We start from the raw sequence: 51,402 nt of genomic DNA on the forward strand, positions 1-51,402 counted from the left end.
CAGGGCACCCCCCACCTCCCGCCTGCCAGCCCCAAAAAGGCGCTGTTAGGGATGGGCGTGGAAACGGGGTCACCAGGGAGAAAGTCTTTCACCCAGCTGGGGCAGAGCACTGTGGGCGAGATGCAGCGGTTTGGCTCCGTTCAGCTCCATTCCCCTCCTGAGGGGAAGCGCTGATTGCTAGCAAGCCCAGCCCTGTGTGCGAGCTTTGCTTTCAGGAACCTGATCAACACTGTGGGCTTGAGCAGTGCCACTGGAGCGAGGGCAGAGCCCCTGAGGTCGGTCCCCAACTTCAGCGGGAGGCAGGAAACCTTCCCTGAGGAGTTCTGCTACGATACCTGCAAAATAGTGTCGGGGGGGTTGGCAGTGCGAAAGAGCCATAAAAGCCTGCAGCCCCAATTCTCTTCGCAGATGTAGGTCTCGGAAGTTCTCTGCATGTCGATGGTGGCACCTGGAAGGGAGGGAGAGCAGGTGACGGGAAGAGGCCACATTCTAGGGGGACTCAGTGCTCAGACAGTATTTCTGATGCTGCCGGCCAGCTCCACGTCTGTCAGTCCTCTCCTCCTCCCCACGCCGCTGGGGGTGCCCAGCTGCGCAGGGGAATGACGGCAGCCACCGGCCTGGTGGTGACTGCTTCTCTCACAGCGCCAGGAGGAGAAGGTCTGAGGGTTCTGGGAGACAGCGGGCGCCCACGTGAATGACAGCACACCAAAACTGAGGGCTTGCGGCATGGGCAGCAAAGGGTGGCCCAGCCGTTCCCTCTTCCAATGCAGTGGAGAGGAAGAGAGCCCTTCCAACAGCACAGGAACACGTGCGGGGGCAGCGGCGGAGGCACCCGTGCGCAGGCCCCCGTGCGGAGGCTGAGGGCAGGACTGGGAGGGAGTCTGAGAGAGCCACTGTGCCACAGCCTTGCTCTTGGACCCCATGAAGCATTGAAGCTCCCCCACTTTGGAGAGCAGCGCCCGGAGCACGGGCTTCTTTGGGGAGTGCTGCAGACAAGCGCAGGGCAAGGAGACTGGGCTGCTTGTGTCCATACCAGAGCTTTTCAGGGCCCAGTCAGACATCTCGACGTAGACTTCCGAAGCCATCTGGGACGCTGCCTGGTTCACTTCCTGGGAACGCCATAAACGAACACAGAAAAGGACCACATCAGCAGGCACTTCAGCGTGGCTGCTAGCGCCGGCAGAGGCAAAGGGCCAGTGTCAGAAAGGCAAGGCAAGCCTCGTCCACGGAGCTGCAAGACTCTCTGCTGCTGATGTGAGCCACGAGGACTGAGGAAGAGAATCTGTGTCCACGGCCACGGCCATGGCCACGAGGTGGGTTGACGAGGGTCGCCACACCCTCATCCCCACCCTCCACGCTCTGCAGGTCAGCGGGGAGATGGGCTCGGGCCCTGCAAGCGACGGCTGGCCCCGTCAGCGTGCCTGGGTCTCCTCCCTGCCTCAGGAGCCCAGCCAGAGGAGCCAGAGTGCCGGCGTGCCAAGGGAAGGCTCTCGGGAGTCCTCTGCTGCCTCAAGCAGCCTGCTTAAACTGGGCCTGGAGAAGGGCCTGTGCAGCGCAGAAGCTCACCCAGCAAGCCCCTGGGGCAAAGGCTGGCTTGCTGCCGTCAGCAGTCTGACCCCACCAACAAGCCCAAGGAGTGCTTTCTCGGGGGTTCTGCCCAGCCAAGCCTCCTTCCCCAAAACGCAGCATCACCTTTGCCCTGCTGATCTCCGCCCTCAGTTGAGCCACCTCCTCCAGCAGAAGCTGCATCATTTGTCTTTGCTCCGCCAACAAAACGCAAAAGTTCCTGCATGACAGGAAAGCAGATCTTGTCAGAGAGCGGCCAGTCCCCTCTGGGGAGCGTCTCAGCAAGAGGAGAGACACGTGTGCTTCCCCTGCTTTGCGAGCGCTTCCCTTCCACACCAGTTTGAGCAGAAGGCAAAGGCAGGTAGGAGGTATGGGAGCCCTGGCTGTTAGCAAAACGAGTGCAGGTAGCACGAGGTCGGCTGACGCTTCTGCACAGAACCAATGCCAGCTCAGGAAACGTCTCTTACCGCAGGGTCTTCAGGTCTTCTGCAGACACAAGTGCCGGCGCCTGAAAGGGAAAAACGCTCGGTTCGAGCATCCGCTACCAGAGCCGCCGGGGCTTCCCAGGAGAGGCTTCCCTAGGAAGACTCGGCACAAGCTGCTGCTTCTTTGGGTCACCCTGCGTGGCAGCAGGAGAGCCCGTGATTTATCCAGCCGCTCTCAGCGATGCTCTGTTGCGAGAGGTGCCTGTGCCACAGGAGTCACCGACCTCCAGCAGTCCCTTTGGCTGCATTGTCCACCCTGACAGTGAGGTCCCGCAGTAGACAGCAGCTGCAATTCACATCATCAAGAGAGAGTTATTTTACTGGGGTCGCTAGCGATGCCTGCAGTCGCGTTGTCTCCGGCCTGTTGCCTTAGGGGTGGGGCAGCAGGTGAGCTGAGGAGGTGGGGAACGCGGGGTGCGGAGAGAGGACGCGCCTCTGCCCGGAAGCCATCGGCCCAGGCTTGAGGGGACTGCGCAGCCGTGAGCCTCAGGTGTGCTCAGTGCCCCAGAGCTATTCCCCGCTTCCCCTCGCTGCTTCAGGGAGCCCCGAGACCAGGCTGCATGGGCTAGGAGAGGTACCTCCCCATGGGTCCCCCTGCACGGCCCCTCCCCTCTGGGAATGCCCAGTTCAGGCTTGGAAGTAGCTACGCCCTTCTCTCGCGGACTTGCAGACGAAGCAAGCCATGTGGTCCAGTGGCCAGAGCAGCAGCATGGCTGGGAGACTCCCAGTCTTACTGGCAGGCCAAAAGGCAGGCCCACTCCGGGACGTACTCGGGAAGCGCTTGGGCCATGGGAGTTTCCGCCCATACTGGCCCAAAAGGAAAGCTGGCCAGCGGAAAGCTGGCATGCAGCACAGCCTGGCTGTCGCTCTCAGGTGTCTGCTCATGCAAACTCACCAAGAGCCACGGGGAGCAACAAGAAGACGACTTGGAAGATCCTCTTCTTCTGCAGGGCCACCTTTTGCCTGAAAAAGAGGGACTCCTGTCGAAAGGGTTAAAAACCACAAGAGCAAGAAAGATGTGGTAAATACCTTAGTCTCTTCATTAGCTCAGAAGACACCCTGGTGTGATTTAAGGGTGTTGTGAATGCCTTACAGTTTGATGTGATTTAGGGAGTAGCTAGAAGAACAGTTATAAGATAAGAGGGGGCTCCGGGATAATCTCGTTACAGACAACTCGGCCTTGGGAGAACAGATGCACGGAACCATGAAGATAGGAAGAAACAGAAGAATGGCAACAGTAGTCTTGAAGGACAACGTCTACGTGATCCTAGGACTGCGTTTGCGCAGAAGCAAGGGTCAATCAGCGAGCACAGTGAAGAAGGCGGGCAGGAGTAGCCTGAGTGGCGGCCCTTGCCAGAGGACGGGCCGTCCCAGCAGCAGCGAGAGAGGCCAGCACAGCTGGGCTGCTCCCAGCGGGCTCCCCCCGCCCCCCCCCATCCTTTGCTTTACAGGCCTGCAGTGGGAGCAAGCTGGCAGCAGCAGACCCCCCGCCTCGGGAAGCCCACCCGGCAGCACAGCCCGATTCTCAGCCCGTCCCTCCCTGCTCCCTGGCCCCTGGCCCCACCCTGCCCCGCGGCAGACACCTCCCAGTGGCCGTTCGGGGAGGGGGCACGGGCTGCTGTCCCCTCCCACCGCCCCCCCCACCTCTTCCCCGGGCACTCCCAGGTCTCCCGACCCCTCTCTGCCCCGCACAGCTGCTCCCATCAGCCAGGCAGGATCGCGCCTCAACGTCCCGAGGGGGCCAGTCTCAGGCCCCAGGGGCTTGGCCTCCCCGTGCAGCAGGGCTGGGCTCCGACCCTGCAGCACGAGGCTACCGCCTCCCCAAAAGCCCCTGCTGCACACTGCCTTTTGGCTGCGAGAGTGAGCCAGGCTTTCCGCCGAGACCCGTCCCCACAGAAGGGGGGCGTCGCAAGCCACGGGGCTCTTCTTCAGAAAACTTCTGTCGGCTTCCCCAGGCTGCTCCGCACCCCACTGACCGTGCTAGGCCACGTCCGTGCTACCAGCCCAACCTGATGCCCCGGGCACATGCCAGGCTTCGTACCTACTCGTCTGGCAGCGGCTCGGCCCCGCTGCCTCCCCTGCCGGCTGTTGGCCGGCCTCGTTCCGCAAGGAGCCTTGGGAGGGCCCTTGGCGTCTTCTCTCGGGGGCCTTTCTCCTCGCCATCTCTGGGCAAAGGCAGGCTCCCCGCTCCGCTCTTCCCCCTCAGCCCCAGCAGCGTGGCCTGCCCAGGCAAAAACAGCTCCGGCAGCAGCCCCACGCTGCCCCACAGCAGGAGCGCGCCTGCCCAGGGCAAGAGCCACACGGCAGCTGGGGGCTCCTTGCCCGCGCGCCACAGGGCTGTGCGGGCGGCCAGCTCTGACCTCACACTGGTGGCTCTGACATCACACTGGGGCTCCCCAGGGCGCAGCAGGGCGGGGAGAGCCGGTGGGCTCCCCTGGGGCAGCACGGCTGCCGCTCTCCTGGGCGGTGGGAGCACATGCCTCTGGGCCCGCCGAATCCTGCCACGCTCCTGTGCCGGGCGGCTGCCTGGCCTGTGCTGCCGGGCAGGGTTCCAGCTCTCCTGGGCACCCCCGGGAAACCAGAAAGCCGCCTGGAACGGGGGCTTTGCTCTCAACCCGTGGGGCAGCTGCTTCTGCCAGCGTTTCTCCTTTCGGAACTCTTTTGTGTGCCAAGAAGAAAAACCCAGTAAGAGGCAAGACGGGCTTGTACGAAAGGAGCGGATTTTCTACAAGCAGAACCCCATCGTTTTAAATTCCTACCCCTCCCCTCCTTTTCTAGAGCCAAGATCAGAGGATCCTGTGGGATTATTCTGCATTCCTTCTGCCATTCCGGGTGGTTCCTTAGTGTGAAAAATAAATCCACGTCTGCTACTTCATCCCATTTACCCTCCCGCCTGCAAAGTACCATCAGTTGTACTATAGTAGTATATCTTAGAGTTCCATTCTTTGGCCATTTTGCCTGATCTTCGAGACTATACATTGGCCACCAATTGTTACCATATTCTAGAAGCTGTTTCCGAGTGAGAGGCTCCCCTCCCAATTTCCTCCAATGTTTCACGATACGTCCTAGGGGAGATCTTTTCCGAATCCCCCCTTCCGCAGCGGGCTTAGTGCCCGCCATAAAAGATACAGCAACACCAAACAGAGAAACAATAACTTGGCACAAAATAGTCAGAGGCATTCCCCAGAAGGGGACTCGAACCCCTAGATTACCTTCAGTGGGACTCCAACCCACCCCTTCGGCCAAAGGTTTCCAGACACAGGTGTCCTAGGGACTTGGGCCCCATAGGATCCAATCCTTCCCTTAGGTACCTTTACAGCCCAACCCTGCGAGGCCTTCGCCGCGCCTGACGGGCAGGCAACCGCCCTTTTAATCAGAAAAGGGATGCCTTTACCTTCCCAGGGGTCCTGCTCAGAGCTCTTCGGTCCGGGCTTCGGAGGTTCTTCCCGAGAATCCCTCGGTGCCGGCTGGGGGTCCTGCGATCCCGCGGATCCGTCGAGATTCAGAAGCGGAGTCCCATCTGGGTCGCCCAAACTGTCACCGAAATGGGGAATCAGCCTCTTCACACCAACGTAGCATCGAGAAGCAGGCATTCTCTTTATTACGGCGCTGGATGCACGGGGGATGGTCCCACCTAAGGTGCCTACCGTCATACAAAGCTAATGGGACAATTGCCGTTTCTGCTTAGCTTTACAAACCATTTCCAGCAGCATGAGAACCCCCCCGAGCATCCTGGGATGCCCACTCCCCAGCCCCATCTCTCAGGAACCCCTTGGGAGCCTCCAGCACCCCGCAGGGAATGCTCCTGCCACCCTGACCCCCTCCCAATACTCCCTGCTGTTAGACAGCTGCCAGGAAGACGGGGTTCTAACCCTCCCCATCCCTGGAACCCTTTGGACGAGCTTTCCGACTGGCTGCCCGGGATGTCCTTAGCGCAGGCGGCGTTGTAGCCCAGGACACGATGCCCATGATAGCAACAGCGGGAGGGAACAGCCAAGTGTTGCAGAATGCAGCACTGGGGGACCGAGGGGCCTCGAGTGTTACATGGTGGAGCCCATGACGGGAACAGCCCAAGGGCTGCAGAACCGCACAGCCTTTCTGGGAACCCCAGAGAGGGTGGTCCGTCAAGAGGAAAGACGGGTCAGGGTCGTCCCAATGCCAAGGGGAGAATAACCAGGGGCCAAGCGCTGGAAAATTCCCCGTCGACACTACTCAATGTGACACAAAAGGACCCCCGACAGAGAGCAGCCAGCTCTAGAGCGGGGACGTTGATGGGCCGAGGAACGGGGGGCTTTCCCACAGGCCGCTCAGACAGGCTCCCCACCCCCCTTTCACAGAAACTGGGGGGTCACCGACAAACCGACAGCCGGGATGCTGGGAAGGTGCTAGGCCAAACGGTTCCATCTGCTCCTGCGGCGCCGCCGTCGGGAAAGTAAGGGAGGAGCTCCCAGCCCCCGGCCCTGGCAGCCCCGAAGAGCTATCCCAAGGCTCCTCGCTCGGCCCGCAGGCCGTGCCTGCAGTCGGCCCCGTTGCCACGGCAGCGGGCCGGAGGGGGCGGGGACAGAGAAGGGCGCTGCACTGGCTGGGGGCGGGCCCTGCCTGTCACTGCCTGGCGGGCGCCATTGGCTGAGAGGCCAGGAAGAGGGTGGGCGGGCTCCGGGGAGAGCTCCTGCAGAGCCCGGTCGGGGCCGGGTGGCCGTCTGCCTGTGGTAAACTGCAGCCGGGCCCCTCTGCCCGCCCTGGGCCGGTGCCGCTTGCGGAGCCTCCCGGGGTGGCGGGAGAAGGAGCGGTGCCAGGCTGGGCCTCTCCTCTCTGGAGTAAACCTCAGGAGTGCTTACTGCCTTCCTCAGGTTGCAGAAAAAATTAAGGAGAGGTCCTAACGGTTCCAGCACGCTCCCGCCCTCCCCCCAAAGGGCCTTCTTGCGCACCCCACTTTGGAGACAGAGCTTCTGCACCAATCTGAATTGCCACATCTTTTTTATTTTCTTGTTCCTTCCCCTTCTGCTGCTCTTTTCTGTATGCCCTTCTCTTTTTCCTCTGGCTTTACTCGAGGCTTTCTGGTTTTGCCATCTTCCCGTGAACCTGCACTCGATAAATGCAGGTGTACGCTGGGTTTCCCCAGTTGCTCTTCACCAGAAGTTTGACACGTGCAAAGGCTCTGGGAAGCGGCGCGTTCTGGGAAGAAAAGCGGGAAAAGGAAGCGGGGGTGTTAGGAGCGACAATGCAATGAAGGTGCCTCCCCCTGCCAGCCCTGCTCCTGCTCAGGAACGAGCTCCTGAAAGTGCGTGGGAGCGGCTGTGGCAATCTGAGGCTCGCTGCTGGTACCGGGGCTGCTGGGGACACGGGAAGGGGGAAGGCAGCTGGCATCCTCTGCATGCCAGCCCTGCTGGGGCTCAGTCTCCCTCCCCTCTGCCCCTTCCCTCTGCTGCTTGCTCTGTGCTGGCAGAGAGGCCGGGGAGGTGCTCCTGTGCGGGGGGCGGCTGCTGTGCAACCCCACCAAGCTCCCGCTGTCTGCTCTGCCCGCTTTCCTCCTGGCAGGCGTGAGAGCACGGGGAGAGAAGGGGCACGCTGTGCTGGGAGGAGAGGACACTGTCCCTCGGCCCAGAGAGAAAGCATTCACGCTCTTCCTGCCATGGACTTGCAGGCAAACCTGGTTTGCTCCCCGGCACCTTGCCCCTGCGCGTGGCCCGTACCTTCAGAGGGAAGGTCTGAATGGTCTCCTTTGCCACGTTGTACGTGAACGTCCCAAGGAGAGTTTCCTCTTCTCCGTCCGCATCCACTCCCTCAGGGGCAAAGCACAAGGAGAGCAGCTCAGACTCGTCCCCACAAAGAGGGAACCTACGTGCTGGATCAGCCCTGCTATCTCCCCACCCTCTCCTGAGGCTCTAGCAGTAGGCTAGCACTCGCTGTGGTGGAGCTCAGGCTCGGCCTTGACTTCTGCTCAGGAACCCTGAGGTGCTTGTCCCAAACAAGTCTCAAGAGGGATGAAACCCCTAGAGCCCTTGAAGTGTCCCGCTAGGGCACTGCAGTGCTCAGGAGAGAGCAGGACGCAAACCTCAGAGGACGCACAAAAGCAAGCAAGACCCTGCCATGGCTTTCCCCCAGGGCCAGATCCCCGCCAGAAGCGCCCAGCAGAGACTCACAAAGACAGCGACGTCTCTGGGGGCGCTGATGACGGTCCCAGATGGAGAGACTTCTTTGGAGATGTGCTGCACAGTGATGGCAGTCAGATGGACTCGTGCTGGCAGCCTGATGACCACCTGGCCCTGATCCCCTTGTAAAGGCCAGCAGTTTCCTGGGGAAACATCCGGCTGCAAGCAGAACGCGAGAGCAAGGAAGAGTGAGAGAGTGTTGGGGCCAACACAGTGGCCCGCGTAGCTTGAAGCGTAGGCGCCGTTGTGTCCGTGGGGTCTATTTTGCCTTGAAAATGAGGCGCGTGGGAGGAAATGGACAGAAGCAGGAGGCCTTCGTCCCTGCCTGACTGAAAGGGGGCTCTCAGGATTATGGGGCAGAGGAGACCAGCGGTTATGAAACCGTCCCAGTCAGAGCCTAGCAGAAACACCTCTCTGCCCAGTGGCTCTGCAGGGCACCCCCCACCTCCCGCCTGCCAGCCCCAAAAAGGCGCTGTTAGGGATGGGCGTGGAAACGGGGTCACCAGGGAGAAAGTCTTTCACCCAGCTGGGGCAGAGCACTGTGGGCGAGATGCAGCGGTTTGGCTCCGTTCAGCTCCATTCCCCTCCTGAGGGGAAGCGCTGATTGCTAGCAAGCCCAGCCCTGTGTGCGAGCTTTGCTTTCAGGAACCTGATCAACACTGTGGGCTTGAGCAGTGCCACTGGAGCGAGGGCAGAGCCCCTGAGGTCGGTCCCCAACTTCAGCGGGAGGCAGGAAACCTTCCCTGAGGAGTTCTGCTACGATACCTGCAAAATAGTGTCGGGGGGGTTGGCAGTGCGAAAGAGCCATAAAAGCCTGCAGCCCCAATTCTCTTCGCAGATGTAGGTCTCGGAAGTTCTCTGCATGTCGATGGTGGCACCTGGAAGGGAGGGAGAGCAGGTGACGGGAAGAGGCCACATTCTAGGGGGACTCAGTGCTCAGACAGTATTTCTGATGCTGCCGGCCAGCTCCACGTCTGTCAGTCCTCTCCTCCTCCCCACGCCGCTGGGGGTGCCCAGCTGCGCAGGGGAATGACGGCAGCCACCGGCCTGGTGGTGACTGCTTCTCTCACAGCGCCAGGAGGAGAAGGTCTGAGGGTTCTGGGAGACAGCGGGCGCCCACGTGAATGACAGCACACCAAAACTGAGGGCTTGCGGCATGGGCAGCAAAGGGTGGCCCAGCCGTTCCCTCTTCCAATGCAGTGGAGAGGAAGAGAGCCCTTCCAACAGCACAGGAACACGTGCGGGGGCAGCGGCGGAGGCACCCGTGCGCAGGCCCCCGTGCGGAGGCTGAGGGCAGGACTGGGAGGGAGTCTGAGAGAGCCACTGTGCCACAGCCTTGCTCTTGGACCCCATGAAGCATTGAAGCTCCCCCACTTTGGAGAGCAGCGCCCGGAGCACGGGCTTCTTTGGGGAGTGCTGCAGACAAGCGCAGGGCAAGGAGACTGGGCTGCTTGTGTCCATACCAGAGCTTTTCAGGGCCCAGTCAGACATCTCGACGTAGACTTCCGAAGCCATCTGGGACGCTGCCTGGTTCACTTCCTGGGAACGCCATAAACGAACACAGAAAAGGACCACATCAGCAGGCACTTCAGCGTGGCTGCTAGCGCCGGCAGAGGCAAAGGGCCAGTGTCAGAAAGGCAAGGCAAGCCTCGTCCACGGAGCTGCAAGACTCTCTGCTGCTGATGTGAGCCACGAGGACTGAGGAAGAGAATCTGTGTCCACGGCCACGGCCATGGCCACGAGGTGGGTTGACGAGGGTCGCCACACCCTCATCCCCACCCTCCACGCTCTGCAGGTCAGCGGGGAGATGGGCTCGGGCCCTGCAAGCGACGGCTGGCCCCGTCAGCGTGCCTGGGTCTCCTCCCTGCCTCAGGAGCCCAGCCAGAGGAGCCAGAGTGCCGGCGTGCCAAGGGAAGGCTCTCGGGAGTCCTCTGCTGCCTCAAGCAGCCTGCTTAAACTGGGCCTGGAGAAGGGCCTGTGCAGCGCAGAAGCTCACCCAGCAAGCCCCTGGGGCAAAGGCTGGCTTGCTGCCGTCAGCAGTCTGACCCCACCAACAAGCCCAAGGAGTGCTTTCTCGGGGGTTCTGCCCAGCCAAGCCTCCTTCCCCAAAACGCAGCATCACCTTTGCCCTGCTGATCTCCGCCCTCAGTTGAGCCACCTCCTCCAGCAGAAGCTGCATCATTTGTCTTTGCTCCGCCAACAAAACGCAAAAGTTCCTGCATGACAGGAAAGCAGATCTTGTCAGAGAGCGGCCAGTCCCCTCTGGGGAGCGTCTCAGCAAGAGGAGAGACACGTGTGCTTCCCCTGCTTTGCGAGCGCTTCCCTTCCACACCAGTTTGAGCAGAAGGCAAAGGCAGGTAGGAGGTATGGGAGCCCTGGCTGTTAGCAAAACGAGTGCAGGTAGCACGAGGTCGGCTGACGCTTCTGCACAGAACCAATGCCAGCTCAGGAAACGTCTCTTACCGCAGGGTCTTCAGGTCTTCTGCAGACACAAGTGCCGGCGCCTGAAAGGGAAAAACGCTCGGTTCGAGCATCCGCTACCAGAGCCGCCGGGGCTTCCCAGGAGAGGCTTCCCTAGGAAGACTCGGCACAAGCTGCTGCTTCTTTGGGTCACCCTGCGTGGCAGCAGGAGAGCCCGTGATTTATCCAGCCGCTCTCAGCGATGCTCTGTTGCGAGAGGTGCCTGTGCCACAGGAGTCACCGACCTCCAGCAGTCCCTTTGGCTGCATTGTCCACCCTGACAGTGAGGTCCCGCAGTAGACAGCAGCTGCAATTCACATCATCAAGAGAGAGTTATTTTACTGGGGTCGCTAGCGATGCCTGCAGTCGCGTTGTCTCCGGCCTGTTGCCTTAGGGGTGGGGCAGCAGGTGAGCTGAGGAGGTGGGGAACGCGGGGTGCGGAGAGAGGACGCGCCTCTGCCCGGAAGCCATCGGCCCAGGCTTGAGGGGACTGCGCAGCCGTGAGCCTCAGGTGTGCTCAGTGCCCCAGAGCTATTCCCCGCTTCCCCTCGCTGCTTCAGGGAGCCCCGAGACCAGGCTGCATGGGCTAGGAGAGGTACCTCCCCATGGGTCCCCCTGCACGGCCCCTCCCCTCTGGGAATGCCCAGTTCAGGCTTGGAAGTAGCTACGCCCTTCTCTCGCGGACTTGCAGACGAAGCAAGCCATGTGGTCCAGTGGCCAGAGCAGCAGCATGGCTGGGAGACTCCCAGTCTTACTGGCAGGCCAAAAGGCAGGCCCACTCCGGGACGTACTCGGGAAGCGCTTGGGCCATGGGAGTTTCCGCCCATACTGGCCCAAAAGGAAAGCTGGCCAGCGGAAAGCTGGCATGCAGCACAGCCTGGCTGTCGCTCTCAGGTGTCTGCTCATGCAAACTCACCAAGAGCCACGGGGAGCAACAAGAAGACGACTTGGAAGATCCTCTTCTTCTGCAGGGCCACCTTTTGCCTGAAAAAGAGGGACTCCTGTCGAAAGGGTTAAAAACCACAAGAGCAAGAAAGATGTGGTAAATACCTTAGTCTCTTCATTAGCTCAGAAGACACCCTGGTGTGATTTAAGGGTGTTGTGAATGCCTTACAGTTTGATGTGATTTAGGGAGTAGCTAGAAGAACAGTTATAAGATAAGAGGGGGCTCCGGGATAATCTCGTTACAGACAACTCGGCCTTGGGAGAACAGATGCACGGAACCATGAAGATAGGAAGAAACAGAAGAATGGCAACAGTAGTCTTGAAGGACAACGTCTACGTGATCCTAGGACTGCGTTTGCGCAGAAGCAAGGGTCAATCAGCGAGCACAGTGAAGAAGGCGGGCAGGAGTAGCCTGAGTGGCGGCCCTTGCCAGAGGACGGGCCGTCCCAGCAGCAGCGAGAGAGGCCAGCACAGCTGGGCTGCTCCCAGCGGGCTCCCCCCGCCCCCCCCCATCCTTTGCTTTACAGGCCTGCAGTGGGAGCAAGCTGGCAGCAGCAGACCCCCCGCCTCGGGAAGCCCACCCGGCAGCACAGCCCGATTCTCAGCCCGTCCCTCCCTGCTCCCTGGCCCCTGGCCCCACCCTGCCCCGCGGCAGACACCTCCCAGTGGCCGTTCGGGGAGGGGGCACGGGCTGCTGTCCCCTCCCACCGCCCCCCCCACCTCTTCCCCGGGCACTCCCAGGTCTCCCGACCCCTCTCTGCCCCGCACAGCTGCTCCCATCAGCCAGGCAGGATCGCGCCTCAACGTCCCGAGGGGGCCAGTCTCAGGCCCCAGGGGCTTGGCCTCCCCGTGCAGCAGGGCTGGGCTCCGACCCTGCAGCACGAGGCTACCGCCTCCCCAAAAGCCCCTGCTGCACACTGCCTTTTGGCTGCGAGAGTGAGCCAGGCTTTCCGCCGAGACCCGTCCCCACAGAAGGGGGGCGTCGCAAGCCACGGGGCTCTTCTTCAGAAAACTTCTGTCGGCTTCCCCAGGCTGCTCCGCACCCCACTGACCGTGCTAGGCCACGTCCGTGCTACCAGCCCAACCTGATGCCCCGGGCACATGCCAGGCTTCGTACCTACTCGTCTGGCAGCGGCTCGGCCCCGCTGCCTCCCCTGCCGGCTGTTGGCCGGCCTCGTTCCCCAAGGAGCCTTGGGAGGGCCCTTGGCGTCTTCTCTCGGGGGCCTTTCTCCTCGCCATCTCTGGGCAAAGGCAGGCTCCCCGCTCCGCTCTTCCCCCTCAGCCCCAGCAGCGTGGCCTGCCCAGGCAAAAACAGCTCCGGCAGCAGCCCCACGCTGCCCCACAGCAGGAGCGCGCCTGCCCAGGGCAAGAGCCACACGGCAGCTGGGGGCTCCTTGCCCGCGCGCCACAGGGCTGTGCGGGCGGCCAGCTCTGACCTCACACTGGTGGCTCTGACATCACACTGGGGCTCCCCAGGGCGCAGCAGGGCGGGGAGAGCCGGTGGGCTCCCCTGGGGCAGCACGGCTGCCGCTCTCCTGGGCGGTGGGAGCACATGCCTCTGGGCCCGCCGAATCCTGCCACGCTCCTGTGCCGGGCGGCTGCCTGGCCTGTGCTGCCGGGCAGGGTTCCAGCTCTCCTGGGCACCCCCGGGAAACCAGAAAGCCGCCTGGAACGGGGGCTTTGCTCTCAACCCGTGGGGCAGCTGCTTCTGCCAGCGTTTCTCCTTTCGGAACTCTTTTGTGTGCCAAGAAGAAAAACCCAGTAAGAGGCAAGACGGGCTTGTACGAAAGGAGCGGATTTTCTACAAGCAGAACCCCATCGTTTTAAATTCCTACCCCTCCCCTCCTTTTCTAGAGCCAAGATCAGAGGATCCTGTGGGATTATTCTGCATTCCTTCTGCCATTCCGGGTGGTTCCTTAGTGTGAAAAATAAATCCACGTCTGCTACTTCATCCCATTTACCCTCCCGCCTGCAAAGTACCATCAGTTGTACTATAGTAGTATATCTTAGAGTTCCATTCTTTGGCCATTTTGCCTGATCTTCGAGACTATACATTGGCCACCAATTGTTACCATATTCTAGAAGCTGTTTCCGAGTGAGAGGCTCCCCTCCCAATTTCCTCCAATGTTTCACGATACGTCCTAGGGGAGATCTTTTCCGAATCCCCCCTTCCGCAGCGGGCTTAGTGCCCGCCATAAAAGATACAGCAACACCAAACAGAGAAACAATAACTTGGCACAAAATAGTCAGAGGCATTCCCCAGAAGGGGACTCGAACCCCTAGATTACCTTCAGTGGGACTCCAACCCACCCCTTCGGCCAAAGGTTTCCAGACACAGGTGTCCTAGGGACTTGGGCCCCATAGGATCCAATCCTTCCCTTAGGTACCTTTACAGCCCAACCCTGCGAGGCCTTCGCCGCGCCTGACGGGCAGGCAACCGCCCTTTTAATCAGAAAAGGGATGCCTTTACCTTCCCAGGGGTCCTGCTCAGAGCTCTTCGGTCCGGGCTTCGGAGGTTCTTCCCGAGAATCCCTCGGTGCCGGCTGGGGGTCCTGCGATCCCGCGGATCCGTCGAGATTCAGAAGCGGAGTCCCATCTGGGTCGCCCAAACTGTCACCGAAATGGGGAATCAGCCTCTTCACACCAACGTAGCATCGAGAAGCAGGCATTCTCTTTATTACGGCGCTGGATGCACGGGGGATGGTCCCACCTAAGGTGCCTACCGTCATACAAAGCTAATGGGACAATTGCCGTTTCTGCTTAGCTTTACAAACCATTTCCAGCAGCATGAGAACCCCCCCGAGCATCCTGGGATGCCCACTCCCCAGCCCCATCTCTCAGGAACCCCTTGGGAGCCTCCAGCACCCCGCAGGGAATGCTCCTGCCACCCTGACCCCCTCCCAATACTCCCTGCTGTTAGACAGCTGCCAGGAAGACGGGGTTCTAACCCTCCCCATCCCTGGAACCCTTTGGACGAGCTTTCCGACTGGCTGCCCGGGATGTCCTTAGCGCAGGCGGCGTTGTAGCCCAGGACACGATGCCCATGATAGCAACAGCGGGAGGGAACAGCCAAGTGTTGCAGAATGCAGCACTGGGGGACCGAGGGGCCTCGAGTGTTACATGGTGGAGCCCATGACGGGAACAGCCCAAGGGCTGCAGAACCGCACAGCCTTTCTGGGAACCCCAGAGAGGGTGGTCCGTCAAGAGGAAAGACGGGTCAGGGTCGTCCCAATGCCAAGGGGAGAATAACCAGGGGCCAAGCGCTGGAAAATTCCCCGTCGACACTACTCAATGTGACACAAAAGGACCCCCGACAGAGAGCAGCCAGCTCTAGAGCGGGGACGTTGATGGGCCGAGGAACGGGGGGCTTTCCCACAGGCCGCTCAGACAGGCTCCCCACCCCCCTTTCACAGAAACTGGGGGGTCACCGACAAACCGACAGCCGGGATGCTGGGAAGGTGCTAGGCCAAACGGTTCCATCTGCTCCTGCGGCGCCGCCGTCGGGAAAGTAAGGGAGGAGCTCCCAGCCCCCGGCCCTGGCAGCCCCGAAGAGCTATCCCAAGGCTCCTCGCTCGGCCCGCAGGCCGTGCCTGCAGTCGGCCCCGTTGCCACGGCAGCGGGCCGGAGGGGGCGGGGACAGAGAAGGGCGCTGCACTGGCTGGGGGCGGGCCCTGCCTGTCACTGCCTGGCGGGCGCCATTGGCTGAGAGGCCAGGAAGAGGGTGGGCGGGCTCCGGGGAGAGCTCCTGCAGAGCCCGGTCGGGGCCGGGTGGCCGTCTGCCTGTGGTAAACTGCAGCCGGGCCCCTCTGCCCGCCCTGGGCCGGTGCCGCTTGCGGAGCCTCCCGGGGTGGCGGGAGAAGGAGCGGTGCCAGGCTGGGCCTCTCCTCTCTGGAGTAAACCTCAGGAGTGCTTACTGCCTTCCTCAGGTTGCAGAAAAAATTAAGGAGAGGTCCTAACGGTTCCAGCACGCTCCCGCCCTCCCCCCAAAGGGCCTTCTTGCGCACCCCACTTTGGAGACAGAGCTTCTGCACCAATCTGAATTGCCACATCTTTTTTATTTTCTTGTTCCTTCCCCTTCTGCTGCTCTTTTCTGTATGCCCTTCTCTTTTTCCTCTGGCTTTACTCGAGGCTTTCTGGTTTTGCCATCTTCCCGTGAACCTGCACTCGATAAATGCAGGTGTACGCTGGGTTTCCCCAGTTGCTCTTCACCAGAAGTTTGACACGTGCAAAGGCTCTGGGAAGCGGCGCGTTCTGGGAAGAAAAGCGGGAAAAGGAAGCGGGGCTGTTAGGAGCGACAATGCAATGAAGGTGCCTCCCCCTGCCAGCCCTGCTCCTGCTCAGGAACGAGCTCCTGCAAGTGGGTGGGAGCGGCTGTGGCAATCTGAGGCTCGCTGCTGGTACCGGGGCTGCTGGGGACACGGGAAGGGGGAAGGCAGCTGGCATCCTCTGCATGCCAGCCCTGCTGGGGCTCAGTCTCCCTCCCCTCTGCCCCTTCCCTCTGCTGCTTGCTCTGTGCTGGCAGAGAGGCCGGGGAGGTGCTCCTGTGCGGGGGGCGGCTGCTGTGCAACCCCACCAAGCTCCCGCTGTCTGCTCTGCCCGCTTTCCTCCTGGCAGGCGTGAGAGCACGGGGAGAGAAGGGGCACGCTGTGCTGGGAGGAGAGGACACTGTCCCTTGGCCCAGGGAGAAAGCATTCACGCTCTTCCTGCCATGGACTTGCAGGCAAACCTGGTTTGCTCCCCGGCACCTTGCCCCTGCGCGTGGCCCGTACCTTCAGAGGGAAGGTCTGAATGGTCTCCTTTGCCACGTTGTACGTGAACGTCCCAAGGAGAGTTTCCTCTTCTCCGTCCGCATCCACTCCCTCAGGGGCAAAGCACAAGGAGAGCAGCTCAGACTCGTCCCCACAAAGAGGGAACCTACGTGCTGGATCAGCCCTGCTATCTCCCCACCCTCTCCTGGGGCTCTAGCAGTAGGCTAGCACTCGCTGTGGTGGAGCTCAGGCTCGGCCTTGACTTCTGCTCAGGAACCCTGAGGTGCTTGTCCCAAGCAAGTCTCAAGAGGGATGAAACCCCTAGAGCCCTTGAAGTGTCCCGCTAGGGCACTGCAGTGCTCAGGAGAGAGCAGGACGCAAACCTCAGAGGACGCACAAAAGCAAGCAAGACCCTGCCATGGCTTTCCCCCAGGGCCAGATCCCCGCCAGAAGCGCCCAGCAGAGACTCACAAAGACAGCGACGTCTCTGGGGGCGCTGATGACGGTCCCAGATGGAGAGACTTCTTTGGAGATGTGCTGCACAGTGACGGCAGTCAGGTGGACTCGTGCTGGCAACCTGATGACCACCTGGCCCTGATCCCCTTGTAAAGGCCAGCAGTTTCCTGGGGAAACATCCGGCTGCAAGCAGAACGCGAGAGCAAGGAAGAGTGAGAGAGTGTTGGGGCCAACACAGTGGCCCACGTAGCTTGAAGCGTAGGCGCCGTTGTGTCCGTGGGGTCTATTTTGGCTTGAAAATGAGGCGCGTGGGAGGAAATGGACAGAAGCAGGAGGCCTTCGTCCCTGCCTGACTGAAAGGGGGCTCTCAGGATTATGGGGCAGAGGAGACCAGCGGTTATGAAACCGTCCCAGTCAGAGCCTAGCAGAAACACCTCTCTGCCCAGTGGCTCTGCAGGGCACCCCCACCTCCCGCCTGCCAGCCCCAAAAAGGCGCTGTTAGGGATGGGCGTGGAAACGGGGTCACCAGGGAGAAAGTCTTTCACCCAGCTGGGGCAGAGCACTGTGGGCGAGATGCAGCAGTTTGGCTCCGTTCAGCTCCATTCCCCTCCTGAGGGGAAGCGCTGATTGCTAGCAAGCCCAGCCCTGTGTGCGAGCTTTGCTTTCAGGAACCTGATCAACACTGTGGGCTTGAGCAGTGCCACTGGAGCGAGGGCAGAGCCCCTGAGGTCGGTCCCCAACTTCAGCGGGAGGCAGGAAACCTTCCCTGAGGAGTTCTGCTACGATACCTGCAAAATAGTGTCGGGAGGGTTGGCAGTGCGAAAGAGCCATAAAAGCCTGCAGCCCCAATTCTCTTTGCAGATGTAGGTCTCGGAAGTTCTCTGCATGTCGATGGTGGCACCTGGAAGGGAGGGAGAGCAGGTGACGGGAAGAGGCCACATTCTGATGCTGCCGGCCAGCTCCACGTCTGTCAGTCCTCTCCTCCTCCCCACGCCGCTGGGGGTGCCCAGCTGCGCAGGGGAATGACAGCAGCCACCGGCCTGGTGGTGACTGCTTCTCTCACAGCGCCACGAGGAGAAGGTCTGAGGGTTCTGGGAGACAGCGGGCGCCCACGTGAATGACAGCACACCAAAACTGAGGGCTTGCGGCATGGGCAGCAAAGGGTGGCCCAGCCGTTCCCTCTTCCAATGCAGTGGAGAGGAAGAGAGCCCTTCCAACAGCACAGGAACACGTGCGGGGGCAGCGGCGGAGGCACCCGTGCGCAGGCCCCCGTGCGGAGGCCGAGGGCAGGACTGGGAGGGAGTCTGAGAGAGCCACTGTGCCACAGCCTTGCTCTTGGACCCCATGAAGCATTGAAGCTCCCCCACTTTGGAGAGCAGCGCCCGGAGCACAGGCTTCTTTGGGGAGTGCTGCAGACAAGCGCAAGGCAAGGAGACTGGGCTGCTTGTGTCCATACCAGAGCTTTTCAGGGCCCAGTCAGACATCTCGACGTAGACTTCCGAAGCCATCTGGGACACTGCCTGGTTCACTTCCTGGGAACGCCATAAACGAACACAGAAAAGGACCACATCAGCGGGCAGTTCAGCGTGGCTGCTAGCGCTGGCAGAGGCAAAGGGCCAGTGTCAGAAAGGCAAGGCAAGCCTCGTCCACAGAGCTGCAAGACTCTCTGCTGCTGACGTGAGCCACGAGGACTGAGGAAGAGAATCTGTGTCCACGGCCACGGCCATGGCCACGAGGTGGGTTGACGAGGGTCACCACACCCTCATCCCCACCCTCCACGCTCTGCAGGTCAGCGGGGAGATGGGCTCGGGCCCTGCAAGCGACGGCTGGCCCCGTCAGCGTGCCTGGGTCTCCTCCCTGCCTCAGGAGCCCAGCCAGAGGAGCCAGAGTGCCGGCGTGCCAAGGGAAGGCTCTCGGGAGTCCTCTGCTGCCTCAAGCAGCCTGCTTAAACTGGGCCTGGAGAAGGGCCTGTGCAGCGCAGAAGCTCACCCAGCAAGCCCCTGGGGCAAAGGCTGGCTTGCTGCCGTCAGCAGTCTGACCCCACCAACAAGCCCAAGGAGTGCTTTCTCGGGGGTTCTGCCCAGCCAAGCCTCCTTCCCCAAAACGCAGCATCACCTTTGCCCTGCTGATCTCCGCCCTCAGTTGAGCCACCTCCTCCAGCAGAAGCTGCATCATTTGTCTTTGCTCCGCCAACAAAACGCAAAAGTTCCTGCATGACAGGAAAGCAGATCTTGTCAGAGAGCGGCCAGTCCCCTCTGGGGAGCGTCTCAGCAAGAGGAGAGACACGTGTGCTTCCCCTGCTTTGCGAGCGCTTCCCTTCCACACCAGTTTGAGCAGAAGGCAAAGGCAGGTAGGAGGTATGGGAGCCCTGGCTGTTAGCAAAACGAGTGCAGGTAGCACGAGGTCGGCTGACGCTTCTGCACAGAACCAATGCCAGCTCAGGAAACGTCTCTTACCGCAGGGTCTTCAGGTCTTCTGCAGACACAAGTGCCGGCGCCTGAAAGGGAAAAACGCTCGGTTCGAGCATCCGCTACCAGAGCCGCCGGGGCTTCCCAGGAGAGGCTTCCCTAGGAAGACTCGGCACAAGCTGCTGCTTCTTTGGGTCACCCTGCGTGGCAGCAGGAGAGCCCGTGATTTATCCAGCCGCTCTCAGCGATGCTCTGTTGCGAGAGGTGCCTGTGCCACAGGAGTCACCGACCTCCAGCAGTCCCTTTGGCTGCATTGTCCACCCTGACAGTGAGGTCCCGCAGTAAACAGCAGCTGCAATTCACATCATCAAGAGAGAGTTATTTTACTGGGGTCGCTAGCGATGCCTGCAGTCGCGTTGTCTCCGGCCTGTTGCCTTAGGGGTGGGGCAGCAGGTGAGCTGAGGAGGTGGGGAACGCGGGGTGCGGAGAGAGGACGCGCCTCTGCCCGGAAGCCATCGGCCCAGGCTTGAGGGGACTGCGCAGCCGTGAGCCTCAGGTGTGCTCAGTGCCCCAGAGCTATTCCCCGCTTCCCCTCGCTGCTTCAGGGAGCCCCGAGACCAGGCTGCATGGGCTAGGAGAGGTACGTACCTCCCCATGGGTCCCCCTGCACGGCCCCTCCCCTCTGGGAATGCCCAGTTCAGGCTTGGAAGTAGCTACGCCCTTCTCTCGCGGACTTGCAGACGAAGCAAGCCATGTGGTCCAGTGGCCAGAGCAGCAGCATGGCTGGGAGACTCCCAGTCTTACTGGCAGGCCAAAAGGCAGGCCCAGTCCGGGACGTACTCGGGAAGCGCTTGGGCCATGGGAGTTTCCGCCCATACTGGCCCAAAAGGAAAGCTGGCCAGCGGAAAGCTGGCATGCAGCACAGCCTGGCTGTCGCTCTCAGGTGTCTGCTCATGCAAACTCACCAAGAGCCACGGGGAGCAACAAGAAGACGACTTGGAAGATCCTCTTCTTCTGCAGGGCCACCTTTTGCCTGAAAAAGAGGGACTCCTGTCGAAAGGGTTAAAAACCACAAGAGCAAGAAAGATGTGGTAAATACCTTAGTCTCTTCATTAGCTCAGAAGACACCCTGGTGTGATTTAAGGGTGTTGTGAATGCCTTACAGTTTGATGTGATTTAGGGAGTAGCTAGAAGAATAGTTATAAGATAAGAGGGGGCTCCGGGATAATCTCGTTACAGACAACTCGGCCTTGGGAGAACAGATGCACGGAACCATGAAGATAGGAAGAAACAGAAGAATGGCAACAGTAGTCTTGAAGGACAACGTCTACGTGATCCTAGGACTGCGTTTGCGCAGAAGCAAGGGTCAATCGGCGAGCACAGTGAAGAAGGCGGGCAGGAGTAGCCTGAGTGGCGGCCCTTGCCAGAGGACGGGCCGTCCCAGCAGCAGCGAGAGAGGCCAGCACAGCTGGGCTGCTCCCAGCGGGCCCCCCCTCTCCTTTCCCCATCCTTTGCTTTACAGGCCTGCAGTGGGAGCAAGCTGGCAGCAGCAGACCCCCCGCCTCGGGAAGCCCACCCGGCAGCACAGCCCGATTCTCAGCCCGTCCCTCCCTGCTCCCTGGCCCCCGGCCCCACCCTGCCCCGCGGCAGACACCTCCCAGTGGCCGTTCGGGGAGGGGGCACGGGTTGCTGTCCCCCCCCACCGCCCCCCCCACCTCTTCCCTGGGCACTCCCAGGTCTCCCGACCCCTCTCTGCCCCGCACAGCTGCTCCCATCAGCCAGGCAGGATCGCGCCTCAGCGTCCCGAGGGGGCCAGTCTCAGGCCCCAGGGGCTTGGCCTCCCCGTGCAGCAGGGCTGGGCTCCGACCCTGCAGCACGAGGCTACCGCCTCCCCAAAAGCCCCTGCTGCACACTGCCTTTTGGCTGCGAGAGTGAGCCAGGCTTTCCGCCGAGACCCGTCCCCACAGAAGGGGGGCGTCGCAAGCCACGGGGCTCTTCTTCAGAAAACTTCTGTCGGCTTCCCCAGGCTGCTCCGCACCCCACTGACCGTGCTAGGCCACGTCCGTGCTACCAGCCCAACCTGATGCCCCGGGCACATGCCAGGCTTCGTACCTACTCGTCTGGCAGCGGCTCGGCCCCGCTGCCTCCCCTGCCGGCTGTTGGCCAGCCTCGTTCCCCAAGGAGCCTTGGGAGGGCCCTTGGCGTCTTCTCTCGGCGGCCTTTCTCCTCGCCATCTCTGGGCAAAGGCAGGCTCCCCGCTCCGCTCTTCCCCCTCAGCCCCAGCAGCGTGGCCTGCCCAGGCAAAAACAGCTCCGGCAGCAGCCCCACGCTGCCCCACAGCAGGAGCGCGCCTGCCCAGGGCAAGAGCCACACGGCAGCTGGGGGCTCCTCGCCCGCGCGCCACAGAGCTGTGCGGGCGGCCAGCTCTGACCTCACACTGGTGGCTCTGACATCACACTGGGGCTCCCCAGGGCGCAGCAGGGCGGGGAGAGCCGGTGGGCTCCCCTGGGGCAGCACGGCTGCCGCTCTCCTGGGCGGTGGGAGCACATGCCTCTGGGCCCGCCGAACCCTGCCACGCTCCTGTGCCGGGCGACTGCCTGGCCTGTGCTGCCGGGCTGGGTTCCAGCTCTCCTGGGCACCCCCGGGAAACCAGAAAGCAGCCTGGAACGGGGGCTTTGCTCTCAACCCGTGGGGCAGCTGCTTCTGCCAGCGTTTCTCCTTTCGGAACTCTTTTGTGTGCCAAGAAGAAAAACCCAGTAAGAGGCAAGACGGGCTTGTACGAAAGGAGCGGATTTTCTACAAGCAGAACCCCATCGTTTTAAATTCCTACCCCTCCCCTCCTTTTCTAGAGCCAAGATCAGAGGATCCTGTGGGATTATTCTGCATTCCTTCTGCCATTCCGGGTGGTTCCTTAGTGTGAAAAATAAATCCACGTCTGCTACTTCATCCCATTTACCCTCCCGCCTGCAAAGTACCATCAGTTGTACTATAGTAGTATATCTTAGAGTTCCATTCTTTGGCCATTTTGCCTGATCTTCGAGACTATACATTGGCCACCAATTGTTACCATATTCTAGAAGCTGTTTCCGAGTGAGAGGCTCCCCTCCCAATTTCCTCCAATGTTTCACGATACGTCCTAGGGGAGATCTTTTCCGAGTCCCCCCTTCCGCAGCGGGCTTAGTGCCCGCCATAAAAGATACAGCAACACCAAACAGAGAAACAATAACTTGGCACAAAATAGTCAGAGGCATTCCCCAGAAGGGGACTCGAACCCCTAGATTACCTTCAGTGGGACTCCAACCCACCCCTTCGGCCAAAGGTTTCCAGACACAGGTGTCCTAGGGACTTGGGCCCCATAGGATCCAATCCTTCCCTTAGGTACCTTTACAGCCCAACCCTGCGAGGCCTTCGCCGCGCCTGACGGGCAGGCAACCGCCCTTTTAATCAGAAAAGGGATGCCTTTACCTTCCCAGGGGTCCTGCTCACAGCTCTTCGGTCCGGGCTTCGGAGGTTCTTCCCGAGAATCCCTCGGTGCCGGCTGGGGGTCCTGCGATCCCGCGGATCCGTCGAGATTCAGAAGCGGAGTCCCATCTGGGTCGCCCAAACTGTCACCGAAATGGGGAATCAGCCTCTTCACACCAACGTAGCATCGAGAAGCAGGCATTCTCTTTATTACGGCGCTGGATGCACGGGGGATGGTCCCACCTAAGGTGCCTACCGTCATACAAAGCTAATGGCACAATTGCTGTTTCTGCTTAGCTTTACAAACCATTTCCAGCAGCATGAGAACCCCCCCGAGCATCCTGGGATGCCCACTCCCCAGCCCCATCTCTCAGGAACCCCTTGGGAGCCTCCAGCACCCCGCAGGGAATGCTCCTGCCACCCTGACCCCCTCCCAATACTCCCTGCTGTTAGACAGCTGCCAGGAAGACGGGGTTCTAACCCTCCCCATCCCTGGAACCCTTTGGACGAGCTTTCCGACTGGCTGCCCGGGATGTCCTTAGCGCAGGCGGCGTTGTAGCCCAGGACACGATGCCCATGATAGCAACAGCGGGAGGGAACAGCCAAGTGTTGCAGAATGCAGCACTGGGGGACCGAGGGGCCTCGAGTGTTACATGGTGGAGCCCATGACGGGAACAGCCCAAGGGCTGCAGAACCGCACAGCCTTTCTGGGAACCCCAGAGAGGGTGGTCCGTCAAGAGGAAAGACGGGTCAGGGTCGTCCCAATGCCAAGGGGAGAATAACCAGGGGCCAAGCGCTGGAAAATTCCCCGTCGACACTACTCAATGTGACACAAAAGGACCCCCGACAGAGAGCAGCCAGCTCTAGAGCGGGGACGTTGATGGGCCGAGGAACGGGGGGCTTTCCCACAGGCCGCTCAGACAGGCTCCCCACCCCCCTTTCACAGAAACTGGGGGGTCACCGACAAACCGACAGCCGGGATGCTGGGAAGGTGCTAGGCCAAACGGTTCCATCTGCTCCTGCGGCGCCGCCGTCGGGAAAGTAAGGGAGGAGCTCCCAGCCCCCGGCCCTGGCAGCCCCGAAGAGCTGTCCCAAGGCTCCTCGCTCGGCCCGCAGGCCGTGCCTGCAGTCGGCCCCGTTGCCACGGCAGCGGGCCGGAGGGGGCGGGGACAGAGAAGGGCGCTGCACTGGCTGGGGGCGGGCCCTGCCTGTCACTGCCTGGCGGGCGCCATTGGCTGAGAGGCCAGGAAGAGGGTGGGCGGGCTCCGGGGAGAGCTCCTGCAGAGCCCGCTCGGGGCCGGGTGGCCGTCTGCCTGTGGTAAACTGCAGCCGGGCCCCTCTGCCCGCCCTGGGCCGGTGCCGCTTGCGGAGCCTCCCGGGGTGGCGGGAGAAGGAGCGGTGCCAGGCTGGGCCTCTCCTCTCTGGAGTAAACCTCAGGAGTGCTTACTGCCTTCCTCAGGTTGCAGAAAAAATTAAGGAGAGGTCCTAACGGTTCCCGCACGCTCCCGCCCTCCCCCCAAAGGGCCTTCTTGCGCACCCCACTTTGGAGACAGAGCTTCTGCACCAATCTGAATTGCCACATCTTTTTTATTTTCTTGTTCCTTCCCCTTCTGCTGCTCTTTTCTGTATGCCCTTCTCTTTTTCCTCTGGCTTTACTCGAGGCTTTCTGGTTCTGCCATCTTCCCGTGAACCTGCACTCGATAAATGCAGGTGTACGCTGGGTTTCCCCAGTTGCTCTTCACCAGAAGTTTGACACGTGCAAAGGCTCTGGGAAGCGGCGCGTTCTGGGAAGAAAAGCGGGAAAAGGAAGCGGGGCTGTTAGGAGCGACAATGCAATGAAGGTGTCCCTCCCTGCCAGCCCTGCTCCTGCTCAGGAACGAGCTCCTGCAAGTGGGTGGGAGCGGCTGTGGCAATCTGAGGCTCGCTGCTGGTACCGGGGCTGCTGGGGACACGGGAAGGGGGAAGGCAGCTGGCATCCTCTGCATGCCAGCCCTGCTGGGGCTCAGTCTCCCTCCCCTCTGCCCCTTCCCTCTGCTGCTTGCTCTGTGCTGGCAGAGAGGCCGGGGAGGTGCTCCTGTGCGGGGGGCGGCTGCTGTGCAACCCCACCAAGCTCCCGCTGTCTGCTCTGCCCGCTTTCCTCCTGGCAGGCGTGAGAGCACGGGGAGAGAAGGGGCACGCTGTGCTGGGAGGAGAGGACACTGTCCCTCGGCCCAGGGAGAAAGCATTCACGCTCTTCCTGCCATGGACTTGCAGGCAAACCTGGTTTGCTCCCCGGCACCTTGCCCCTGCGCGTGGCCCGTACCTTCAGAGGGAAGGTCTGAATGGTCTCCTTTGCCACGTTGTACGTGAACGTCCCAAGGAGAGTTTCCTCTTCTCCGTCCGCATCCACTCCCTCAGGGGCAAAGCACAAGGAGAGCAGCTCAGACTCGTCCCCACAAAGAGGGAACCTACGTGCTGGATCAGCCCTGCTATCTCCCCACCCTCTCCTGGGGCTCTAGCAGTAGGCTAGCACTCGCTGTGGTGGAGCTCAGGCTCGGCCTTGACTTCTGCTCAGGAACCCTGAGGTGCTTGTCCCAAACAAGTCTCAAGAGGGATGAAACCCCTAGAGCCCTTGAAGTGTCCCGCTAGGGCACTGCAGTGCTCAGGAGAGAGCAGGACGCAAACCTCAGAGGACGCACAAAAGCAAGCAAGACCCTGCCATGGCTTTGCCCCAGGGCCAGATCCCCGCCAGAAGCGCCCAGCAGAGACTCACAAAGACAGCGACGTCTCTGGGGGCGCTAATGATGGTCCCAGATGGAGAGACTTCTTTGGAGATGTGCTGCACAGTGACGGCAGTCAGGTGGACTCGTGCTGGCAACCTGATGACCACCTGGCCCTGATCCCCTTGTAAAGGCCAGCAGTTTCCTGGGGAAACATCCGGCTGCAAGCAGAACGCGAGAGCAAGGAAGAGTGAGAGAGTGTTGGGGCCAACACAGTGGCCCGCGTAGCTTGAAGCGTAGGCGCCGTTGTTTCCTTGGGGTCTATTTTGGCTTGAAAATGAGGCGTGTGGGAGGAAATGGACAGAAGCAGGAGGCCTTCGTCCCTGCCTGACTGAAAGGGGGCTCTCAGGATTATGGGGCAGAGGAGACCAGCGGTTATGAAACCGTCCCAGTCAGGGCCTAGCAGAAACACCTCTCTGCCCAGTGGCTCTGCAGGGCACCCCCCACCTCCCGCCTGCCAGCCCCAAAAAGGCGCTGTTAGGGATGGGCGTGGAAACGGGGTCACCAGGGAGAAAGTCTTTCACCCAGCTGGGGCAGAGCACTGTGGGCGAGATGCAGCAGTTTGGCTCCGTTCAGCTCCATTCCCCTCCTGAGGGGAAGCGCTGATTGCTAGCAAGCCCAGCCCTGTGTGCGAGCTTTGCTTTCAGGAACCTGATCAACACTGTGGGCTTGAGCAGTGCCACTGGAGCGAGGGCAGAGCCCCTGAGGTCGGTCCCCAACTTCAGCGGGAGGCAGGAAACCTTCCCTGAGGAGTTCTGCTACGATACCTGCAAAATAGTGTCGGGAGGGTTGGCAGTGCGAAAGAGCCATAAAAGCCTGCAGCCCCAATTCTCTTTGCAGATGTAGGTCTCGGAAGTTCTCTGCATGTCGATGGTGGCACCTGGAAGGGAGGGAGAGCAGGTGACGGGAAGAGGCCACATTCTAGGGGGACTCGGTGCTCAGACAGTATTTCTGATGCTGCCGGCCAGCTCCACGTCTGTCAGTCCTCTCCTCCTCCCCACGCCGCTGGGGGTGCCCAGCTGCGCAGGGGAATGACAGCAGCCACCGGCCTGGTGGTGACTGCTTCTCTCACAGCGCCACGAGGAGAAGGTCTGAGGGTTCTGGGAGACAGCGGGCGCCCACGTGAATGACAGCACACCAAAACTGAGGGCTTGCGGCATGGGCAGCAAAGGATGGCCCAGCCGTTCCCTCTTCCAATGCAGTGGAGAGGAAGAGAGCCCTTCCAACAGCACAGGAACACGTGCGGGGGCAGCGGCGGAGGCACCCGTGCGCAGGCCCCCGTGCGGAGGCCGAGGGCAGGACTGGGAGGGAGTCTGAGAGAGCCACTGTGCCACAGCCTTGCTCTTGGACCCCATGAAGCATTGAAGCTCCCCCACTTTGGAGAGCAGCGCCCGGAGCACGGGCTTCTTTGGGGAGTGCTGCAGACAAGCGCAGGGCAAGGAGACTGGGCTGCTTGTGTCCATACCAGAGCTTTTCAGGGCCCAGTCAGACATCTCGACGTAGACTTCCGAAGCCATCTGGGACACTGCCTGGTTCACTTCCTGGGAACGCCATAAATGAACACAGAAAAGGACCACATCAGCAGGCACTTCAGCGTGGCTGCTAGCGCTGGCAGAGGCAAAGGGCCAGTGTCAGAAAGGCAAGGCAAGCCTCGTCCACAGAGCTGCAAGACTCTCTGCTGCTGACGTGAGCCACGAGGACTGAGGAAGAGAATCTGTGTCCACGGCCACGGCCATGGCCACGAGGTGGGTTGACGAGGGTCGCCACACCCTCATCGCCACCCTCCACGCTCTGCAGGTCAGCGGGGAGATGGGCTCGGGCCCTGCAAGCGACAGCTGGCCCCGTCAGCGTGCCTGGGTCTCCTCCCTGCCTCAGGAGCCCAGCCAGAGGAGCCAGAGTGCCGGCGTGCCAAGGGAAGGCTCTCGGGAGTCCTCTGCTGCCTCAAGCAGCCTGCTTAAACTGGGCCTGGAGAAGGGCCTGTGCAGCGCAGAAGCTCACCCAGCAAGCCCCTGGGGCAAAGGCTGGCTTGCTGCCGTCAGCAGTCTGACCCCACCAACAAGCCCAAGGAGTGCTTTCTCGGGGGTTCTGCCCAGCCAAGCCTCCTTCCCCAAAACGCAGCATCACCTTTGCCCTGCTGATCTCCGCCCTCAGTTGAGCCACCTCCTCCAGCAGAAGCTGCATCATTTGTCTTTGCTCCGCCAACAAAACGCAAAAGTTCCTGCATGACAGGAAAGCAGATCTTGTCAGAGAGCGGCCAGTCCCCTCTGGGGAGCGTCTCAGCTCAGCAAGAAGGAGAGACACGTGTGCTTCCCCTGCTTTGCGAGCGCTTCCCTTCCACACCAGTTTGAGCAGAAGGCAAAGGCAGGTAGGAGGTATGGGAGCCCTGGCTGTTAGCAAAACGAGTGCAGGTAGCACGAGGTCGGCTGACGCTTCTGCACAGAACCAATGCCAGCTCAGGAAACGTCTCTTACCGCAGGGTCTTCAGGTCTTCTGCAGACACAAGTGCCGGCGCCTGAAAGGGAAAAACGCTCGGTTTGAGCATCCGCTACCAGAGCCGCCGGGGCTTCCCAGGAGAGGCTTCCCTAGGAAGACTCGGCACAAGCTGCTGCTTCTTTGGGTCACCCTGCGTGGCAGCAGGAGAGCCCGTGATTTATCCAGCCGCTCTCAGCGATGCTCTGTTGCGAGAGGTGCCTGTGCCACAGGAGTCACCGACCTCCAGCAGTCCCTTTGGCTGCATTGTCCACCCTGACAGTGAGGTCCCGCAGTAGACAGCAGCTGCAATTCACATCATCAAGAGAGAGTTATTTTACTGGGGTCGCTAGCGATGCCTGCAGTCGCGTTGTCTCCGGCCTGTTGCCTTAGGGGTGGGGCAGCAGGTGAGCTGAGGAGGTGGGGAACGCGGGGTGCGGAGAGAGGACGCGCCTCTGCCCGGAAGCCATCGGCCCAGGCTTGAGGGGACTGCGCAGCCGTGAGCCTCAGGTGTGCTCAGTGCCCCAGAGCTATTCCCCGCTTCCCCTCGCTGCTTCAGGGAGCCCCGAGACCAGGCTGCATGGGCTAGGAGAGGTACGTACCTCCCCATGGGTCCCCCTGCACGGCCCCTCCCCTCTGGGAATGCCCAGTTCAGGCTTGGAAGTAGCTACGCCCTTCTCTCGCGGACTTGCAGACGAAGCAAGCCATGTGGTCCAGTGGCCAGAGCAGCAGCATGGCTGGGAGACTCCCAGTCTTACTGGCAGGCCAAAAGGCAGGCCCAGTCCGGGACGTACTCGGGAAGCGCTTGGGCCATGGGAGCTTCCGCCCATACTGGCCCAAAAGGAAAGCTGGCCAGCGGAAAGCTGGCATGCAGCACAGCCTGGCTGTCGCTCTCAGGTGTCTGCTCATGCAAACTCACCAAGAGCCACGGGGAGCAACAAGAAGACGACTTGGAAGATCCTCTTCTTCTGCAGGGCCACCTTTTGCCTGAAAAAGAGGGACTCCTGTCGAAAGGGTTAAAAACCACAAGAGCAAGAAAGATGTGGTAAATACCTTAGTCTCTTCATTAGCTCAGAAGACACCCTGGTGTGATTTAAGGGTGTTGTGAATGCCTTACAGTTTGATGTGATTTAGGGAGTAGCTAGAAGAATAGTTATAAGATAAGAGGGGGCTCCGGGATAATCTCGTTACAGACAACTCGGCCTTGGGAGAACAGATGCACGGAACCATGAAGATAGGAAGAAACAGAAGAATGGCAACAGTAGTCTTGAAGGACAACGTCTACGTGATCCTAGGACTGCGTTTGCGCAGAAGCAAGGGTCAATCAGCGAGCACAGTGAAGAAGGCGGGCAGGAGTAGCCTGAGTGGCGGCCCTTGCCAGAGGACGGGCCGTCCCAGCAGCAGCGAGAGAGGCCAGCACAGCTGGGCTGCTCCCAGCGGGCCCCCCCTCTCCTTTCCCCATCCTTTGCTTTACAGGCCTGCAGTGGGAGCAAGCTGGCAGCAGCAGACCCCCCGCCTCGGGAAGCCCACCCGGCAGCACAGCCCGATTCTCAGCCCGTCCCTCCCTGCTCCCTGGCCCCTGGCCCCACCCTGCCCCGCGGCAGACACCTCCCAGTGGCCGTTCGGGGAGGGGGCATGGGCTGCTGTCCCCCCCCACCGCCCCCCCCACCTCTTCCCTGGGCACTCCCAGGTCTCCCGACCCCTCTCTGCCCCGCACAGCTGCTCCCATCAGCCAGGCAGGATCGCGCCTCAGCGTCCCGAGGGGGCCAGTCTCAGGCCCCAGGGGCTTGGCCTCCCCGTGCAGCAGGGCTGGGCTCCGACCCTGCAGCACGAGGCTACCGCCTCCCCAAAAGCCCCTGCTGCACACTGCCTTTTGGCTGCGAGAGTGAGCCAGGCTTTCCGCCGAGACCCGTCCCCACAGAAGGGGGGCGTCGCAAGCCACGGGGCTCTTCTTCAGAAAACTTCTGTCGGCTTCCCCAGGCTGCTCCGCACCCCACTGACCGTGCTAGGCCACGTCCGTGCTACCAGCCCAACCTGATGCCCCGGGCACATGCCAGGCTTCGTACCTACTCGTCTGGCAGCGGCTCGGCCCCGCTGCCTCCCCTGCCGGCTGTTGGCCGGCCTCGTTCCCCAAGGAGCCTTGGGAGGGCCCTTGGCGTCTTCTCTCGGGGGCCTTTCTCCTCGCCATCTCTGGGCAAAGGCAGGCTCCCCGCTCCGCTCTTCCCCCTCAGCCCCAGCAGCGTGGCCTGCCCAGGCAAAAACAGCTCCGGCAGCAGCCCCACGCTGCCCCACAGCAGGAGCGCGCCTGCCCAGGGCAAGAGCCACACGGCAGCTGGGGGCTCCTTGCCCGCGCGCCACAGAGCTGTGCGGGCGGCCAGCTCTGACCTCACACTGGTGGCTCTGACATCACACTGGGGCTCCCCAGGGCGCAGCAGGGCGGGGAGAGCCGGTGGGCTCCCCTGGGGCAGCACGGCTGCCGCTCTCCTGGGCGGTGGGAGCACATGCCTCTGGGCCCGCCGAACCCTGCCACGCTCCTGTGCCGGGCGGCTGCCTGGCCTGTGCTGCCGGGCAGGGTTCCAGCTCTCCTGGGCACCCCCGGGAAACCAGAAAGCAGCCTGGAACGGGGGCTTTGCTCTCAACCCGTGGGGCAGCTGCTTCTGCCAGCGTTTCTCCTTTCGGAACTCTTTTGTATGCCAAGAAGAAAAACCCAGTAAGAGGCAAGACGGGCTTGTACGAAAGGAGCGGATTTTCTACAAGCAGAACCCCATCGTTTTAAATTCCTACCCCTCCCCTCCTTTTCTAGAGCCAAGATCAGAGGATCCTGTGGGATTATTCTGCATTCCTTCTGCCATTCCGGGTGGTTCCTTAGTGTGAAAAATAAATCCACGTCTGCTACTTCATCCCATTTACCCTCCCGCCTGCAAAGTACCATCAGTTGTACTATAGTAGTATATCTTAGAGTTCCATTCTTTGGCCATTTTGCCTGATCTTCGAGACTATACATTGGCCACCAATTGTTACCATATTCTAGAAGCTGTTTCCGAGTGAGAGGCTCCCCTCCCAATTTCCTCCAATGTTTCACGATACGTCCTAGGGGAGATCTTTTCCGAGTCCCCCCTTCCGCAGCGGGCTTAGTGCCCGCCATAAAAGATACAGCAACACCAAACAGAGAAACAATAACTTGGCACAAAATAGTCAGAGGCATTCCCCAGAAGGGGACTCGAACCCCTAGATTACCTTCAGTGGGACTCCAACCCACCCCTTCGGCCAAAGGTTTCCAGACACAGGTGTCCTAGGGACTTGGGCCCCATAGGATCCAATCCTTCCCTTAGGTACCTTTACAGCCCAACCCTGCGAGGCCTTCGCCGCGCCTGACGGGCAGGCAACCGCCCTTTTAATCAGAAAAGGGATGCCTTTACCTTCCCAGGGGTCCTGCTCAGAGCTCTTCGGTCCGGGCTTCGGAGGTTCTTCCCGAGAATCCCTCGGTGCCAGCTGGGGGTCCTGCGATCCCGCGGATCCGTCGAGATTCAGAAGCGGAGTCCCATCTGGGTCGCCCAAACTGTCACCGAAATGGGGAATCAGCCTCTTCACACCAACGTAGCATCGAGAAGCAGGCATTCTCTTTATTACGGCGCTGGATGCATGGGGGATGGTCCCACCTAAGGTGCCTACCGTCATACAAAGCTAATGGCACAATTGCCGTTTCTGCTTAGCTTTACAAACCATTTCCAGCAGCATGAGAACCCCCCCGAGCATCCTGGGATGCCCACTCCCCAGCCCCATCTCTCAGGAACCCCTTGGGAGCCTCCAGCACCCCGCAGGGAATGCTCCTGCCACCCTGACCCCCTCCCAATACTCCCTGCTGTTAGACAGCTGCCAGGAAGACGGGGTTCTAACCCTCCCCATCCCTGGAACCCTTTGGACGAGCTTTCCGACTGGCTGCCCGGGATGTCCTTAGCGCAGGCGGCGTTGTAGCCCAGGACACGATGCCCATGATAGCAACAGCGGGAGGGAACAGCCAAGTGTTGCACAATGCAGCACTGGGGGACCGAGGGGCCTCGAGTGTTACATGGTGGAGCCCATGACGGGAACAGCCCAAGGGCTGCAGAACCGCACAGCCTTTCTGGGAACCCCAGAGAGGGTGGTCCGTCAAGAGCAAAGACGGGTCAGGGTCGTCCCAATGCCAAGGGCAGAATAACCAGGGGCCAAGCGCTGGAAAATTCCCCGTCGACACTACTCAATGTGACACAAAAGGACCCCCGACAGAGAGCAGCCAGCTCTAGAGCGGGGACGTTGATGGGCCGAGGAACGGGGGGCTTTCCCACAGGCCGCTCAGACAGGCTCCCCACCCCCCTTTCACAGAAACTGGGGGGTCACCGACAAACCGACAGCCGGGATGCTGGGAAGGTGCTAGGCCAAACGGTTCCATCTGCTCCTGCGGCGCCGCCGTCGGGAAAGTAAGGGAGGAGCTCCCAGCCCCCGGCCCTGGCAGCCCCGAAGAGCTGTCCCAAGGCTCCTCGCTCGGCCCGCAGGCCGTGCCTGCAGTCGGCCCCGTTGCCACGGCAGCGGGCCGGAGGGGGCGGGGACAGAGAAGGGCGCTGCACTGGCTGGGGGCGGGCCCTGCCTGTCACTGCCTGGCGGGCGCCATTGGCTGAGAGGCCAGGAAGAGGGTGGGCGGGCTCCGGGGAGAGCTCCTGCAGAGCCCGCTCGGGGCCGGGTGGCCGTCTGCCTGTGGTAAACTGCAGCCGGGCCCCTCTGCCCGCCCTGGGCCGGTGCCGCTTGCAGAGCCTCCCGGGGTGGCGGGAGAAGGAGCGGTGCCAGGCTGGGCCTCTCCTCTCTGGAGTAAACCTTAGGAGTGCTTACTGCCTTCCTCAGGTTGCAGAAAAAATTAAGGAGAGGTCCTAACGGTTCCCGCACGCTCCCGCCCTCCCCCCAAAGGGCCTTCTTGCGCACCCCACTTTGGAGACAGAGCTTCTGCACCAATCTGAATTGCCACATCTTTTTTATTTTCTTGTTCCTTCCCCTTCTGCTGCTCTTTTCTGTATGCCCTTCTCTTTTTCCTCTGGCTTTACTCGAGGCTTTCTGGTTCTGCCATCTTCCCGTGAACCTGCACTCGATAAATGCAGGTGTACGCTGGGTTTCCCCAGTTGCTCTTCACCAGAAGTTTGACACGTGCAAAGGCTCTGGGAAGCGGCGCGTTCTGGGAAGAAAAGCGGGAAAAGGAAGCAGGGCTGTTAGGAGCGACAATGCAATGAAGGTGTCTCTCCCTGCCAGCCCTGCTCCTGCTCAGGAACGAGCTCCTGAAAGTGGGTGGGAGCGGCTGTGGCAATCTGAGGCTCGCTGCTGGTACCGGGGCTGCTGGGGACACAGGAAGGGGGAAGGCAGCTGGCATCCTCTGCATGCCAGCCCTGCTGGGGCTCAGTCTCCCTCCCCTCTGCCCCTTCCCTCTGCTGCTTGCTCTGTGCTGGCAGAGAGGCCGGGGAGGTGCTCCTGTGCGGGGGGCGGCTGCTGTGCAACCCCACCAAGCTCCCGCTGTCTGCTCTGCCCGCTTTCCTCCTGGCAGGCGTGAGAGCACGGGGAGAGAAGGGGCACGCTGTGCTGGGAGGAGAGGACACTGTCCCTCGGCCCAGGGAGAAAGCATTCACGCTCTTCCTGCCATGGACTTGCAGGCAAACCTGGTTTGCTCCCCGGCACCTTGCCCCTGCGCGTGGCCCGTACCTTCAGAGGGAAGGTCTGAATGGTCTCCTTTGCCACGTTGTACGTGAACGTCCCAAGGAGAGTTTCCTCTTCTCTGTCCGCATCCACTCCCTCAGGGGCAAAGCACAAGGAGAGCAGCTCAGACTCGTCCCCACAAAGAGGGAACCTACGTGCTGGATCAGCCCTGCTATCTCCCCACCCTCTCCTGGGGCTCTAGCAGTAGGCTAGCACTCGCTGTGGTGGAGCTCAGGCTCGGCCTTGACTTCTGCTCAGGAACCCTGAGGTGCTTGTCCCAAACAAGTCTCAAGAGGGATGAAACCCCTAGAGCCCTTGAAGTGTCCCGCTAGGGCACTGCAGTGCTCAGGAGAGAGCAGGACGCAAACCTCAGAGGACGCACAAAAGCAAGCAAGACCCTGCCATGGCTTTGCCCCAGGGCCAGATCCCCGCCAGAAGCGCCCAGCAGAGACTCACAAAGACAGCGACGTCTCTGGGGGCGCTGATGACGGTCCCAGATGGAGAGACTTCTTTGGAGATGTGCTGCACAGTGACGGCAGTCAGGTGGACTCGTGCTGGCAACCTGATGACCACCTGGCCCTGATCCCCTTGTAAAGGCCAGCAGTTTCCTGGGGAAACATCCGGCTGCAAGCAGAACGCGAGAGCAAGGAAGAGTGAGAGAGTGTTGGGGCCAACACAGTGGCCCGCGTAGCTTGAAGCGTAGGCGCCGTTGTTTCCTTGGGGTCTATTTTGGCTTGAAAATGAGGCGCGTGGGAGGAAATGGACAGAAGCAGGAGGCCTTCGTCCCTGCCTGACTGAAAGGGGGCTCTCAGGATTATGGGGCAGAGGAGACCAGCGGTTATGAAACCGTCCCAGTCAGGGCCTAGCAGAAACACCTCTCTGCCCAGTGGCTCTGCAGGGCACCCCCCACCTCCCGCCTGCCAGCCCCAAAAAGGCGCTGTTAGGGATGGGCGTGGAAACGGGGTCACCAGGGAGAAAGTCTTTCACCCAGCTGGGGCAGAGCACTGTGGGCGAGATGCAGCAGTTTGGCTCCGTTCAGCTCCATTCCCCTCCTGAGGGGAAGCGCTGATTGCTAGCAAGCCCAGCCCTGTGTGCGAGCTTTGCTTTCAGGAACCTGATCAACACTGTGGGCTTGAGCAGTGCCACTGGAGCGAGGGCAGAGCCCCTGAGGTCGGTCCCCAACTTCAGCGGGAGGCAGGAAACCTTCCCTGAGGAGTTCTGCTACGATACCTGCAAAATAGTGTCGGGAGGGTTGGCAGTGCGAAAGAGCCATAAAAGCCTGCAGCCCCAATTCTCTTTGCAGATGTAGGTCTCGGAAGTTCTCTGCATGTCGATGGTGGCACCTGGAAGGGAGGGAGAGCAGGTGACTACTGGAAGAGGCCACATTCTAGGGGGACTCGGTGCTCAGACAGTATTTCTGATGCTGCCGGCCAGCTCCACGTCTGTCAGTCCTCTCCTCCTCCCCACGCCGCTGGGGGTGCCCAGCTGCGCAGGGGAATGACAGCAGCCACCGGCCTGGTGGTGACTGCTTCTCTCACAGCGCCACGAGGAGAAGGTCTGAGGGTTCTGGGAGACAGCGGGCGCCCACGTGAATGACAGCACACCAAAACTGAGGGCTTGCGGCATGGGCAGCAAAGGATGGCCCAGCCGTTCCCTCTTCCAATGCAGTGGAGAGGAAGAGAGCCCTTCCAACAGCACAGGAACACGTGCGGGGGCAGCGGCGGAGGCACCCGTGCGCAGGCCCCCGTGCGGAGGCCGAGGGCAGGACTGGGAGGGAGTCTGAGAGAGCCACTGTGCCACAGCCTTGCTCTTGGACCCCATGAAGCATTGAAGTTCCTGCATGACAGGAAAGCAGATCTTGTCAGAGAGCGGCCAGTCCCCTCTGGGGAGCGTCTCAGCAAGAGGAGAGACACGTGTGCTTCCCCTGCTTTGCGAGCGCTTCCCTTCCACACCAGTTTGAGCAGAAGGCAAAGGCAGGTAGGAGGTATGGGAGCCCTGGCTGTTAGCAAAACGAGTGCAGGTAGCACGAGGTCGGCTGACGCTTCTGCACAGAACCAACGCCAGCTCAGGAAACGTCTCTTACCGCAGGGTCTTCAGGTCTTCTGCAGACACAAGTGCCGGCGCCTGAAAGGGAAAAACGCTCGGTTCGAGCATCTGCTACCAGAGCCGCCGGGGCTTCCCAGGAGAGGCTTCTCTAGGAAGACTCGGCACAAGCTGCTGCTTCTTTGGGTCACCCTGCGTGGCAGCAGGAGAGCCCGTGATTTATCCAGCCGCTCTCAGCGATGCTCTGTTGCGAGAGGTGCCTGTGCCACAGGAGTCACCGACCTCCAGCAGTCCCTTTGGCTGCATTGTCCACCCTGACAGTGAGGTCCCGCAGTAAACAGCAGCTGCAATTCACATCATCAAGAGAGAGTTATTTTACTGGGGTCGCTAGCGATGCCTGCAGTCGCGTTGTCTCCGGCCTGTTGCCTTAGGGGTGGGGCAGCAGGTGAGCTGAGGAGGTGGGGAACGCGGGGTGCGGAGAGAGGACGCGCCTCTGCCCGGAAGCCATCGGCCCAGGCTTGAGGGGACTGCGCAGCCGTGAGCCTCAGGTGTGCTCAGTGCCCCAGAGCTATTCCCCGCTTCCCCTCGCTGCTTCAGGGAGCCCCGAGACCAGGCTGCATGGGCTAGGAGAGGTACGTACCTCCCCATGGGTCCCCCTGCACGGCCCCTCCCCTCTGGGAATGCCCAGTTCAGGCTTGGAAGTAGCTACGCCCTTCTCTCGCGGACTTGCAGACGAAGCAAGCCATGTGGTCCAGTGGCCAGAGCAGCAGCATGGCTGGGAGACTCCCAGTCTTACTGGCAGGCCAAAAGGCAGGCCCAGTCCGGGACGTACTCGGGAAGCGCTTGGGCCATGGGAGCTTCCGCCCATACTGGCCCAAAAGGAAAGCTGGCCAGCGGAAAGCTGGCATGCAGCACAGCCTGGCTGTCGCTCTCAGGTGTCTGCTCATGCAAACTCACCAAGAGCCACGGGGAGCAACAAGAAGACGACTTGGAAGATCCTCTTCTTCTGCAGGGCCACCTTTTGCCTGAAAAAGAGGGACTCCTGTCGAAAGGGTTAAAAACCACAAGAGCAAGAAAGATGTGGTAAATACCTTAGTCTCTTCATTAGCTCAGAAGACACCCTGGTGTGATTTAAGGGTGTTGTGAATGCCTTACAGTTTGATGTGATTTAGGGAGTAGCTAGAAGAACAGTTATAAGATAAGAGGGGGCTCCGGGATAATCTCGTTACAGACAACTCGGCCTTGGGAGAACAGATGCATGGAACCATGAAGATAGGAAGAAACAGAAGAATGGCAACAGTAGTCTTGAAGGACAACGTCTACGTGATCCTAGGACTGCGTTTGCGCAGAAGCAAGGGTCAATCAGCGAGCACAGTGAAGAAGGCGGGCAGGAGTAGCCTGAGTGGCGGCCCTTGCCAGAGGACGGGCCGTCCCAGCAGCAGCGAGAGAGGCCAGCACAGCTGGGCTGCTCCCAGCGGGCCCCCCCTCTCCTTTCCCCATCCTTTGCTTTACAGGCCTGCAGTGGGAGCAAGCTGGCAGCAGCAGACCCCCCGCCTCGGGAAGCCCACCCGGCAGCACAGCCCGATTCTCAGCCCGTCCCTCCCTGCTCCCTGGCCCCTGGCCCCAGCCTGCCCCGCGGCAGACACCTCCCAGTGGCCGTTCGGGGAGGGGGCACGGGCTGCTGTCCCCTCCCACCGCCCCCCCCACCTCTTCCCTGGGCACTCCCAGGTCTCCCGACCCCTCTCTGCCCCGCACAGCTGCTCCCATCAGCCAGGCAGGATCGCGCCTCAACGTCCCGAGGGGGCCAGTCTCAGGCCCCAGGGGCTTGGCCTCCCCGTGCAGCAGGGCTGGGCTCCGACCCTGCAGCACGAGGCTACCGCCTCCCCAGAAGCCCCTGCTGCACACTGCCTTTTGGCTGCGAGAGTGAGCCAGGCTTTCCGCCGAGACCCGTCCCCACAGAAGGGGGGCGTCGCAAGCCACGGGGCTCTTCGGGGCTCTTCTTCAGAAAACTTCTGTCGGCTTCCCCAGGCTGCTCCGCACCCCACTGACCGTGCTAGGCCACGTCCGTGCTACCAGCCCAACCTGATGCCCCGGGCACATGCCAGGCTTCGTACCTACTCGTCTGGCAGCGGCTCGGCCCCGCTGCCTCCCCTGCCGGCTGTTGGCCGGCCTCGTTCCCCAAGGAGCCTTGGGAGGGCCCTTGGCGTCTTCTCTCGAGGGCCTTTCTCCTCGCCATCTCTGGGCAAAGGCAGGCTCCCCGCTCCGCTCTTCCCCCTCAGCCCCAGCAGCGTGGCCTGCCCAGGCAAAAACAGCTCCGGCAGCAGCCCCACGCTGCCCCACAGCAGGAGCGCGCCTGCCCAGGGCAAGAGCCACACGGCAGCTGGGGGCTCCTTGCCCGCGCGCCACAGGGCTGTGCGGGCGGCCAGCTCTGACCTCACACTGGTGGCTCTGACATCACACTGGGGCTCCCCAGGGCGCAGCAGGGCGGGGAGAGCCGGTGGGCTCCCCTGGGGCAGCACGGCTGCCGCTCTCCTGGGCAGTGGGAGCACATGCCTCTGGGCCCGCCGAACCCTGCCACGCTCCTGTGCCGGGCGGCTGCCTGGCCTGTGCTGCCGGGCAGGGTTCCAGCTCTCCTGGGCACCCCCGGGAAACCAGAAAGCAGCCTGGAACGGGGGCTTTGCTCTCAACCCGTGGGGCAGCTGCTTCTGCCAGCGTTTCTCCTTTCGGAACTCTTTTGTATGCCAAGAAGAAAAACCCAGTAAGAGGCAAGACGGGCTTGTACGAAAGGAGCGGATTTTCTACAAGCAGAACCCCATCGTTTTAAATTCCTACCCCTCCCCTCCTTTTCTAGAGCCAAGATCAGAGGATCCTGTGGGATTATTCTGCGTTCCTTCTGCCATTCCGGGTGGTTCCTTAGTGTGAAAAATAAATCCACGTCTGCTACTTCATCCCATTTACCCTCCCGCCTGCAAAGTACCATCAGTTGTACTATAGTAGTATATCTTAGAGTTCCATTCTTTGGCCATTTTGCCTGATCTTCGAGACTATACATTGGCCACCAATTGTTACCATATTCTAGAAGCTGTTTCCGACTGAGAGGCTCCCCTCCCAATTTCCTCCAATGTTTCACGATACGTCCTAGGGGAGATCTTTTCCGAGTCCCCCCTCCCGCAGCGGGCTTAGTGCCCGCCATAAAAGATACAGCAACACCAAACAGAGAAACAATAACTTGGCACAAAATAGTCAGAGGCATTCCCCAGAAGGGGACTCGAACCCCTAGATTACCTTCAGTGGGACTCCAACCCACCCCTTCGGCCAAAGGTTTCCAGACACAGGTGTCCTAGGGACTTGGGCCCCATAGGATCCAATCCTTCCCTTAGGTACCTTTACAGCCCAACCCTGCGAGGCCTTTGCCGCGCCTGACGGGCAGGCAACCGCCCTTTTAATCAGAAAAGGGATGCCTTTACCTTCCCAGGGGTCCTGCTCACAGCTCTTCGGTCCGGGCTTCGGAGGTTCTTCCCGAGAATCCCTCGGTGCCGGCTGGGGGTCCTGCGATCCCGCGGATCCGTCGAGATTCAGAAGCGGAGTCCCATCTGGGTCGCCCAAACTGTCACCGAAATGGGGAATCAGCCTCTTCACACCAACGTAGCATCGAGAAGCAGGCATTCTCTTTATTACGGCGCTGGATGCATGGGGGATGGTCCCACCTAAGGTGCCTACCGTCATACAAAGCTAATGGCACAATTGCCGTTTCTGCTTAGCTTTACAAACCATTTCCAGCAGCATGAGAACCCCCCCGAGCATCCTGGGATGCCCACTCCCCAGCCCCATCTCTCAGGAACCCCTTGGGAGCCTCCAGCACCCCGCAGGGAATGCTCCTGCCACCCTGACCCCCTCCCAATACTCCCTGCTGTTAGACAGCTGCCAGGAAGACGGGGTTCTAACCCTCCCCATCCCTGGAACCCTTTGGACGAGCTTTCCGACTGGCTGCCCGGGATGTCCTTAGCGCAGGCGGCGTTGTAGCCCAGGACACGATGCCCATGATAGCAACAGCGGGAGGGAACAGCCAAGTGTTGCACAATGCAGCACTGGGGGACCGAGGGGCCTCGAGTGTTACATGGTGGAGCCCATGACGGGAACAGCCCAAGGGCTGCAGAACCGCACAGCCTTTCTGGGAACCCCAGAGAGGGTGGTCCGTCAAGAGGAAAGACGGGTCAGGGTCGTCCCAATGCCAAGGGGAGAATAACCAGGGGCCAAGCGCTGGAAAATTCCCCGTCGACACTACTCAATGTGACACAAAAGGACCCCCGACAGAGAGCAGCCAGCTCTAGAGCGGGGACGTTGATGGGCCGAGGAACGGGGGGCTTTCCCACAGGCCGCTCAGACAGGCTCCCCACCCCCCTTTCACAGAAACTGGGGGGTCACCGACAAACCGACAGCCGGGATGCTGGGAAGGTGCTAGGCCAAACGGTTCCATCTGCTCCTGCGGCGCCGCCGTCGGGAAAGTAAGGGAGGAGCTCCCAGCCCCCGGCCCTGGCAGCCCCGAAGAGCTGTCCCAAGGCTCCTCGCTCGGCCCGCAGGCCGTGCCTGCAGTCGGCCCCGTTGCCACGGCAGCGGGCCGGAGGGGGCGGGGCCAGAGAAGGGCGCTGCACTGGCTGGGGGCGGGCCCTGCCTGTCACTGCCTGGCGGGCGCCATTGGCTGAGAGGCCAGGAAGAGGGTGGGCGGGCTCCGGGGAGAGCTCCTGCAGAGCCCGCTCGGGGCCGGGTGGCCGTCTGCCTGTGGTAAACTGCAGCCGGGCCCCTCTGCCTGCCCTGGGCCGGTGCCGCTTGCGGAGCCTCCCGGGGTGGTGGGAGAAGGAGCGGTGCCAGGCTGGGCCTCTCCTCTCTGGAGTAAACCTTAGGAGTGCTTACTGCCTTCCTCAGGTTGAAGAAAAAATTAAGGAGAGGTCCTAACGGTTCCAGCACGCTCCCGCCCTCCCCCCAAAGGGCCTTCTTGCGCACCCCACTTTGGAGACAGAGCTTCTGCACCAATCTGAATTGCCACATCTTTTTTATTTTCTTGTTCCTTCCCCTTCTGCTGCTCTTTTCTGTATGCCCTTCTCTTTTTCCTCTGGCTTTACTCGAGGCTTTCTGGTTTTGCCATCTTCCCGTGAACCTGCACTCGATAAATGCAGGTGTACGCTGGGTTTCCCCAGTTGCTCTTCACCAGAAGTTTGACACGTGCAAAGGCTCTGGGAAGCGGCGCGTTCTGGGAAGAAAAGCGGGAAAAGGAAGCGGGGCTGTTAGGAGCGACAATGCAATGAAGGTGTCTCTCCCTGCCAGCCCTGCTCCTGCTCAGGAACGAGCTCCTGAAAGTGCGTGGGAGCGGCTGTGGCAATCTGAGGCTCGCTGCTGGTACCGGGGCTGCTGGGGACACGGGAAGGGGGAAGGCAGCTGGCATCCTCTGCATGCCAGCCCTGCTGGGGCTCAGTCTCCCTCCCCTCTGCCCCTTCCCTCTGCTGCTTGCTCTGTGCTGGCAGAGAGGCCGGGGAGGTGCTCCTGTGCGGGGGGCGGCTGCTGTGCAACCCCACCAAGCTCCCGCTGTCTGCTCTGCCCGCTTTCCTCCTGGCAGGCGTGAGAGCACGGGGAGAGAAGGGGCACGCTGTGCTGGGAGGAGAGGACACTGTCCCTTGGCCCAGGGAGAAAGCATTCACGCTCTTCCTGCCATGGACTTGCAGGCAAACCTGGTTTGCTCCCCGGCACCTTGCCCCTGCGCGTGGCCCGTACCTTCAGAGGGAAGGTCTGAATGGTCTCCTTTGCCACGTTGTACGTGAACGTCCCAAGGAGAGTTTCCTCTTCTCCGTCCGCATCCACTCCCTCAGGGGCAAAGCACAAGGAGAGCAGCTCAGACTCGTCCCCACAAAGAGGGAACCTACGTGCTGGATCAGCCCTGCTATCTCCCCACCCTCTCCTGGGGCTCTAGCAGTAGGCTAGCACTCGCTGTGGTGGAGCTCAGGCTCGGCCTTGACTTCTGCTCAGGAACCCTGAGGTGCTTGTCCCAAACAAGTCTCAAGAGGGATGAAACCCCTAGAGCCCTTGAAGTGTCCCGCTAGGGCACTGCAGTGCTCAGGAGAGAGCAGGACGCAAACCTCAGAGGACGCACAAAAGCAAGCAAGACCCTGCCATGGCTTTGCCCCAGGGCCAGATCCCCGCCAGAAGCGCCCAGCAGAGACTCACAAAGACAGCGACGTCTCTGGGGGCGCTGATGACGGTCCCAGATGGAGAGACTTCTTTGGAGATGTGCTGCACAGTGACGGCAGTCAGGTGGACTCGTGCTGGTAACCTGATGACCACCTGGCCCTGATCCCCTTGTAAAGGCCAGCAGTTTCCTGGGGAAACATCCGGCTGCAAGCAGAACGCGAGAGCAAGGAAGAGTGAGAGAGTGTTGGGGCCAACACAGTGGCCCGCGTAGCTTGAAGCGTAGGCGCCGTTGTTTCCTTGGGGTCTATTTTGGCTTGAAAATGAGGCGCGTGGGAGGAAATGGACAGAAGCAGGAGGCCTTCGTCCCTGCCTGACTGAAAGGGGGCTCTCAGGATTATGGGGCAGAGGAGACCAGCGGTTATGAAACCGTCCCAGTCAGGGCCTAGCAGAAACACCTCTCTGCCCAGTGGCTCTGCAGGGCACCCCCCACCTCCCGCCTGCCAGCCCCAAAAAGGCGCTGTTAGGGATGGGCGTGGAAACGGGGTCACCACGGAGAAAGTCTTTCACCCAGCTGGGGCAGAGCACTGTGGGCGAGATGCAGCAGTTTGGCTCCGTTCAGCTCCATTCCCCTCCTGAGGGGAAGCGCTGATTGCTAGCAAGCCCAACCCTGTGTGCGAGCTTTGCTTTCAGGAACCTGATCAACACTGTGGGCTTGAGCAGTGCCACTGGAGCGAGGGCAGAGCCCCTGAGGTCGGTCCCCAACTTCAGCGGGAGGCAGGAAACCTTCCCTGAGGAGTTCTGCTACGATACCTGCAAAACAGTGTCGGGAGGGTTGGCAGTGCGAAAGAGCCATAAAAGCCTGCAGCCCCAATTCTCTTTGCAGATGTAGGTCTCGGAAGTTCTCTGCATGTCGATGGTGGCACCTGGAAGGGAGGGAGAGCAGGTGACTACTGGAAGAGGCCACATTCTAGGGGGACTCGGTGCTCAGACAGTATTTCTGATGCTGCTGGCCAGCTCCACGTCTGTCAGTCCTCTCCTCCTCCCCACGCCGCTGGGGGTGCCCAGCTGCGCAGGGGAATGACGGCAGCCACCGGCCTGGTGGTGACTGCTTCTCTCACAGCGCCAGGAGGAGAAGGTCTGAGGGTTCTGGGAGACAGCGGGCGCCCACGTGAATGACAGCACACCAAAACTGAGGGCCTGCGGCATGGGCAGCAAAGGGTGGCCCAGCCGTTCCCTCTTCCAATGCAGTGGAGAGGAAGAGAGCCCTTCCAACAGCACAGGAACACGTGCGGGGGCAGCGGCGGAGGCACCCGTGCGCAGGCCCCCGTGCGGAGGCCAAGGGCAGGACTGGGAGGGAGTCTGAGAGAGCCACTGTGCCACAGCCTTGCTCTTGGACCCCATGAAGCATTGAAGCTCCCCCACTTTGGAGAGCAGCGCCCGGAGCACAGGCTTCTTTGCGGACTGCTGCAGACAAGCACAGGGCAAGGAGACTGGGCTGCTTGTGTCCATACCAGAGCTTTTCAGGGCCCAGTCAGACATCTCGACGTAGACTTCCGAAGCCATCTGGGACGCTGCCTGGTTCACTTCCTGGGAACGCCATAAATGAACACAGAAAAGGACCACATCAGCAGGCACTTCAGCGTGGCTGCTAGCGCCGGCAGAGGCAAAGGGCCAGTGTCAGAAAGGCAAGGCAAGCCTCGTCCACAGAGCTGCAAGACTCTCTGCTGCTGACGTGAGCCACGAGGACTGAGGAAGAGAATCTGTGTCCACGGCCACGGCCATGGCCACGAGGTGGGTTGACGAGGGTCGCCACACCCTCATCCCCACCCTCCACGCTCTGCAGGTCAGCGGGGAGATGGGCTCGGGCCCTGCAAGCGACGGCTGGCCCCGTCAGCGTGCCTGGGTCTCCTCCCTGCCTCAGGAGCCCAGCCAGAGGAGCCAGAGTGCCGGCGTGCCAAGGGAAGGCTCTCGGGAGTCCTCTGCTGCCTCAAGCAGCCTGCTTAAACTGGGCCTGGAGAAGGGCCTGTGCAGCGCAGAAGCTCACCCAGCAAGCCCCTGGGGCAAAGGCTGGCTTGCTGCCGTCAGCAGTCTGACCCCACCAACAAGCCCAAGGAGTGCTTTCTCGGGGGTTCTGCCCAGCCAAGCCTCCTTCCCCAAAACGCAGCATCACCTTTGCCCTGCTGATCTCCGCCCTCAGTTGAGCCACCTCCTCCAGCAGAAGCTGTATCTTTTGTCTTTGCTCCGCCAACAAAACGCAAAAGTTCCTGCATGACAGGAAAGCAGATCTTGTCAGAGAGCGGCCAGTCCCCTCTGGGGAGCGTCTCAGCAAGAGGAGAGACACGTGTGCTTCCCCTGCTTTGCGAGCGCTTCCCTTCCACACCAGTTTGAGCAGAAGGCAAAGGCAGGTAGGAGGTATGGGAGCCCTGGCTGTTAGCAAAACGAGTGCAGGTAGCACGAGGTCGGCTGACGCTTCTGCACAGAACCAATGCCAGCTCAGGAAACGTCTCTTACCGCAGGGTCTTCAGGTCTTCTGCAGACACAAGTGCCGGCGCCTGAAAGGGAAAAACGCTCGGTTCGAGCATCCGCTACCAGAGCCACCGGGGCTTCCCAGGAGAGGCTTCCCTAGGAAGACTCGGCACAAGCTGCTGCTTCTTTGGGTCACCCTGCGTGGCAGCAGGAGAGCCCGTGATTTATCCAGCCGCTCTCAGCGATGCTCTGTTGCGAGAGGTGCCTGTGCCACAGGAGTCACCGACCTCCAGCAGTCCCTTTGGCTGCATTGTCCACCCTGACAGTGAGGTCCCGCAGTAAACAGCAGCTGCAATTCACATCATCAAGAGAGAGTTATTTTACTGGGGTTGCTAGCAATGCCTGCAGTCACGTTGTCTCCGGCCTGTTGCCTTAGGGGTGGGGCAGCAGGTGAGCTGAGGAGGTGGGGAACACGGGGTGCGGAGAGAGGACGCGCCTCTGCCCGGAAGCCATCGGCCCAGGCTTGAGGGGACTGCGCAGCCGTGAGCCTCAGGTGTGCTCAGTGCCCCAGAGCTATTCCCCGCTTCCCCTCGCTGCTTCAGGGAGCCCCGAGACCAGGCTGCATGGGCTAGGAGAGGTACGTACCTCCCCATGGGTCCCCCTGCACGGCCCCTCCCCTCTGGGAATGCCCAGTTCAGGCTTGGAAGTAGCTACGCCCTTCTCTCGCGGACTTGCAGACGAAGCAAGCCATGTGGTCCAGTGGCCAGAGCAGCAGCATGGCTGGGAGACTCCCAGTCTTACTGGCAGGCCAAAAGGCAGGCCCAGTCCGGGACGTACTCGGGAAGCGCTTGGGCCATGGGAGTTTCCGCCCATACTGGCCCAAAAGGAAAGCTGGCCAGCGGAAAGCTGGCATGCAGCACAGCCTGGCTGTCGCTCTCAGGTGTCTGCTCATGCAAACTCACCAAGAGCCACGGGGAGCAACAAGAAGACGACTTGGAAGATCCTCTTCTTCTGCAGGGCCACCTTTTGCCTGAAAAAGAGGGACTCCTGTCGAAAGGGTTAAAAACCACAAGAGCAAGAAAGATGTGGTAAATACCTTAGTCTCTTCATTAGCTCAGAAGACACCCTGGTGTGATTTAAGGGTGTTGTGAATGCCTTACAGTTTGATGTGATTTAGGGAGTAGCTAGAAGAATAGTTATAAGATAAGAGGGGGCTCCGGGATAATCTCGTTACAGACAACTCGGCCTTGGGAGAACAGATGCACGGAACCATGAAGATAGGAAGAAACAGAAGAATGGCAACAGTAGTCTTGAAGGACAACGTCTACGTGATCCTAGGACTGCGTTTGCGCAGAAGCAAGGGTCAATCGGCGAGCACAGTGAAGAAGGCGGGCAGGAGTAGCCTGAGTGGCGGCCCTTGCCAGAGGACGGGCCGTCCCAGCAGCAGCGAGAGAGGCCAGCACAGCTGGGCTGCTCCCAGCGGGCCCCCCCTCTCCTTTCCCCATCCTTTGCTTTACAGGCCTGCAGTGGGAGCAAGCTGGCAGCAGCAGACCCCCCGCCTCGGGAAGCCCACCCGGCAGCACAGCCCGATTCTCAGCCCGTCCCTCCCTGCTCCCTGGCCCCTGGCCCCAGCCTGCCCCGCGGCAGACACCTCCCAGTGGCCGTTCGGGGAGGGGGCACGGGCTGCTGTCCCCTCCCACCGCCCCCCCCACCTCTTCCCTGGGCACTCCCAGGTCTCCCGACCCCTCTCTGCCCCGCACAGCTGCTCCCATCAGCCAGGCAGGATCGCGCCTCAACGTCCCGAGGGGGCCAGTCTCAGGCCCCAGGGGCTTGGCCTCCCCGTGCAGCAGGGCTGGGCTCCGACCCTGCAGCACGAGGCTACCGCCTCCCCAGAAGCCCCTGCTGCACACTGCCTTTTGGCTGCGAGAGTGAGCCAGGCTTTCCGCCGAGACCCGTCCCCACAGAAGGGGGGCGTCGCAAGCCACGGGGCTCTTCGGGGCTCTTCTTCAGAAAACTTCTGTCGGCTTCCCCAGGCTGCTCCGCACCCCACTGACCGTGCTAGGCCACGTCCGTGCTACCAGCCCAACCTGATGCCCCGGGCACATGCCAGGCTTCGTACCTACTCGTCTGGCAGCGGCTCGGCCCCGCTGCCTCCCCTGCCGGCTGTTGGCCGGCCTCGTTCCCCAAGGAGCCTTGGGAGGGCCCTTGGCGTCTTCTCTCGAGGGCCTTTCTCCTCGCCATCTCTGGGCAAAGGCAGGCTCCCCGCTCCGCTCTTCCCCCTCAGCCCCAGCAGCGTGGCCTGCCCAGGCAAAAACAGCTCCGGCAGCAGCCCCACGCTGCCCCACAGCAGGAGCGCGCCTGCCCAGGGCAAGAGCCACACGGCAGCTGGGGGCTCCTTGACCGCGTGCCACAGGGCTGTGCGGGCGGCCAGCTCTGACCTCACACTGGTGGCTCTGACATCACACTGGGGCTCCCCAGGGCGCAGCAGGGCGGGGAGAGCCGGTGGGCTCCCCTGGGGCAGCACGGCTGCCGCTCTCCTGGGCAGTGGGAGCACATGCCTCTGGGCCCGCCGAACCCTGCCACGCTCCTGTGCCGGGCGGCTGCCTGGCCTGTGCTGCCGGGCAGGGTTCCAGCTCTCCTGGGCACCCCCGGGAAACCAGAAAGCAGCCTGGAACGGGGGCTTTGCTCTCAACCCGTGGGGCAGCTGCTTCTGCCAGCGTTTCTCCTTTCGGAACTCTTTTGTATGCCAAGAAGAAAAACCCAGTAAGAGGCAAGACGGGCTTGTACGAAAGGAGCGGATTTTCTACAAGCAGAACCCCATCGTTTTAAATTCCTACCCCTCCCCTCCTTTTCTAGAGCCAAGATCAGAGGATCCTGTGGGATTATTCTGCGTTCCTTCTGCCATTCCGGGTGGTTCCTTAGTGTGAAAAATAAATCCACGTCTGCTACTTCATCCCATTTACCCTCCCGCCTGCAAAGTACCATCAGTTGTACTATAGTAGTATATCTTAGAGTTCCATTCTTTGGCCATTTTGCCTGATCTTCGAGACTATACATTGGCCACCAATTGTTACCATATTCTAGAAGCTGTTTCCGACTGAGAGGCTCCCCTCCCAATTTCCTCCAATGTTTCACGATACGTCCTAGGGGAGATCTTTTCCGAGTCCCCCCTCCCGCAGCGGGCTTAGTGCCCGCCATAAAAGATACAGCAACACCAAACAGAGAAACAATAACTTGGCACAAAATAGTCAGAGGCATTCCCCAGAAGGGGACTCGAACCCCTAGATTACCTTCAGTGGGACTCCAACCCACCCCTTCGGCCAAAGGTTTCCAGACACAGGTGTCCTAGGGACTTGGGCCCCATAGGATCCAATCCTTCCCTTAGGTACCTTTACAGCCCAACCCTGCGAGGCCTTTGCCGCGCCTGACGGGCAGGCAACCGCCCTTTTAATCAGAAAAGGGATGCCTTTACCTTCCCAGGGGTCCTGCTCACAGCTCTTCGGTCCGGGCTTCGGAGGTTCTTCCCGAGAATCCCTCGGTGCCGGCTGGGGGTCCTGCGATCCCGCGGATCCGTCGAGATTCAGAAGCGGAGTCCCATCTGGGTCGCCCAAACTGTCACCGAAATGGGGAATCAGCCTCTTCACACCAACGTAGCATCGAGAAGCAGGCATTCTCTTTATTACGGCGCTGGATGCATGGGGGATGGTCCCACCTAAGGTGCCTACCGTCATACAAAGCTAATGGCACAATTGCCGTTTCTGCTTAGCTTTACAAACCATTTCCAGCAGCATGAGAACCCCCCCGAGCATCCTGGGATGCCCACTCCCCAGCCCCATCTCTCAGGAACCCCTTGGGAGCCTCCAGCACCCCGCAGGGAATGCTCCTGCCACCCTGACCCCCTCCCAATACTCCCTGCTGTTAGACAGCTGCCAGGAAGACGGGGTTCTAACCCTCCCCATCCCTGGAACCCTTTGGACGAGCTTTCCGACTGGCTGCCCGGGATGTCCTTAGCGCAGGCGGCGTTGTAGCCCAGGACACGATGCCCATGATAGCAACAGCGGGAGGGAACAGCCAAGTGTTGCACAATGCAGCACTGGGGGACCGAGGGGCCTCGAGTGTTACATGGTGGAGCCCATGACGGGAACAGCCCAAGGGCTGCAGAACCGCACAGCCTTTCTGGGAACCCCAGAGAGGGTGGTCCGTCAAGAGGAAAGACGGGTCAGGGTCGTCCCAATGCCAAGGGGAGAATAACCAGGGGCCAAGCGCTGGAAAATTCCCCGTCGACACTACTCAATGTGACACAAAAGGACCCCCGACAGAGAGCAGCCAGCTCTAGAGCGGGGACGTTGATGGGCCGAGGAACGGGGGGCTTTCCCACAGGCCGCTCAGACAGGCTCCCCACCCCCCTTTCACAGAAACTGGGGGGTCACCGACAAACCGACAGCCGGGATGCTGGGAAGGTGCTAGGCCAAACGGTTCCATCTGCTCCTGCGGCGCCGCCGTCGGGAAAGTAAGGGAGGAGCTCCCAGCCCCCGGCCCTGGCAGCCCCGAAGAGCTGTCCCAAGGCTCCTCGCTCGGCCCGCAGGCCGTGCCTGCAGTCGGCCCCGTTGCCACGGCAGCGGGCCGGAGGGGGCGGGGCCAGAGAAGGGCGCTGCACTGGCTGGGGGCGGGCCCTGCCTGTCACTGCCTGGCGGGCGCCATTGGCTGAGAGGCCAGGAAGAGGGTGGGCGGGCTCCGGGGAGAGCTCCTGCAGAGCCCGCTCGGGGCCGGGTGGCCGTCTGCCTGTGGTAAACTGCAGCCGGGCCCCTCTGCCTGCCCTGGGCCGGTGCCGCTTGCGGAGCCTCCCGGGGTGGTGGGAGAAGGAGCGGTGCCAGGCTGGGCCTCTCCTCTCTGGAGTAAACCTTAGGAGTGCTTACTGCCTTCCTCAGGTTGAAGAAAAAATTAAGGAGAGGTCCTAACGGTTCCAGCACGCTCCCGCCCTCCCCCCAAAGGGCCTTCTTGCGCACCCCACTTTGGAGACAGAGCTTCTGCACCAATCTGAATTGCCACATCTTTTTTATTTTCTTGTTCCTTCCCCTTCTGCTGCTCTTTTCTGTATGCCCTTCTCTTTTTCCTCTGGCTTTACTCGAGGCTTTCTGGTTTTGCCATCTTCCCGTGAACCTGCACTCGATAAATGCAGGTGTACGCTGGGTTTCCCCAGTTGCTCTTCACCAGAAGTTTGACACGTGCAAAGGCTCTGGGAAGCGGCGCGTTCTGGGAAGAAAAGCGGAAAAGGAAGCGGGGGCTGTTAGGAGCGACAATGCAATGAAGGTGTCTCTCCCTGCCAGCCCTGCTCCTGCTCAGGAACGAGCTCCTGAAAGTGCGTGGGAGCGGCTGTGGCAATCTGAGGCTCGCTGCTGGTACCGGGGCTGCTGGGACACGGGAAGGGGGAAGGCAGCTGGCATCCTCTGCATGCCAGCCCTGCTGGGGCTCAGTCTCCCTCCCCTCTGCCCCTTCCCTCTGCTGCTTGCTCTGTGCTGGCAGAGAGGCCGGGGAGGTGCTCCTGTGCGGGGGGCGGCTGCTGTGCAACCCCACCAAGCTCCCGCTGTCTGCTCTGCCCGCTTTCCTCCTGGCAGGCGTGAGAGCACGGGGAGAGAAGGGGCACGCTGTGCTGGGAGGAGAGGACACTGTCCCTTGGCCCAGGGAGAAAGCATTCACGCTCTTCCTGCCATGGACTTGCAGGCAAACCTGGTTTGCTCCCCGGCACCTTGCCCCTGCGCGTGGCCCGTACCTTCAGAGGGAAGGTCTGAATGGTCTCCTTTGCCACGTTGTACGTGAACGTCCCAAGGAGAGTTTCCTCTTCTCCGTCCGCATCCACTCCCTCAGGGGCAAAGCACAAGGAGAGCAGCTCAGACTCGTCCCCACAAAGAGGGAACCTACGTGCTGGATCAGCCCTGCTATCTCCCCACCCTCTCCTGGGGCTCTAGCAGTAGGCTAGCACTCGCTGTGGTGGAGCTCAGGCTCGGCCTTGACTTCTGCTCAGGAACCCTGAGGTGCTTGTCCCAAACAAGTCTCAAGAGGGATGAAACCCCTAGAGCCCTTGAAGTGTCCCGCTAGGGCACTGCAGTGCTCAGGAGAGAGCAGGACGCAAACCTCAGAGGACGCACAAAAGCAAGCAAGACCCTGCCATGGCTTTGCCCCAGGGCCAGATCCCCGCCAGAAGCGCCCAGCAGAGACTCACAAAGACAGCGACGTCTCTGGGGGCGCTGATGACGGTCCCAGATGGAGAGACTTCTTTGGAGATGTGCTGCACAGTGACGGCAGTCAGGTGGACTCGTGCTGGTAACCTGATGACCACCTGGCCCTGATCCCCTTGTAAAGGCCAGCAGTTTCCTGGGGAAACATCCGGCTGCAAGCAGAACGCGAGAGCAAGGAAGAGTGAGAGAGTGTTGGGGCCAACACAGTGGCCCGCGTAGCTTGAAGCGTAGGCGCCGTTGTTTCCTTGGGGTCTATTTTGGCTTGAAAATGAGGCGCGTGGGAGGAAATGGACAGAAGCAGGAGGCCTTCGTCCCTGCCTGACTGAAAGGGGGCTCTCAGGATTATGGGGCAGAGGAGACCAGCGGTTATGAAACCGTCCCAGTCAGGGCCTAGCAGAAACACCTCTCTGCCCAGTGGCTCTGCAGGGCACCCCCCACCTCCCGCCTGCCAGCCCCAAAAAGGCGCTGTTAGGGATGGGCGTGGAAACGGGGTCACCACGGAGAAAGTCTTTCACCCAGCTGGGGCAGAGCACTGTGGGCGAGATGCAGCAGTTTGGCTCCGTTCAGCTCCATTCCCCTCCTGAGGGGAAGCGCTGATTGCTAGCAAGCCCAACCCTGTGTGCGAGCTTTGCTTTCAGGAACCTGATCAACACTGTGGGCTTGAGCAGTGCCACTGGAGCGAGGGCAGAGCCCCTGAGGTCGGTCCCCAACTTCAGCGGGAGGCAGGAAACCTTCCCTGAGGAGTTCTGCTACGATACCTGCAAAACAGTGTCGGGAGGGTTGGCAGTGCGAAAGAGCCATAAAAGCCTGCAGCCCCAATTCTCTTTGCAGATGTAGGTCTCGGAAGTTCTCTGC

The 51,402-nt window shown here is 61.1% G+C and overlaps 4 protein-coding genes across 6 annotated transcripts; all 4 read right to left on the reverse strand.

The window, feature by feature from the left end:
* Positions 1 to 335: 335 nt before the first annotated feature.
* Positions 336 to 6,485, reverse strand: LOC309599230 (uncharacterized protein; the record flags this gene model as incomplete). The annotated part of the gene is made up of 7 exons (XM_082338055.1): positions 6,412 to 6,485; positions 5,446 to 5,694; positions 2,947 to 3,014; positions 2,034 to 2,074; positions 1,693 to 1,786; positions 1,034 to 1,109; positions 336 to 448 (listed from the first exon to the last, which is right to left on the reverse strand). Coding segments are annotated over exons 2-7 (591 nt in total), but the record flags the coding sequence as incomplete, so codon positions are not given.
* A 609-nt stretch (positions 6,486 to 7,094) lies between these two features.
* Positions 7,095 to 15,118, reverse strand: LOC309599226 (sperm-associated antigen 4 protein-like; the record flags this gene model as incomplete). The annotated part of the gene is made up of 10 exons (XM_082338050.1): positions 15,045 to 15,118; positions 14,079 to 14,327; positions 11,580 to 11,647; positions 10,667 to 10,707; positions 10,326 to 10,419; positions 9,667 to 9,742; positions 8,969 to 9,081; positions 8,195 to 8,362; positions 7,745 to 7,834; positions 7,095 to 7,226 (listed from the first exon to the last, which is right to left on the reverse strand). Exons 2-10 carry the CDS (start codon positions 14,275 to 14,277, stop codon positions 7,095 to 7,097), a joined length of 981 nt encoding a protein of 326 aa, XP_082194176.1. The 5' UTR covers positions 14,278 to 14,327; positions 15,045 to 15,118.
* Positions 15,119 to 15,721: 603 nt separating this feature from the next.
* LOC309599229 (sperm-associated antigen 4 protein-like) lies at positions 15,722 to 23,781 on the reverse strand. 3 transcript variants are annotated; one of them, XM_082338053.1, is made up of 10 exons: positions 23,652 to 23,781; positions 22,686 to 22,825; positions 20,186 to 20,253; positions 19,269 to 19,309; positions 18,928 to 19,021; positions 18,269 to 18,344; positions 17,601 to 17,713; positions 16,828 to 16,995; positions 16,378 to 16,467; positions 15,722 to 15,859 (listed from the first exon to the last, which is right to left on the reverse strand). In XM_082338053.1, the coding sequence occupies exons 1-10, from the start codon at positions 23,693 to 23,695 to the stop codon at positions 15,728 to 15,730; spliced, it is 966 nt and encodes a 321-aa protein (XP_082194179.1). In that variant the 5' UTR covers positions 23,696 to 23,781; the 3' UTR covers positions 15,722 to 15,727. The 3 variants fall into 3 exon arrangements, with proteins under 3 accessions (XP_082194179.1, XP_082194178.1, XP_082194180.1); XM_082338052.1 differs by having other exon boundaries at positions 22,686 to 22,934; positions 23,652 to 23,725; XM_082338054.1 differs by lacking the exons at positions 22,686 to 22,825; positions 23,652 to 23,781 and having other exon boundaries at positions 19,269 to 19,572; positions 20,186 to 20,255.
* A 20,257-nt stretch (positions 23,782 to 44,038) lies between these two features.
* Positions 44,039 to 48,879, reverse strand: LOC309599227 (uncharacterized protein; the record flags this gene model as incomplete). The annotated part of the gene is made up of 6 exons (XM_082338051.1): positions 48,750 to 48,879; positions 47,784 to 47,923; positions 45,274 to 45,341; positions 44,357 to 44,397; positions 44,086 to 44,109; positions 44,039 to 44,051 (listed from the first exon to the last, which is right to left on the reverse strand). Exons 1-6 carry the CDS (start codon positions 48,791 to 48,793, stop codon positions 44,039 to 44,041), a joined length of 330 nt encoding a protein of 109 aa, XP_082194177.1. The 5' UTR covers positions 48,794 to 48,879.
* Positions 48,880 to 51,402: the final 2,523 nt, after the last annotated feature.

This window comes from Platalea leucorodia (genome assembly GCF_965183815.1).
Source record: "Platalea leucorodia genome assembly, contig: SUPER_19_unloc_2, whole genome shotgun sequence".
NCBI lineage: Eukaryota > Metazoa > Chordata > Aves > Pelecaniformes > Threskiornithidae > Platalea > Platalea leucorodia.

Coding starts and splice junctions, on each gene's coding strand:
- LOC309599229 (XM_082338052.1), bottom strand. CDS start 22,884: ATGCCTGCTTCTCGATGCTACGTTGGTGTGAAGAGGCTGATTCCCCAT. Junction 20,254..22,685: donor TGAGCAGGACCCCTGGGAAG/GTAAAGGCATCC, acceptor CCTCTTTTTCAG/GCAAAAGGTGGCCCTGCAGA. Junction 19,310..20,185: donor GTTGCTCCCCGTGGCTCTTG/GTGAGTTTGCAT, acceptor TTTCCCTTTCAG/GCGCCGGCACTTGTGTCTGC.